The sequence below is a fragment of the Peromyscus maniculatus genome, chromosome 12 (genome assembly GCF_049852395.1).
Source record: "Peromyscus maniculatus bairdii isolate BWxNUB_F1_BW_parent chromosome 12, HU_Pman_BW_mat_3.1, whole genome shotgun sequence".
NCBI classification, from domain to species: Eukaryota; Metazoa; Chordata; class Mammalia; order Rodentia; family Cricetidae; genus Peromyscus; species Peromyscus maniculatus.
This window is the reverse complement of record NC_134863.1, coordinates 21,449,801-21,512,629: the sequence shown is the minus strand read 5'-3', so window position 1 is coordinate 21,512,629 and position 62,829 is coordinate 21,449,801. Positions and strand designations below refer to the sequence as shown.

Genomic DNA, 62,829 nt, shown 5'->3' with positions numbered 1-62,829 from the left:
CACACTCCTGAATGGATGAATGTGGCATGTGTGAGCTGGCAGCTGGGACTGGTCGTCTTTAACACCTGCTGTGTGTGCTCTTGGGGAGCAGATGCCTGTTGGCCCATGACCCTGTGGCCTTCTGAAAAGGTTTTATTTTAGAAGCCTCTGTCCCACAGGTTTACATATCTTGAGCCCTAGATATCCATGGCTTTGACTTTTGGGATAAGATTTTCTCTCATGTCTTGGACCAAGGCATCAAGGCAAGAGATGGCAGGAAGGGAGAAGGGGGTCTCAGGTCGCTAAAGGAAGCGTGATTTGTAATGGTGTCTTCCAACCGGAACACTCTGTTACACGCTGACAGCCACAGCCAGGTGGGGAGTGTGGATTTATTTAGTGTTGAATCCATTAGCAAGCAGATACCAGGTGTCTTGTTCTATGCCATTTCAAAGGAAATGGGGTCCAGGGAAGACCCAGAAGTGGTGAAGTTTTTGCTAGGTCAGAGGAAGAACTCAAACACTGTCCAAGGTTCCAGTGGCCCCAGCACGCCAGCGGGAGCTTCCTCCTCAAGCCAAGCAGCCTTAGGCTAGTGGGGAAAGAATGTTGAATGGAGACCGGAGTGGGCCTGGAAAATGGCCTCTAAGATGCCCGTACCTCAGACAGTCTCTGACTAATTACCCCCTACCCTGGGCTGAACTGGGTGGGTCTGGGTGTCACTGGTCAACCGAGACACTGACTGTGACCTTGCTGAGCCACCTGCTTGAGTGGAAGGGCAATTTGCAAGGACCGTCCTGGCTTGGGTGCTTCATGCCCCGGGGGTCAGTTCATATCCTCAGACAAGCATGCGAAACAAGCTGCTCCAGGACCAGGCAGTTTGAGCTGCTGTTTCCAGGGGAGGGGACTTCTCCTCACAGGTGTCATCTTCTGGGCTGGCATAGTCAGCCTGATCCTCCCTCGGGTCACACTGACCATCCCCAGGCTTCTGATAATGGGACTGAGATGTCCCGGATGCAGGGAGGCATCTGGGCTTTGGTATCCTTGTGTGCGAAGTGGGAGTCTGGAGCAGAGGGACTTTCCGACTCAGGGTCTGACTCCTGGATCCCCAAGTTCTCCTTCCTCACTTTCCTTCCCCACCCTCTACCTTGATTCTGTCAAGGCTGCCCTGCCCACCCCCATCAGCTGCCCTTTCCACACAGTCTGCACCCCAATGGCTGGGCCTGCCCCCGCTTGCCACACAGTCAAGCAACTCTATAAACTGTCCCTTTTCAGAATAGGTAGATAGTCGGGGCAGAGTCTGCCCGATGGCCCTCGACGCACCTAGCAGAAACACCCAGGACAGCGGTTCTCATGGCTCCCGATTGAAGGGCCATTCTGAATTCAGTCAATGGTTCTCATGGCTCCGGATTGAAGGGCAGTTCTGAATTCAGTCATCTTGGCACCCCGGTCCTTGTGCTATTAGCTGCTGACCGGGAGTCCCGAGGAGGGTGGTGGTGGTGAGTGAAGGAGAGCGTTTCCTGGGTGGCTCCTTGTCCTGCCTCTGTCATAAGGAAGACTTAAGCACAAGGTCCCCTGGCTTACGGAGGGGGACCTGCCGTTGCCTCTTCTGGTGACAGCAAGCCGTTGTTTTTGGAACAAATGTTGTGACAGTAGTGATTGAAGGAGCTTTGTGACCCGGGAGCTCCTACATGTTCCTTTCCTTTTCTTTTTTCTCTTGAGACAGGGTTTCTCCGTGTAGCCCTTGCTGTCCAAGAACTCACTCTGTAGACCAGGCTGGCCTCGAACTCATAGAGATCCACCTGCCTCTGCCTCCTGAGTGCTGGGGTTAAAGGTATGAGCCACCATGCCTGGCTCCTTTTGCACAGAGTCACCAAGATCAAGTGATGGGTTTGTAGGGCGTTTAGGAGACTTGGTTCCGAAGAGACCAATGTCAGTGGGACAGTCTGATTTCTGAGGAGGAAAGGTCCCGCACTTTGACACTGGGCTGCAAGGGCATTGTCAGCCTCGAGGCCCTGAGGTTTCAAAGCCCAAACAAGAGGATTAATGTTTAGAGAGAGTTGCTGAGAGGAGAAACATGGCTTATGCCTTCCCCTTGATGGCCACAGATACACCTCAACCAAGCCGGAAGACAAGAGAGTAAGGATCTGGCTCTTGGCAGGGTCACCTCTTCATCTGTGGTGGCACCCTGAACCCTGTGGAAAGACATACCTCTGGTGCTCACAAGAACCTGTAGTTGGGATGACTGTTGGGCATGTTTGGACTAATGTCAGTGTTCCCTGCAGAGACCCTTGTGGGCATTGTTCCATCTGGCCCTCGACTCAGGTCACTGACACTCCTCTCTGGTGCCTCATCATGTGTTTGCCGCATTAGTAGACCTGATTCCTTTCTCCGATTGCCCGCTAAGAGGCTTACGGGGATATCTGGTCTGCCACGGCAAGGTTCTCTCCCTCTCGGTTCTTGGGCTATCTCACCTTAGCTTCCCTTCCATGCTCAGCCTCTTCTCTCTGCCACTGAATGCTGAAGCCCCGTGAGCCTCTGCCCCACCCCCAGGCCTCCTAAGGCAGGTTCACAGAGTCCTTAGTGTCTTGAGTAGCCATCGGCTGCCTGTCCCGAATCCACCGGGGACATTGCCTGGTGGATCATGGCGGGCTGCCGTCACATGCCTGCTGACTAGCACAGAGGCGGCCACGTCACGATCTCCTCTCTCCAGGCCCTGTGGTGTTTGTCTCTGTGGTTGTAGCGTCTGCTGCCTCTTGCCTGTGTCACAGGTGGGGAGAAGATGCCAAGTCTACCTTTAAAATGTAAATGTGTTTGTTTTTGTCATTTACGATACTGGGACCACAGGGCATGGCACATGCTAGGTGAGATCTCTGCCACTGAGTTATTATTTAAGAGACTAGTCTCATTAAACTGCCCAGGCTGGCCTTCAATGTTTAGACTTCCTGTCTTAGCTCCCCAAGTAGCTGGGATTATAGGTCTGTGCTACCAGGCTTGGCAAAATTTCTTTTAATTGCTTAACATGTGTGCAGGAAAGCACATGCATGAATCCTATCTGTGTGCAGCTGAGTAAGGGACCACGAACTGAACTTTGAGTGTTTACTTTGGTCTTATTCCTGATTCCCTGCTATTCCTTCCCCTTTGTTTTCTTAGCTTTAACTTAGGCAATCTTGTCGCGTTTTCTGTGAGCTGCGTAACTGCGTTTCTGGAGTGAGGCATCAGAAGGCTAAATGAATACTTGGGTTGTGTGGATTCTGAGGTCTCTGACTGGATCGCCAAGAGCCTGGACCCGAGGACCACAGCTCTGCCCTCCATGTGAGGAACTGTCACGTACTTTATAGAAGGGATAGAGTAGGGTCAGAGCAGGGCAGAGCTCAGAAATCATCCTTATCCCGCCTGACTCCTGCTGTGTCTTTTACCCATCATGCCGTAACCACGTGTTCCCTATGCCCTCTGGAGTGGTAAGCAGCCTTCTGACTTGCCTGCCTTCATAGCCCTCTGCTGAGTCCTCTTCATCCCCTTCATGGCTCAGGGAGGAAACAGCCAGTGCCATTGCCAAGTCTGTAGCTCCCCGAAGTCGGGTGTGGCGCTGGAGTAGAACCCACATTCAGTACTGTCATTTTGTGTCTATTCAATGGCCGTTTGGTCGCTCTTGCCTGCAATCCCACCACCGGTAAGGCAATAGGATACCACGAGTTGAGGCTAGCCTGAGCTACATAGCGGGTTTTATGCCTGCCTGAACTACAATGAGAAGCCCTGTGTCAAAGAAATTGAAACAAAACAACGACAACAACAAACAAGCAAACAAACAAACCACTAACAAGGAGCAAAACACAGACCGGTTATCTAGATTGGGCAAGCCAGGTGTGGTCCCAGCATACAGAGGCAAGAGGGTTCTGGGTAATGGCAGCCATAATGATCTAAGTTCAGATCCCCATCACCCACGTTAAAAACCCAGGAGTGGGGACACACACACCCATCACCCCCTCATCGTAGGGGCTAGAGACAAGAGGATCAGATCACCAGGAGCTGCCGGCTCCCGGCTTAACTTTAGGTTCAGTGAGAGACTATCTCAAGGGAATAAGATGCCCAGTGACCACCTAGCGAGCAAGAACTGGTGAATACGAATATGAACCCGGGCAGATTTCCCCTCCTCTCCTCCTCTCCTCACCTCCTCCCTTTTCTCCCTTCGTTCCCAGATGAAATGGAGTTTCAAAAAATAAATAAATAAAGATACAGTTCTTCCCCCAATAGCCTAATAGGCTGTCCTGTACGATTGCTTCCAGTACTGCCCTACTGTAAGGAAGGGAAACCCGAGACCCACTACAGGAAGTGACGCACTAGGTCCCTGTTCCTGTTCACAGCCTTCCATGACTCTCATGAACATGCTCACGAACCTGCTTTTTTTTTTCTTTCTTTCTAGCTAATGGCACTTTCCTATTCTTCTCAGGGTCTCTCACTAAGAGTAGTTGGGGGTGGGCATGGGGGATGTCTCAGCAATTAAGAGCACTGGCTGTTCTTCTCCGAGACCTAAGTACAAGTCCAGGAGCCGCATGGTGCCTCACAGCTGTCTGTAACTCTAGTTCCCGGGGATCTGACACTCTCTTTAGCCTCTCCGGGCAGTGTACACATGTGGCACACAGATATACATGCAGGCAAAACACCCATACACATAAAATAAAAAATAAAAAACAACTTGAAAATAAAAGGAGTAGGTGGTACAGTGGGGCCCCCTAGGCTGGGCACATGTGGCCTTGTCTCCTGCAGCCTGTCATGTCCGGCATCCAGAACAGACCTGTTCATTCACGCAGAGATTAAGGGAAACATCACATCCCTTACAGCGCCCATCCCTGACCTTTAATTAGGTGTGGTGACGCGCTGGAAGCTGCCCTAGCCGTAAGGACTGCGACATCGTTAGTTTAATCATTTCAAAGGCTGCTCTGTTTTATTGTGGCGTAAAATTTGGAAGGCTCATATTAAAATGTACAATTAAATGTAACTTGAATAAATTGCTTTAGGCCAAGGAGAACTTTTCCCTCCCTCTCTTAACAGCAGCCCCATTCCCTCCTGAGTCCCATTTGTTAACTGTCTGCCTTCAGACTCCCCGAACTTTCAGGGCATGGAATGCCGGGACTCTTTGAAAATGGACATTTCAGAGGCATTTCGACTTGGCCTTGGGCAATGCTTGAGGCCAGTGTGGCAGAAAAGCAGCCACTAGAGCGGAAGCTCTCAACCTGTGGGCTGTGACCCCTTTGGTGGGGGGGGTCGAACGACCCTTTCACAGGGGTCTCATATCAAAGATCAGATACTGCATATCGGATGTTTACATGACGATTTGTAACCGTGGCAAAATGACAGGTATGAAGTGGCAACGAAGTAATTTTGTGGTTGGGGGTCACCACAAAAGCGAGGGGCTGCATTAAAGGTCACAGCGTTGGGATGGTTGAGAGCCACTGGTCTCGAGTGACGGACTGAGGGCTGGATCAGTCATCATCACCTGCCAGGTGAACAAGAGCCTCACATTCCTGTTAGCTGTTCCGGCTCACCCCCTCCTCCCATGGCAACCGTTCCTGAATCGGGCTTGGCTCCCGTCTATGGTACCCCCACCCCATTCTTTTTCTCCAGAGTTCACGGATGCCCAATTTCCCTTAAGGCTCCTGCAGCTCCCTGTCTCCCCCTCTCCCTGCCCCCACGCCCCGTCTCATCCCGGCTGGACCACCGCTCCCTCCCCGCCTTGAAGCCAGATTCCTGGCTTACAGGGAACTAAGGTTGTTTCCCGTTTGGGATGCCCCGTGCTCCTCGTATAGGGTGTTAGTCTCCTGGGGTAGGGACTGAAGATCGTTCCGGCTTGTCTCTGTGGGGACCCCTTGCAGAGATTTGACGGGCCTTTTATTCTGGACCATGAGTCCAGCCCATCCTTGTAAGGCTACCAGCATGACTCACCCGGAGAAAGATGGCATCACTGATCACTCCCAGTCCCACTTGAGAAACATTGCAAGGACGCTTGGAGGATAGGGTCTTAAAAATGGAGAATCCAAGGAATGTTTTCTTCTCTATAAAAATCATCAGGCGGCATCAGAAAAAAACGTGAAAAAATATGACAGACAAAATTATAGGTGCAGATATATGAGCCATATTCCTGTCACCTGAGACAATTTAGCCTTCCTCAAAAGCTTGGGCCATGCCTGATGGGTGAGGGGAACCCAGAGCTGGCCAGGGCAGAGGGATGGCTTCTATAGTTGGCCATGCCCCTGCCGAAGCAGGTACCAGAATGCTTAGAATGATGTTCTGTGGTCTTGGTTTTTAATTAATAATTTGAGAAAGGACTAGTTTTGATTTTGTGGAATATCATTTTACTATTACAGCGACGGACCTCAACTCTCTGGAACATAACTTTACCTGGGGGTTACTTAGCGTATTAAAATATATGTAAATATGTAACACACAATTTATTATTTTCCTTAAGGTAAAATATATATGAAACTTACCAGGATTATTATTATTATTATTGATGTTGTTGTTGTTAATTTTAGTTCTTGAAGTTTTACTTTAGCTAATGTTACTGGGGGTGGGGCTGGCAGCCTAGGACAATTTCGTGGCATTTCGTTCACCTTTACGTGGGTTGCAGAGATCGAACTCAGGCTCCGGTCTCAAGGCTTGCACAACAAGCCCCTTTGACCCCGCTGAGCCCTCTTGCCAGCCCGTCTTTTGTTTTGTCTGAGGCAAGATCTCATTATGTAGCCTAACCTAGGCTAGCCCTGAAGTAGCAATCCTTCTGCCTCAGCATCCTGAGTGCTGGGGTAATAGGTGTGAATCACCGCACCCAGCTTGCCTCAACCATTTTTAAACGTAGTTTGTGGCGTTGAGTATACCATAATTTTGTGCTGCTCCCCAAACTAAAACTCAACCCATTATCAACCCCTACCCCCACCCTGCTCCATGGCAATCACTTTGTTATACCCTGTCTCTGTGAATTTAGCTAATATATATATATATATATTTCATTCTTCCTAAAAGTGGAAGCACACCATATTTTTTGAGATTGGTTTCTTTCAGCAAAATTTCCATATTCATTTTCTTCTGAAAACTGGAACATCTTCATACACATTTTAATATGCACCACATTCTATGGTTTGTCCAGAGCTTGGATTGCTCCCACTTCTGGCTGTTCAGATTAATGCTGCTGTGACTGACAATGGGCAGATAAGTTCTGCTCTGGGGCATGTGCCTAGAGGAGGAACGGCCATATGATATGGTCCTTCTATACCTAACTTTTTAGAAGTGCCATCCTGCTCTCCATGGGGACTGTGTCCTTTTATACCCCTGCCATTTTAAGTGTCAGTCCACCTTCTCCACATGGGTTCCAACACATTATCTCCTCTGTGTGTGTGTGTGTGTCCGTGTCCGTGTCCGTGTGTCCGTGTGTCCGTGTGTCCGTGTGTGTGTGTGTGTGTGTGTGTGTGTGTGTGTGTCCGTCCTTATGCTCTGTAACGCAGTGGTGTTGGTGTTGGGCATTCTTTTGTACCTTCACTGGCCACCTGTGGATACTCCGGAGAGCTGCCTGTTCAGCCTTTGCTTGTTTGTTTGGGGATTGCTTTCTCACCGTGAGACACTCTCCTCTCCACCCACAGCCCTGAGCCAACAGCCTCCTGGACACCCATGACTCTGCAGTCACCGTCATGAGGAGCACATGCCGGGGACCCGAGGACTCTTAGGAAACTCATCCCTGGAGAAACACCACTAATAACTGGGTATGGACGGGGATGAGTCTGGGAGTTGTCGCCGAGGATTTTAAGAAGGTGACTGTCCGCTTGTTTTGTCCCTTTATCATTATTTTATATATTTTCAGTATTTCTGGCATCATTCTTCCAACGTGAGCATGGTGCCTGACGCAGCCACGTGCCACATATGATGTTTCTATCAACAGTGGGCCACGTATATTCCAGTGGTTCCCTCAGATTATATCTCCCATGACTCAGCCTTCTAAGTCTGTGCAAATAGCCCCTGATGTTTACACATGATGAAATCCTCTGACGATGCATTTATCACAAACATGCTTGCTGCTGAGAGATGTGCAGGTGTACTTTATGTAGTCCAAACTCAACCCCTTTGGTACAAGCAAGGGATGATAAAGGCACTTGCTCACTAGCTACCTATGCTCTTGGTTGCTGAGAGCGTCATCCTTAGGGACAGAAGAAGCTGAGGAGGTTCAGGGCGCTCCCACCTACTCAGCTGCTGGGCTGGCATCCTGCACCATGGATCTCACCTCTTACTTGTCTTCTAGCCTGGGTTAATCAGGCGAGGCAGGTTTTAGTGAAGCTCGTTGACTTCACGCATTGGGATGAGAAGACTCAGAGAGGGAGGTGAGAACTTGCAGAGCTGAAGTGGAAGCCATCAAAAGCATGAGCCCTCTCTGCGACAGGGACCCTGTCCCAGGCTGTTAGACCCACACTGGGTGCTGGGTTGACATTCACAGCCATTTGCTCCATCTTCCTCTTCTAGGTCCCTCCCTCTCCACTAGACATTCTCACCTAATCTGTGGGCATGTTGAATTCCCTGTCCTTAAAAATCCTCGTGTGCTGTGAACACCCTGTATGACACTGTGATGGCAGACACTTGTCATTGTCTTCCTCCAGGACTGAGTGAACTCTCATGCAGATGATAGACTCCACATGGTGACCTTGGATGTGACCATCAGGGCGCTCCAGTGAGGCCTAGGCTAAGAGTCTGAGTTTGGATCCCCAGTGCCTCTGTGGCTGTAGGGCACAGCATCATGTGCCTGTAATCTCTCTGGTTGCTGGGGAGACAGGGACTTGGGAACACATCCCGGGCTTGCTGACCAGCTAGTCTATCCAATCAGTGAGCTCCCATTCAAACAAAGACATTTTCTTTAAAAAAAATAAAAAAATAAAATAAGGTGAAGGGTCAGCAAGATGGCCTGGAAGGTAAAGGTGCTTGCTGCCAAGCCTGACAACCTGAGTTGGACCTGGGACCCACATGGCAGGAAGAGAGAGATGACTCTTGAGAGTTGTCCTCTGACCTCCATGTATGTGCCCAGACAAATAAACAAATAAAATTTAAAAAGAAATAACAGGGTGAAGAGTGATTGATGAAGATGCTTGACATCATCACCTGACTCATATGCATGCACACACATGTGCACATGCACACACAAACTCATAATACACATATACCACACACACACAACACACACTCTGAGTCTCCCCTCAGGACCCTGCCTCCTGCTCCTGCCTGCTGCTTCCCACACTGAGGTGCCCTGGCTGAAAGCTTCACCACACCCCAAGTTCCTGACCTTTTTCTCCATCCTTCTGCATCCCCTTCTCCCTCCTCCCCCCTCCCTTCTCCCTCCTCTTCTCCTTCCCTCCTCCTCCCTCCTCCCTTTCCCCTCCTCTTCTCCTCTCACCTCCCCCCTCCCTTCCACCTCCTTCCTCTTCCCCTCCTCCCTCCTCCCCTCCTCCCCTCCTCCCTTTCTCCTCCTCTTCTCCTTCCCTCCTCCCTTCCCCCTCCTCCCTCCTCCTCCCTTGCTTCTGCCCCTCACTGTAGCCTCTTTATAAATATTAATTGTATTTATTTAATTTGTTACAATAAATTGTGCACATGTGTGTATTATGGGAGACATGCACATGTCACGGTGTGTGTAGAGGTCAGAGGGTAACTCTGCAGAGTCAACTCCATTCCACGGGTTCCAGGATCAAGCTCAGGTTACCAGTCTAAGCAGCTCGACTGCGGCCCTCATCTTCTGTTTCAGTAGCACTCGGGGCTGCTTTTCTTTTCTCTTTAACCTTTCTTTCTCCCTCTCCTTCTCTCTTTCTGGCAGATCTCCCTATGACCTCAGATTGGCCTTGAACTTTTGATCTTGCAACCACCTCTCAAGTGCAGAATGGATTCCAAGTCCGTCTTTTTACCCCTTTCCTTACCTCCCTGGGATGGACAGTGAAGGCGCTCACCCACTATTCATGCTACTCTGCCTGTCTGTCTCTATTTTTTTCTGTCTGTTTCTGTCTCTGTCTCTCTTGCACACACACACACACACACACACACGTGCATGCACACACACTTCAGGAAGCTCAGACTTCACCTTCCACCCAGCCCTTTAATCTGGAGTGTGTTTTAAGCGGGGGTGGGGGGGTGGGAGGGGTGGGGGGGGGTGTCTGGTAGTCTCCAGAGTAGGTACCATTTCTGTGTACTCTACCCCTTGTCTACCTTATAGAGCCCCACCCCCGCGCCTTCATCTGAGCCCAGGTGTGGTTTTACACTCCCCTGGACAGTCCACAGTGGGCTCGGCTTTGCCCACAACTCTCTCTTCCCTCATCATCCAGCTCTCTTTTTTTTTTTTGTTTTTTGTTTTTTGTTTTTCGAGACAGGGTTTCTCTGTGTAGCTTTGCGCCTTTCCTGGGACTCACTTGGTAGTCCAGGCTAGCCTCGAACTCACAGAGATCCGCCTGGTTCTGCCTCCCGAGTGCTGGGATTAAAGGCGTGCGCCACCACCGCCCGGCATCATCCAGCTCTCTTAATAACACTGACCAACCACTCAGTTACCCAGGCCTCCATCTGACTGATGACCTTTACACTTTTTTTTTAATCACTGATGGCACATTGATTGATGGTCCCCTAAAGGCCATTCACTCTCCATTCCACAGCTGTGAGAGTCTTGCTTTGTACATGGTGCTTGGCGAAAGATTACATTCTCTTTGCAGATGGGAGCAACCACATGACTAAGCTCCGGCCAGTGGGATATGAGTGAGATTTGATGTGTGTGGCTTCTAAATCATTTCCTTAAAGAGAAGGACCAAGCCCTAAGCGTCTCTTCTCTTGCCTTTCCTTTGGCAGGAATATGAACAGCTGTCTAGGATCAGGACAACCATGGCTTGACGTCTCCAATGCAGAGAAGCCACCATTCCACATTTCGATGGGAACGCCACTGTGATTCAGCTCTTGCGATACTGGCTTCCCTGGTGACGGTACCCCAGCAACCCTGCTTCATTGGTCCACTTACTGCTGTAAACATCCCATCACTGGACTCCAGCAATTGGCTATGCAACCTACCTATCAATGCTCCAGGCCTCCATCATCGGCCCAAGCTACTACTGTCATTTTTATCCTGTTCCCCATTCCGTGTCCCTTAGTAACTCACACTCTACGTCGTCACCCAAACTATCCATCTTCCCACACCAGCCTTTCTTCTCCTGGGCATCAGTGATTTCCTGGACCACATAGTTCTCTGTCTGGCAGCTGTCCTATACATTGCAGGGCATTTAGTAGTGTCTCTTCTTCCACCCTCCCCACCCCCGATGCCAGTACCCTTACCAAATGACGAGAACAAAAATGTATTTAGACACTGCCAGATGTGCCGTGGAAGCCACCAGGGCACACTGATCTGATCTGTGTCTTGCAGAATGCATTACAGTTGTCGAGACTTCCTAGGCCAGCCTTGCCCTCCTCCTGGTTGGTAGTTCTGCTTCGGACATGACCCCACTCTGGGGACTGCTGTTCTGTTTCTCACACGCATGACAGGCTGACTGTTCACATCTCTGTGCCTTTGCAAATGCTCTTGCTTCTTCCCAGAACGCCCAAGTGCCTCCTCATTCTACCAGGAGCAGTTTGAGCGTCAGCTCTGTGGGAAAGCCGTCTTCCAGGGCCCTCCCAAAGCTCCGTGGTTCTGTGTCTTACTCTTGAATTTGATGGCTGAGGTGTTTGAGCTCTCTTAGAAGGAGTTCACTCCTGCGTGTTAGTTACCACCTAGTCTAAGGCCTGGTGCAGAGTTGGTTGAATGAATGCAGGCACTCAGAATGGTGAGGTGAGGTGGTGTGTCCAACAGTGCAGGAGAGATGAGGACTTTGATAGACTGCGCCTCCTTGTGGGCCCTGCTCGTGAAAGTGGCCTCCGCGTGAGAGCTGACCTGACGATATGGTCCCTAAATGTGACAGAGCCCATGGGTAGGGATTCCCAAAAGGCAGGTTTCAGCATAATAGAAGGCAAGATAGAAATATAACTTTATTTTTTACAGCATATGATAGTTGGTGTAATTACCTAGTAGATGGTAATACAAGAATCAAGTTTATTTCAATAAAGCATGGACTGGCTGGACATGGTAGTGCGCATCTCTAATCCCAGCACTTAGGAAGCAGAGGCAGGCAGATTTCTGTGAGTTCAAGGCCAGTGTAGTCTACATATTGAGTTCTAAGACAGCCAGGGCTACACAGAGAGACCCTGTCTCAAACAAACAAAACATGAAAACCTGTATCTATGAGTCTGAGATTCACTGCTTTGCGGCTCAAACTAGACTTCTGAGAATAGCCAGGACCGTGGGAGGAGCTGAGAACCATAAGCTGTCCGTGGGGAACTCAGAGGCCCCATGGCCTTTGCTACCTCAGAGAGGGACCATGGCAGGGGAGGAGATGAGGAGACCTGGAAGGAGAGAGGTGGAACAGCTTTGAAGGCCGTTCAGAGGGGAAACTGGGCCTTTGTTCTGTCCTCTGGCTTCCGGGGGACCATGATTGACAGCCAGCGGGATTGTTTTCCATAGGTCTGAGGCGTGACTGAGGAACAATGTTGATAATGTTGTATCAACATGTTGATATACAACTTGGTGGCAATGTACAGAGAAGTGACTGCCGCTTGGCTAGAGTCACGCTGTCATTTACAGAAAAGCTGAAACAGGCACCAGAAAAGGTGCTGTGCAGATCAGCAGCGAGAGTGATTATCACACTGTTTCCCCGGGAGGGGGCTTCCTCCGGCAGTTAGGGCCTCAGGTCATCCTTACCCTCCTCAGTGTGGGGTTTCCTGGACAAATTTCAATTCTTTTGGTCCCTATGCATGGGTCTGAGCCCTTCTTTTTCCGGCCCAGTCTTCTGTCTTGAGGAATTCAGATGACATCAGACGTCTGGTCTGAACACTCCTGAACGAACGCAGTGGTGCATTCATTGTCATTCTGTGGGAGCGAGGCTACCCTACCCCGGCAAATGGCTTTACACATCCTGCCTTTGGTAGAACATAGTAGGTGTTCTGTCGCCCACAGCCTCGCTACCCTCGGGCGCTCTCTGTCTTCTTCACTGTGCTGCTCTATCGGGGGATTCATGGGATGATAATGCCCTGTGGTAGGGTGCTCTGAGGGGTTTCCCAGAGTCCCAGCTGATCCAGCCTTCTTTCCCCTCATTTTTACTTATTTATTTATTTATTTATTTATTTATTTATTTATTTATTTATTTATTTATTTATTTATTTATGTGCGTGTGCGTGCTTGCGTGTGCGTGCATGCGTGCGTGCGTGTGTGTGTGCGTGTGTGTGTGTGCGTGTGCGTGTGCGTGTGTGTGTGTGTGTGTGTGTGTGTGTGTGTGTGTGTGTGTGTATGAAAGAGAGCACACTAGAGAGAGAGCGTGCATGTGTATGAGATTTCTCCGTGTGGGCGCTAGCGTACCCCGGCATGCATACGCAAGTCTGAGGACAATTTTGGGAGTCGGTTCTCTCCTTCCTTCCGCCTGGTTGAGGAAGGAAGGAGAGAAATGCCTCTTCCGTTTCTGCTCTGCGGCAGCTCTAGGCTAGCTGGCCCGCGAACTGGCCGGTGACTCTGCTGTCTCCCAGTCCCCTCTTTGAAGTAGCACCGTTGAGACTACAGACGTGCTTGCGGCTTTTTAAACGTGGGTTCCGTGGATCCGTCTCAGGCTGTGAGGCTTGTGCCGCAAATACATTTACCCACTGAGCCACCTTTCAGGCCCCCTGTACCCTTCTTAGCCACAACAGATCCACATGGGTCTGGGGAAGGGGGGGGTCAGACTTCCCTTGGGCGCTTCAACAAACCTGGCCCTTCTGGTTCTCCCCCACGGGAGAGGAAGAAAGTGTGCCCCGAGGCCACAGGGCCTCAGGGTGGTGAGTCAGGCTTTTCCTTTCTGCAGTAATACGTCCCACTTGTGGGGGCTGACTGCACACCATGTTGCTTTCTCATACTTGAGGGAGCACAGGTGTAAGAGGATGGGTAGGACACCCCAGGGTGGTCCCCGCACATGTCCTGGTCACTGTACATCAGCCATGTGCTATCGAGTGGGCCGGAAACTTGGCCCCCTCTCCCCATACCAGCATCCTACCGCTGGCCCTCCTCATGCTTCTTACCCCTTCCAATGCTTCTGACGCCCCCCCTCCCCCGCCTGCAAGGCCACACACTCCTCCCAGAGGCAGCCCAGGCTTCCTCAACTCCAGCACAAATCTGGGCTTCAAACGTGACGTTTGGCCAAGTGCCTTCCTTGCTCTGCCTTAATGGTTTCCTTCACCCATTCCACTGTGTCTTAGCACCATGTCTTCAGATGCTTCTACCCTTACCCCAGGACTGCTCTGTCCCGCATACTCTGCCCACCCCACCTCACCCCCCTATCTGTTCACGGTTCCTCCCTCCACACAGCCTGTCTAAATAGCGCGGTGTTTTTATCTGTCAAAGTCGTGCCTGTCTGAGCGAGGAGTCCCATGGAGAGATGAACAGCACAGAAGCCATAAATTTGGATCCTCACTCCAAACTGCCCCTTGGTGTGTGACCTCTGGGGAGTCAGCACTGGCGATAATGGCTTCATTTACAGTATAGAGAGCCATTGATGGGTCCATAGTTCTCCCCCACCCCTCCCCATGGGAGGCGACATTTGGCAACAGTCTAAGGGACATTTTGTTGTTGGTGGTGCTGTTGTTGTTAACACTACAGAAGTGATGCCCGGGGCTTTTAGAGGGTAAGGGCCAGAGTTGCTCTTTGGCATCCTATCCTGCAAAGCCCTGGGCAGCTCCACAGAAAAACATCACCCGGCCCTGAATGTCACCACGGTCTGGTTGAAAAACAAGGTGTGGCGGAGGCAATATAGGAACACAGCACAAGTCCCTCAGGACACCCACCTTACAGCTGTGCTGCTTAAATGGCCACCCTTAGATGTCCCCGCTGTTGATCACTCTCAGCCCAGAGCCTGGCACAGTAACTGTGTGTGGGGACTGGAGGAAGGAAACAGGACGAGGTGACTATTTTTTTGGTTTTTCGAGACAGGGTTTCTCTGTGTAGCTTTGCGCCTTTCCTGGAACTCACTTGGTAGCCCAGGCTGGCCTCGAACTCACAGAGATCCGCCTGCCTCTGCCTCCCGAGTGCTGGGATTAGAGGGTGACTATTCTTCTTATTCGAGGCCCGCGGGCAGGAAGTTGAGGCTCCGAGGTTGGGGTTGAGAAGGAAGGTGCTCTCCTGTGGAATATCAGTGGGAAAGGAGGCCGAGGTTGGGGAGCTGGGGCTGGGGGGTGTGGTGGCAGGGCTCTCCGGCTCCTCGTTTAATAGCCAGGGCACTTTTGTTTCTGGCTGTGATTCATGGTGCCACGGCTGAGGCATGATTCAGGCTGTAGGGCTTGACCACCCAAATCACGGCTTCAGTAATAACACCGCACTTTTATGTCCGCCTTTCATGGCAGCTCTCAAAGCACCCTGCAAACATTAATTAAGGCTCTTGGCGTTCCACCAGGGGCTGGGTGCAAACATCACTCTCGCCGCTTGGTGGAGAAGGGAAACTGAGCCAGGGCGCCTGCAGTCTGTCGGTGGCTCTTGCTTTGTTTGAGGGCCACTCATGGAAAAGAAGTTGAAATCTGGCCTCCCCCTCCCCATCTATCTCCCCAGGCGCTCTCTCTCTAGGTGACACCTTGAATAGAAATAGTATTTTGGCTCCCTACTGGGGCAGGAACAGGTAGGGGCAGCGGGGCACGTGCAGGGGTGAAACCTGTGGAGAAGCCCTTCTCAGTCACCACGACCATGGCTGTCACAGCCCAGGGCCATGGCCATGGCGTAGAAACCCCTCTGGGGCAGTCGCCTAGGAGCAGAAGGTGGCCTCAGAGGGACATGAAATGCTGCTTTTTAGGAGAGATGTGGCAGAAGAAATGATATTCTTCCTTGGAACGTAAAGCAAATATGCCTTTTCTAAAATGTTAGCAGTGGCTGAGTTGGGTGAAGTATCTGAGTATTCCTTATAATTGTTCTCGCATATTTTCTGTAAGATAGGAGCTATTTCTATATAAAAAGTTAGAAATAGAGGGAAGGGAGAGGGAGAGGAGGAGGCAGAGGAGAGCGGACCCAAAGGCCGCAGAAACAGGACTTTGAGCATCCCTGGGCTGGTGCCTAAGGCAAGCGCAGGGTCTCAGCCCCTCAGAGACGCACTGGGGTGGCAGAAAACCCTCTTTCCGGGACCGCAGTGGACACAGAGCTCGAATCCGAAGACGATGGGGAAGAGCGGGGAGAGGGAGGCCAGGGGCTGGAGAAGAAACTTATTTTCAAATTCAGTCAAAGAACACCCCTGGAGCTTGAACGCAGTGATGATGCGCCCAGAGTCGGGCTGCCCCGCCCCACAGGCCGACACTGCCCCCTGCGGTGACTCACGAGGGGATGTTTAAATGACAGGGAGGACCCAGAAGTCCCTCACTCATGCTGCAGCCTTGAGCCCGTCCGGTCCTCCTCCTCTCCTCACCAGCTCCCTCTTGTTGACCCGGCAGCCGCGTGGAGCTGCTGGTAAGTGGGTTCCCCTCCTTCCCTCCCGGCTGCTCCCCACCTCCCGGCTGACCACAGGATCCCGGGAGAGACTCCAGAAGGGGCAGGGCTGTCCGTGCCTGGGATGCTCTGAGGACCTGGACAGGTACAGCCTGCGCAGGCGCTGGGCGAGCCCGCCCCCAGCGGCCCTGTCCCAGGATCTAGCTGTATATCTTGACGCCCTGATTGCTTCCCTTGTCTTTACAAGTCTGTGGAGTCAGTTTGGGGTGCATCAGGGAGAGCTTTTGACCTGCAGGGAGTTAGTTGAAAGTTGACTAAAGCACCGGTTTACCTCCTCCAGGATATCAGAGTCACAAGGACGGGAGTTTCTCCTAGGTTCCAGCTGTTGGAACCTGTAAAATTTCTTTTGCACCTACTGAGGTGGTGGTTTACAGGTGCCCTTGCACATCTGTCCAGGATGGTGAACTTTGCCTCACAGGGTTTCTGCCTGGGAGAAATCAGCTCTCCCACTGTCGAAGATGGACGGTGTTACCCGTGGGACTCCGGGCAGATGTGCAGTCTCTATTTAGGAGTGCCAGTTTGGAATCCAGCTGTGGGCTCAGATGTCCAGGTTACAGTTCTGTGTGGCTTAGATGATGCCATTCTGGTCACCTAAAAGTGTCATAGGGCCTAGGTCAGGGGAGCCGATGAATTTGAGAAGGAGTAGCTGGAGGTAGGTTTGTGATGAGAATCAGGTGCCGTGTGTGTGTGTGTGTGTGTGTGTGTGTGTGTGTGTGTGTGTGTGTGTGTTGGTGCTGAGGATCAAGCCCAGGATCTCAGACATGCTGAGGAAAACACTCTACAACTTTGCTCTAGCCACGGCTGACTGTGTGGGTCTTAATCCCTACCTGTGTCTCTGCCCACGAGCACAGGAACCAACTGTGGAAAAGCAGAGCCTTCTGGACCTTTCAGCCTGAGCCATTCTACCTTTACGGCTGAATGCACTACTCCAGGGCAGACTGTGACTCCCGTGATGACACATGTACCCCAGGTGCTGAGTGCTGCCTGCCACCACGCTGGCATCTCTGCCAGGGTGTCTAGCTGGCATCACCTACAGAAGGCAGCTCCCAGATGTGTGGGCGTTCCTGCTCTGGGGCTTGGAAATTCCCTCAGCGGGTCTTCTTTCTCTCTGCATCGCCTGAACATCTGGAGTAAATTCAGGGCCAGACGGTCCAATTTTTCTGTGGCCATGAGTCAGCTGTTGGTCTCAGCAGCGACAGGGTTGGGAAGGCATGTGATTGAGGGTCGTGGCTAGGAAGCATTCTGAGGAGACCCCACAGCGAGTATAGGAAGGGTCTTCCCAAGGCTAGGGGGGGGGTACTGCCCAGGTTAGCTCTGTAAAGGGAGGGACGTGAGGCATGAGTGGGAATAGATCCAGATGTGCAGAAATGAGAGAGAAGGGAAAGACGGTGCCCAGACTTTTGTCCTGCCAGCAAGCACACGAGAGCTGTGATTACAGATGACAATTTGCTTCCCCGACCCCCGGCCACAGTAGAGCCGCTGAAGCTGCCCGTCCCAGTGCCTGCCTTGGCTGTGGGACACAAGGGCAGAAGTTGCTTCTGAGACGTTCTGATCAGAGACCACACTGTTTCCCCCTGCTTCAGCCCCAAAGGGGCTACGCTGGGAAGGAGCATCTTTGCACTCTGTGTCTTCTTATAGAAAGACCCTGCTCCCCGACTCCTGCCATTGTGCTGGGCAGTGTGTGTGCTCTTACAGCTCCGGCCTAGCCCTAGGCCTGCCCCAGGCTTGGGAGGGTCCCCACAGAGGCCTGGGGAGGAATTGCTTTTTCTTTTTCATTCTCTTTAAAAAAAAAAAAAAAAATGAAAACAATGAACAATATTTTGGCTGTGAAGGGCCCTAGAGGATGAGGTTGGGACAGCCTTGCTGTGGAATTCAAGGGTCTTTGTGTCTGGGGTAGAGTGTCCCTAAATCATGGGCTGTGTGTGCTGATTACCAGGCTCAACCCTTCCGGTGCCCCCCTTCTGAATCTTCTCTCCCCTCTTCCGTTAACCCTTAACAACACATCATCAGTGCAGCCTCAGAGTAGAAAGTCACTTGCGGAATGAGTTGGGGGAGGACTTGGGTGTGGCTAATAATGCTGGATGGTGGAGGGTGGTTGTATTTGGGCCAATCATGTCAAGAGGAGGGGCAAGGCATCTCCTCCCTCTCCCCGACACCGCCCGTGGTGGGAGCCCACACAGACTAGGCTCTGTGGTAGCCTCATGATGAGGTCCATGGGTTCACCAGGCTCTGTGTTGAGTCTTCAGTTGCCTGTGTGACCTTGGGTGAGTCCCTTCCTCTCTATGGACCCATCAATTTCTCATCTATGAGGCAGCCAAATGGTCTGACCAGATGACTTCAAAAGACTCTTGTACCAGTGGTGTCCTGGATTCCATGACCTATATTCGGAAACAGCTGCTAGGCTCAACCAGTACAAGCCGAAGATTCCAGGTGGGGGAGACAAACCAGGAGGTGTGGCTAGCTGGTGGAACAGTATTCCAGTCTCCCCCATTCCTAGTCTTCCTCTGTTCTTGGTGGTTAACAGACATGAGCTGTGAGCGTAGGTTCTCAGGCAGTCTAGACCACGTTCTAGGTGTGTGGCCTGTGTGTACAGGAATGGGAGTTCATGCGTGTGAGTCTAGGCCTCAGCCCAAGCTAGAGGTTAGGAGCTCTGTGGGTGGAGCCTCCAGAGACCTGGTTTTGCTCAAGAACAAGCTAGCAAATATCGCCCCTCACTTTTATTGGGAACCCACTTTGATCCCAAAACTATTCTCAGTGTCTGGTCCATATTAGGTCACTTCACAGGCACAGTAGTGATGCCAGGAGGTCAGATCTAGTCAACAAGATTCTTAACAAGATTCTTAGGCCAGCTGTGTGTGTGTGTGTGTGTGTGTGTGTGTGTGTGTGTGTGTGTGTGTGTCAGACAGACAGACAGACAGAGACAGAGAGACCCTGAGGACTGAAGCTCTCTCTCTCTCCCTGTGTGTGTGTGTGTGTGTGTGTGTGTGAGAGAGAGAGAGAGAGAGAGAGAGAGAGAGAGAGAGACCCTGAGAGACCCTGAGAGACCCTGAGAGACCCTGAGAGACCCTGAGAGACCCTGAGGACTGAACTCCACCCAGGTCCAGTCTCTCTGACAGACAGACCGCACCAAAGAGCAGCCAGACTGAGGACACCCTGCACACTGGGTGGGAATGAGAGCAGGCCCAAGCCTGGCCTCTCTTTTGCGTGGCCTAGGGTCTGTCTCACTCCAGAAGAGGCCTTGGTTAGGAAACCACCTTTAGGGAGTCTCACAGGGATGAAGGGAGATCCTCTTTGTGGGCCCCAGTTCCCTCAGATGCAGGGGAAGGGCGGATAAGCCCTTGAGGGTCCTCTCAGGTCTTGGGCTGTGTGAACAGACAGCGACTAACTGGCGGGGTTGTCCTGCCCGGGGAAACTTCGGAAAGAGGCTTGGGGAAAAAGGGGTTTTCAAGCCTTGGCATGTGAGCGGGGCCTAGCCAGGCGGCTCTTCGTGGGGAAGAGGGGACAGGAGCACGCTGTCTTCACTCCAGGTTCCTTTCTGCCCTCAGCAGAAACCACACTAGCGCTCCAAGAGTTTCGGAAACTTTTACGGAAGGGGACATGAGGCCTGCAGTGTTTACCTAAGCTCCGGTTGTTAACGTCAAGACTACTGTAGAAGAGGGGTCTCCCTGGCGCCCCTCAGAAGTCTCTTTCCAGGGAACACTGTGTTTAGTGAACAGGAATGATGGGACTGGTCCAAGAAAGCCCAGCTCCCAACCAGCAAAGCCCAGGGCTTCGAGGCTAATTATGTGTTCGCTCGTGAGTCACAGGGTGTTTCTGCAAAGAGACCCAAGCACCCTGTTCAATCGTTTCCACTCCTGGGGAGGGGCCGCGTCCATGTCCAGGTGAGCCACCTGTCCTTCTGCCCGTCCGTCCGTCTGTCTGTCTGTCTGCCCGCTTCTCTGACTATGTGGATCTGACTGACGCCAGGGGTGCCCCCTCCCCAGGAACTGGCTGACATGATTGAGGACATGCTCCGTGCCTGGAGGAGGAAGCTGTAATTAGGGCAGCTTTGAGGGCTTTTAACTGCCATTGTCCCGGCTGCCAAGCAGCACTGGGCAGCGTGGGCTATTAGAGGCCACCAGAGGCCGAGGGCCACGGCCTGCAGGACTGCCAAGAGTTCAAGGCCTAGTCCCAGGCCGGCTTCGAGTGGAGTGCTCCCTCCCTCTTTGAGGGGACTTGGGGGTGTTCTCTGCAGGTGGTCAGGGGCAGGCAGGTGGGGGAGGGGGCACCAGCTGTAACAACCGCTGGAAAACTGGAAACAGCTGCCTGCAGGCCTGGGTGGGCTCAGCAGACAGGGAGGGTTTATAAAAAGACATTGGGGGAATTCCTGGCAATGTCTGTTGTGCTGAGGGTGGTCCATTTTAGACAACAGTGGCCGGTTCCCACAGGGAATTACCTCTGGTTTTTCTCCCAGGCTACAAAGTGTCTCCCCAGGAGCTCAGAGTCTTCACTGGGCTGGCCTGATCTCTCTGCCCCCCCACCCCCCACCCCCCACCCCCCGACCTCCCCTCTGCCTAGCTGGAAAGATGGTCCTCAAGGAAGCTGCTGCCTACAGGAAAAGGCAGCAGGCAGAGCTTCTGGGTGACGGGCACGTAATCGCCCTCCATTGCTTGGGCCGTGACATCATCCTTGGAGCTGGGCAAAAGGGTATTTATGAGAAATAAGCAGTTCAGACAGCACCAGGAGCAGCTGAGCCTCAGCCAGGGGTGAGTCTCACCAAGGGGACGGACGGACAGACACAAACCCTGGCGGCCCAGCCTCTTGGGAGATGGCTGGTTCTCACTTCCACTCTCTGGGACTCAGCCCTCGACCCTGAAATCTTAGCTATGGGCTGGACATCTGCTGTCTTCTCTGCTGGACCGCTTTGCTCAGGGTAGGAGTCTGCTCTCCACCTCAGCCTACAAGTGCTCAGCTGGGCTTGAACACGGAGCGTGCTGCCTCTGTGAGACTGTGCACACCAAGTGTGAACTGAACTCTGCTGGGCCACGCCCCTGCCACACTAGTGTTGGTGTCTGGACTTGCATTGCCTCTTTTATCCCATGGCAGTTTTTTTTTTTTCACACTCAGGAAAGGCTCGTGGATTCTCTGTCTGCTTCTGGCTATTTATCTGCAGCTCCTTCAATGGATGCTCAGACGGTATAGTCTCTATGGCCTCTCATCAGGCTCTAGGCCATTGGTTCTCAACCTGTGGGCTGTGACCCCTTCGTGGGGGTCAAACAGCCCTCTGACAGGGATCACATCCTGAATATCAGATATTAGCCTTACGGCAGTGAAATTACAGGTGTGACGTAGCAATGAAAATAATCTTATAATGGGGGGGGGTCACCACAACAAGGGGAACTGTATTAAAGGGTCACAACATTAGGAAGGTTGAGAAACACTGCTCTAGGAGTTCCTTAAGAAACCGGTTTGTCACCGAGCGGTGGTGGCGCACGCCTTTAATCCCAGCACTCAGGAGGCAGAGCCAGGCGGATCTCTGTGAGTTCGAGGCCAGCCTGGTCTACAGAGTGAGATTCAGAACAGGCACCAAAACTACACAGAGAAACCCTGTCTCAAAAAAAAAAAAAAAAAAAAAAAAGAAAGAAAAAGAAAAGAAAAGAAAAAAGAAACCAGTTTGTCATTGGCCTTGAAGTTCAGAGTGGAACTGAGCACAGTGCAGTAAGAAGGGGCCTGCTTGGGTGTGTGTGTGGAGAGTAAGGCCGTCACCTCCTGCCTGCCACATTCCGTATTTCTCTGGAGACCGTCTAAGATCACGTTAGCTTTTCTAGCATCGTTGTTTCCTTGTTTTTGCCAGTACGGAGCCACACTTGTGCCTTTGGGGTCACACGTGGGGGCCAGAGGTCAACGGCACGTGTCTACCTCGACTGCACGCCACCTTCACTTTTGAGATAAAGTCTTTCACTGACCCTGGAGCTCCACCATTCTGCCAGGTTGGCAGTCCAGCTGGCGAGCTCCCAGGATGCACCTGTCTTCACCCAGCCAGCATGGAGCTGACAGAACTCTCTGTGCCCAGACTTCTTTTTTTCTTTTTCCTGTTTCTTTTTGACAAGGTCTCCCTCCATAGCCCAGGCTAGCCTTGGAGCTGCAGGGATCTCCTTGCCTCAGACTCCTAAGTGGTAGCATCACAGGCGTGAGCCACTATGCCTGGTTCTGCCTGTCCTCTGTTGAAGCCGTTTCCTCTCTGTCTTTCTGGACCTGACACGCTGTTTACATGTGGTCTGCAGCGACCTGAGTGGCCATGCTGTTCTTTTTCCTTCCCCCCTAGTTATACATAACTTAGGCAAGCCCTTCGTGAAAGTTCAGCAGGACAGCGCTAGAAAGGGCTGTGAATAAATGAAAAGCTGAGGTCCCGGGTGGGCGGGAGATAAGTCGGGTGTTTCCCAGCCTGCTTTTTTTTTGTTGGGGGACAAAGAAGAGGTATAGGAAGCTCAGGCTGGGGTGGGGAGCTGGGCTCAGAACCCCATCATCTCAGAGCACCCAGAGAAGCTGCAGAGTCCCCCCCCCCCTGCCCAGTGTGTGCCTCGACTGCCCGCTGACATCCCTGCCTGTGCTCACCAGCTGTGCCCCTTAGGAGAGGCACTGTGTGCCACTCAGAATCCTCACCTGGAAGCCTGGAGGCCGGAGCCTCAAGACTGGAGCCTCAGTTCCCCGGCTTCCTGCCTCCCCATAAAATCATGAAAGGTAGCAAGTCCTTAGGCCTTGGGAGTTATAGGCTCCTTTGAACTGTGGACAGAGATCCTGCCACTCATGTCTACACACAAAAACCCTTAGTCTCTTGGCCAAGAATGCCAGACTAGAGACACTCAGAGGGCTTCCTGACTTTGGGGGACCCATGAGTGTATGCTATGGGTAAGCTGGGCCCAGGGCACACATTAGCACAGGCATGCATAGGATGCCTTTGAGTCTGCTCTTCCATCCAACCCGCACAACAACCCCAGGAGAAAACAGGTCGTCTCCCCCACTTAGCAGACGACGAAGCTGAAGTCTGAGGCCTGAGAACTCTCATTCAAGGCCAAACAGTACCTTAAGTAGCCACATAGGGAACTGTGCCCACGGCTCTGTGTTTAGCACTACCATAGGTGACTTCACACCCCAAGCCTGTGCCCGAGGAGACATCTGGACCCACCCGTACCCGTCAGCTTTACGTGTGTCTGTGTTTTCAGGGACTCACTCCAGGCCACCCAGTGTTTCTCTGTGGGAACCAAGACTCACACCAGAAGCCACACCCTAGGCAGCAGCTGAGGCCCAGTTACCTCTTCCAGACAGGCAGCGTGTGGTACAGACGGCGGCTTCTTATCAGAAGGTGGCTTGGATTAAATCTAAATGAAGCACATATGGCCAGGCTGAGGAAGGGCCAGGGTGGTGATGGTGGCGGCCATGGGCTGGTAGGGAGGGGCAGGAGGGAGGGCAGGAAGAGCTCCTTGCAAGTTAGTGTTACCTCCCTCTGCGGGCCCTCGCTGCCCCTCCCTGTGGCCCAAACATCCCCCAGGCTCAGACCCTATTGCTATCCTGACTGATTTTCCTTTCCTTTCCGGTCCTTCCAACAAGGCTGTGTTCCGTCTTGTTCATGTGCTGAGGGCGGCAGAGGTTACATGGCAGAGTTCTTGGGGGGCTCACTGAAGAGGGTACAGGGAGGCTGTGAGAGCCGTCTCGGACTCACCATAGCTGTGGCTGCCTGCCTAAGACCAGCACAAAATCAAGCCAGTCAACATTCCGGCAGGGGGTGGGGGGTGGGGGGAAGGGGGAGGCTATGAGCGCCCACCCCTAGCTGAGGGGCTGTTGAAAGTTGATGGATGCTAAGGGAGAGACTGTCAGTTCTATTTAAGGGTGTGGACCCTGGTAGGTAGGCCATGCTCCTGTGGGTGGCCCCATGCCTGTGTGTATCTGGTCAGCACAAATTGCACTCAGTGGTTCGAAACAGGAAAAAAAAAAAAAAAAAGACATGAATTGGGATGAGGTGGGTGGAAAGGTGAGTGTGGATCCAGGAGGAATTTGGAGGAGGAGCAGAGGGGGCGGAGAGTGAATGTGATTGAAATGCAATGTACATATGTGTGAATTTCTCACAGACTTGATTAAAAATAGAATATATATTTAAAGATACAGTTTCTATCTTAGCAACCTGTAGGATTATAAGAGAACAGCCTTAAAAATCTAGCTGGACTGTGGTGTCGTGCACACCTTTAATCCCAGCACTGGGGAGGCAGAGGCAGGCGGATCTCTGTGAGTTCGAGGCCAGCCTGGGCTACAGAGTGAGATCCAGGAAAGTCACAAAAACTACACAGAGAAACCCTGTCTTGAAAAAAAAAACAAAAACAAAAAACAAACAAACAACAAAAGAAAAACTTGTTAACTAGGGAAAGAGACAGATGAATTCCCACCTAAGCTTAGCTGGCTCTGCCGTGGCAGCAGAAGAGGTCAGTGGGGTTATTACCCACGCAAGGGGGTGACTAATACCCACTGATAAGATTTAGAAACCTTCTTAAGGATGGCTGCGCTTGAACTTGACCCTTGGGGAAGACTTGGGTGAACATGAGGAGCTTTCGGGTGAGGCGATTGCTCGGGCAAGGGTGCAGATGTAGGACAGCCAGGGGCCTCCCTGGCCGAAGCAGAGAAAGCTTTGAGTCAGGTGCGTGACGGTGGGCTGGAAGCCGCTGTGGAAACCCAAGGGCGGTGGTCAGTGAGGTGACCGTGACTCACGCAGCTTCTCTCTCCCAACACAGGCCATGCCACTGAGACATTATCTCCTTCTGCTGGTGGGCTGCCAGGCCTGGGCTGCGGGCTGGGCCTACTATGGCTGTCCTAGCGAGTGCACCTGTTCCCGGGCCTCCCAGGTGGAGTGCACAGGGGCACGGATTGTGGCCGTGCCTACCCCTCTGCCCTGGAATGCTATGAGCCTGCAGATCCTCAACACGCACATCACTGAAATCCCGGAGTCCCCCTTCCTCAACATCTCAGCCCTCATCGCCCTGAGGATGGAGAAGAACGAACTGTCCAACATCATGCCAGGCGCCTTCCGCAACCTGGGCTCGCTGCGCTACCTCAGCCTTGCCAACAACAAAATACGGATGCTGCCTCCTGGCCTCTTCCAGGGCCTGGACAATCTGGAATCCCTCCTTCTGTCCAATAACCAACTGGTTCAGATCCAGCCAGCCCAGTTTTCCCACTTTGGTAATCTTAAGGAGCTCCAGTTGCACGGCAACAATCTGGAATATATCCCTGAAGGAGCCTTTGACCACCTGGTGGGACTCACCAAGCTCAACCTGGCCAAGAACGGCTTCAAGGATCTCTCACCTAGGGTCTTCCAGCACCTTGGGAACCTCCAGGTGCTCCGGCTACACGAGAACAGGCTTACGGACATCCCCATGGGCACTTTCGATGCCCTTGGCAACCTCCAGGAGCTGGCCCTCCAGGAGAACCAGATTGACATCCTCTCCCCTGGCCTGTTCCACAATAACCGCAACCTCCAGAGGCTGTATCTGTCTAACAACCGCATCTCGCTGCTGCCCCCTGGCATCTTCATGCAGCTGCCCCAGCTTAACAAGCTCACACTCTTCGGCAATTCCCTGAAGGAGCTCTCCCCGGGCATCTTCGGGCCTATGCCCAACCTGCAGGAGCTTTGGCTGTACAACAACCACATCACCTCTCTCCCTGACAACACCTTCATCAACCTGCCCCAGCTGCAGGTTCTGATTCTCAGTCACAACCAGCTCAACTCCATCTCCCCGGGAGCCTTCAACGGCTTGACGAATCTGAGAGAGCTGTCCCTCCACACCAATGCTCTACAGGACCTGGATGGAAATGTCTTCCGGGCGCTGGCCAACCTGCAGAACATCTCCCTCCAAAACAACCGCCTCCGACAGCTCCCCGGCAGCATCTTCGCCAACGTCAACGGCCTCACGACCATCCAGCTCCAGAACAACAATCTAGAGAACTTACCCTTGGGCGTCTTTGATCACTTGGTGAACCTGTGTGAGCTTCGTCTCTATGACAACCCCTGGAGATGCGACTCGGATATCCTCCCACTTCATAACTGGCTCCTTCTCAACAGAGCCAGGCTGGGGACAAACACTCTTCCTGTGTGTTCCAGCCCAGCCAACGTCCGAGGCCAGTCTCTTGTCATCATCAATATCAATGTCCCTGCGCCCAGTGCCCAGGGTCCTGAAGTATCTAGTTCTAGCTACCCGGAAGTGCCACGTTATGCAGACCCTGATCTGTCGGGGTCATCCAGCTATCCCGACAGCACATCCATTTCCTCTACCACAGAGATCATCACACCCGTAGAAGACTACACCGATCTGACCACCATTGAAGCCACCGATGACCGCAACACGTGGGGCATGACCGACGCCCAGACGGGGCTGGCTATCGCCGCCATTGTGATCGGCATCATTGCTCTGGCCTGTTCCCTAGCTGCGTGCATCTGCTGCTGCTGCTGCAAGAGGAGGAGCCAGGCGGTCCTGATGCAGATGAAGGCTCCCAATGAGTGCTAGGGAAGCAGGCTCCAACAGGGCTGGGGAAGAGTGAAACCAGAGGACCAGAGAATGGCATCATTCAGCTTCCAAACCTGGGCCCACACAGACAAGATCTGATGGTCCCCCCCCCCATTTTTGTCCTGAGTCTTCTGTAGAGAAACAGGCATTTCAAGAGCTCCTACTTCCAGAGAAATCTAATTGGTCATTAAACAAACAAACAAACAACCCCAGATGGTTCTAGGTCAATGCCTCGGCATCCATCAGAGGGACCCTCCACCAAATCCTCACTCCTTCCAAGAACAAGCTTCCTTGCACCCGGCCCCTCCCAGCCTCTGCAGACTTAATGATGACAAGGCCTGCTCACATTATGAGATAGTTCTCTGCCGGGACAGCCCATGCCTCAAAGTATTATATAAGGTGATTTCTTTTCTCTTGCTTCTCTTTTTGCGCTTGACTCTGTCCCCAAGGACAGACTTAAGTTCTCTCTGTGAGAAAGTTTGGATCTTTTAGCTCACTTCGCTGGCTTGGAGGGCGCTCTGCAAGACAGAAAGACACCTCTGCTGTCTGTTCCCAGACAGAGTTGCCATCAGTGCCTGTGACAACAAGTTCAGCCTTTCAGAGAAGAATGTTTAAAGCCGCAGGCTCTCCTTCGAAGATCTTAGCCCTTTGTGATGTAAAAGTGCGCAGTTTCTAAATTCTCAAAACATGAAAACCAGCTCATTGATAATGGCTGAAGAACACAAGCCTGGGGTCCTTGTCCTCACCCCTACACTTTCCCTTTCTTGGGAGGGAAGTCAGGGCTGTGCTGAAGGATCACACACATACAGAAAAGTGGGAGTGTGATAGAGTACATCCTGGTGAAGTCTCACAATCTGAATAGGTATCTGTGTGATCAGCATGATACCAAGAAAATGGTATCACAGTGTCTCCACTCCAAGCTTGTTCTGAAGGACTTCTGGAGATGCTGTGGACTTTCTGGCTTTCCACGGGCTAGGGAGGGATCCTCACAGTCTTCCCTACCCCTCCGTGGGCAGCCTTTGCAAAGGCCCAGCTGTCAGGAGTGGAAGAGATGGAGGTACGGTCAGAACAAGAGGCAACCAAGCTGGCCAGACCAGAAGCACCCGAACTACAGTAGCCTGTGCAAGTACGCGTCCTCGCTGCCAACAAACGCTGTGCTGCTCATCAGTGCCCCTCTATCCATCCTTTTATGGGTATTATATGCCCATATCTGTTTCCAATTTTTGTTCTCCATTTGGGGGAAGAAAAAATAGCTCCGAGATGAGATCTTCCAATTGAATAACCAAGTGTAATGGAAACCAGGAACCCTTCTGCACTGTGGTCAAATTCTTCATCCACATGAGTCAGCTGGTAGCTAGACTACAGGGTGTTCACAGGCAGCAGATAGCAGGGCATGCTGGGAGGTCACATGAGGGTGTGGGCTGGCTCTGTGGAACCTTCTGTCTGGGTTCTGGTTATGAGCTGAATGGTTTAGTTTAGAGTTTTCTCTTTGAGTGACAGTCACAACACATCTGCCTTGCCTGTGTTTCTTGCCACACATGTGTCTATTTCCACACTTTTAACAGTTCCGAGCAAGGTGACAAAGCTCTCTCAGCAACGAAATGACCAAACACAGTGGCGCACACCTTTAATCCCAGCACTCAGGAGACAGAGGCAAGCAGATCTCTGAGTTCGAGGCCAGCCTGGTCTACAGAGTGAGTTCCAGAACAGCCAGGGCTATGTAGAAAGACCCTCCCTCAAAAACCAAACAACCAGGGAAACAGAGAATGTCAGTTTTTCCTCTCAATGAGAGGAGGACGTCAGCTGAGCACAGGGATCTGGTAATGTATCTCCAGCCTGCAGTGGTGTTTACAGGGCAAATGAGAAATCCCTTTGAGTCTTGGCAACAGAGAGCTTACAGGATATCCAGGCCTCCCCTCCAGTTCCCCAACAGAATAGTCCAGAAGGAATGCGTGTGAGAACCTGCACACCCTGCCCCAGGGAATCTGATGTCAGTCAAAAGCTATCATTCCCCCCAAGGCCAACCCAAAGTGTTTGCAAAGTATCTATAGCATCTGGTACACATGGACCAAGGCTGTCCCCAACTCCAGAGTGAGTGTGAACACGGTTCTGCTGACTGTGACCTGCGGGTGGGCCTTGAGGTGAAGAGAGGGAGCCGAGCCTGCTTCATGACACATGGAAGCTTGGCATGGTACTGTGCTCTCCAGAACAACCGTCTGATGCTCCTTGTGAGCTATGTCCAGCCTCAGTGGGCTAGGGATGGAGAGAGGTGGAATCCGCAGCATCCAGTGTCCCCTGCCAGTTTTAACCTGGAACCATTGGCCACTTCTGACATTGGCCGTGACAGTGATATATCTTGCTGGCCCAAAGGCTGGGCTGGGGGCAGCTAGCTGTCTTCTAATGGCCTGCCTGGGAGCTCACAGGTAGTGAGCAAGGCGACATGGGAGCCTTTTCCTTTCCCCCCACTACAGTGTCCAGATGGAGTCATCAGATCTGCTCCTTACTGATGGGCCTTTCGGTTTTTCTCCATCTTCTGGTCAGAGAGGGAGATGCTGGGAACACTGGTGGGTGGAGGACCCTTTCCAATAGGATAATGCATCTTGCTCATTTTCTTGGGGCTGGAATGAGCTCTGTGGTCCCTAGACGTCCGTGGTAAAGTGCAGAGCTCAGCTCCCTTGCCCTCTGTGCTCACTGGTTTCTGGACTTCTGTCACCAGCATTTGTGTGGAGAGGGGAGGGAAGTCGGGGCTGTAAGAAAGCCAATAAGGGCCAGCTAGAGCCACCGTGTTAACGGATGTTTGGGGCCTGGGTACCCTTCAAGGCTCTCGACGTGCATTCTCCTTTGAACCCTCTTGACTCCTGGTGAAATTCGTCCCACAGGTATCCTCTTGTGTGGGGGCCTTTTCTGCATAGTGCCCAACAAACTCCATACAAAGCCTCATGGGCTGTCTAGGGCTTTCATCAGGAGACCAAAGGAAATAGGCTGTACACATACAGCTGGGTTCTTGGAGTTTCTCACTGGCAGCCACACAGTTCCCACAGGCATCCAGATAGAACTGCAGAATCCACTTCCAGCCTTGGGAAAGACATAGAAAAGTAAGCCGATAACCCGAGTCAGGAAGCAGGCCTCGCGTGTATCCTAGACTTAGCTCCAAGCTACTCTAAGGTTCAGCCCCAGGCCCCATGGTCAGAACCAGATCTGGCCACTGAATGATGATGATCTAAAGGAAGCCACCAGTGTGGTTCAGACAGAGAGGGCAGCAGGAAGCTTCTGGGTGAAGCACCACCCAGTCCCAGGGCCCTTCCCCTAAGCAGAGAGTGTCCTCGCCTCCCACAGCCTTTGCTCTGCGTTCTAGAGCAGTCATGCTTGCTTTGTTCAACGATCTTTGCAAATAGTCCCAGATGCTTGGAATTGCGTTTAGAGATTTCTAGGCCCCTGGAGTTTTAATAGAATGTGAGCCCTGGTGGGCAGGGTTGGGGGTCTGTCCTTTGCTAGATGCCGCTTGTGATAGATTTGGTGTACAGAATCCACAATAAACATATACTCGGGATGAGTGTGTTCTCCGTGGACGTCTTGGTGAGGGGATCTCAAACCTGTGGATGTTGCCCTTGCCGCCTATATTAGAACTGGCCTGGATGGGATGGTTCCTCAGAAAAACTTGATCCTGGATGGAAAACAGGCCTTCAGGGGAAAATGTGGGGACTGAACAGCAATAGCAAACAATATCCACAGGCCACCGTGGCCAGGGGCGGGGCCTTTAGGAGTCGGTTTGGTCCTTTTGACAGATGAAGAAAGTGAACTCAATACAATTTGAATTTCCCAGAGTCACCTTGTGAACTAGTGGCTGGCTGTCCCTCTAATCACCCAAAGGCCACAGGGACAGGCTTCTGAAATTCCAGATAATGGGAAGAGGGGCCAAAGCTACATGCTTATTTCCTGGGGGATCCCCGAAGCTCTTGATGCAAATATCCCTCCATACCGAATATGCACATGTACATAGGTCTGCAGTCTGGACACATGACACACGTGGACAGACACAGACAGACAGACACACACAAGCATAGACACACACACAGACACAGACAGACACACAGACAGACAGACACACAGACAGACACACACAGACAGACACACAGACAGACACAGACAGATAGACACAGACAGACACAGACAGACAAGTGTGCGCGTCCGTGTGTGCTCTCCCCCATCCCCCTGTGCCTCCTGTGAGAGAGAAAACAGATTTATAGAGATCAAATCACTTGTCTTAAGATTAGCTCATTGAAAAGCCAGAATTCAAACTCCGCTCTGACACCAGATTCCTCGTTTGCTCTGACATTCTGACGAGTGAGACTAGCTGTGTTTCTAGAGGAGCCAAGGCCCTGAGAGCACAGGATAGGATAGCTGTCTCTCAGCAGTCTCCCAAGAGATGCGGGTCCCATGCCCTGCCATTCCTTGAAGCGAACATCTTGCCCCTACCAGGTCAGGGGCCACCCAGGGATGGCCTGGGTACCCCAGGGTTCACTGGTTGTCAGCCTCTTAAAGACTCCTGTCAGCCGTGGGGGGGGGGTGGCGGCGGTGGTTGGTGCACACCTTTAATTCCAGCACTCGGGAGGCAGAGCCAGGTGGATCTCTGTGAGTTTGAGGCCAGCGTGGGCTACAGAGTGAGCTCCAGGACAGCTGGGGCTACACAGAGAAACCCTGTCTCAAAAAACAAACAAACAAACAAAGACTCCTGTCTTCTGTACTGAAAGAAAATGCTTCCTACTGGTTGGTCAGAAGTTTGCACTGTGGGATGTCACCTGTTCGTGTGCAAAAGAAGTAATATGTGAGTAGTTTTTTAAAAGCGAGCAACAGTTAAACAGCTTCGGATGACTTTGGGTAATAGATCACGGCACTGAGGCACGATATTGCTTCTCTAGGTCACCCCTTCATGCCATACATCCTGTGAACACTCATACATAATTACATACACATGCACACACAACACAGCCCTCACTTGATCATACCCACCACACACTCTCATTTTTATTGTACATAATACATCCAAGTGCATACACACACATACAGCTCCACTTATTCTCACATGCTCATTACACACACCTCCACTCACAGTCTCGCATGCTCAGTTCACACACAAGCACACACACACACACACACACACACACCTCCATTTACCCTCTCCCATGCTCACTTTACACCACCCACACACACTATATACATATATATATATATACACATATATATATATGTATACATTGTCTGTCTGTGTAATAAGAGATTGGTACACTTTTAGGTTTTCTCTTGGTGGCAGTACTAAATGCTGAGCAGGTGGCCTCTTAGCCCACACCTCTGTTCCAAAGGGAATGGCCCTCATCTCTGTGCAGTGCAGCCTAGAGGCAGTTTTTGTTTTTGAGACAGGCTTCCTCTGTGTAGCCTGGGCTGTCCTGCAATTCCTTTTGTAGACCAGGCTGGCCTCAAACTCACAATCGGCCTCCCTCTGCCTCTGGGCACTGGGATTAAAGATGTGTGCCACCACGCCACCACTGCCCGGCTTCTAGAGGCACTCTTTAAGGTGTAATCGATATTTAGGGTCACAGAGCTGCCTCGGTGGGATGTTACCCTGCCAGACATCTGTCTACGGGAAGCATTCAGGGTCATTTTGTAATCTTCAGAGGCCTTGTCCAAGTGACCTTGGTGTCATTCCGGGAATAGTCAGTCCACATGAGGGGAGGAACCCTTCCCGGGACTTTGGCCGGCGTCGAGGCTAGATCCAGCTGAGCACGGAGCATAGGAAATACTGCTCTGCTTCTGAGAAAAAAAAACAGAGCTTCTGGCCCCTGCTGCCCAGCCCCTCACGGTAGGCCTCCTGCCTCACTCCTGGGTCTGTGGGGATGCAGGGACATCTGGCTTAGGGGCCTGGCTGGGACACAGGAAAGGGACTTGCTGCGCTTCCCCCAGAAGGCCACAGTAGCTGAGTCCCCTTTCCTGGGAGGAGAAGCCCCTGAGTGGGTCAGCTAGCCTTGGCCGGGAAGGGCCAGGGAAGGTGTGCCAGGGAGATTCTAATGGGGAGGGTGGCCCGTCCTGGCTCTCAGGGAACTGAGTGGGGGCAGGCAGCGTGGCCACAGGTTCATGGTCCACCCTGGTTGGTGTCCGTTGTCCTGCATAATTAATGCTACCCCCTTTTCGTCTCCAGTGGCAGGCTTACATGATGTCGTTCACATTTTCTCTAGAACTGAATCGAACGTTTGCCATTTCCAGGCACTATGCAGTGCTTTAAATGGACTAATCAGGGGCTAATTTTAACCTTACAGGCTGGGATTCTAATCAGGATGAGGAAATTAGGGCTTTGATGGGTGGGGTGGGGAACCTTTTGAGCCCACACAGCTAGTAAGCACAGTGTCTGAATTTGAACACAGATCTGGCTAGGCTGACAGAGCCCAAGTGTTTCTCCTCTCCATTAAAGGAGCAGATGAGGGGTGGTCACAGAGAGCCACAAACGTCCCATTTCTTCAGCCTGGTACCGTTTCTGTGCCCAGCCCTGACCCAGGTGCTGGGATGCAGAGCTGGGAGTTAAAATACTTCAGGACTCTGACCCCTGGGGGTTTGGTTGGAATATTATTTACTGGAACACAGAGAGGAAAGACCCAGCACTTAGCAAAGGACACACTGGAGGTGTGGCAGAGGGGGTCAGTGACATACCCCGTCCATGCCTTCTTATGTAAAGTGCCCCCTCTCCCACAAAACCAGCGCGGCAAGGCACCAAGCTCCCATGATCCTTTGCAATGCCAGGTGAAGGAGGGGCGGTCGGGGAAGGCTTGCTGGGGACCCCTGGCCTGGAAAGGGTGCGGGGAACAGGCAGTGTGAGGGAATGGTAGGCACAGACAATTTGCAGCATCACCAAAAGACTGGAGGTGTGGCAGAGGGGGTCAGTGACATACCCCGTCCATGCCTTCTTATGTAAAGTGCCCCCTCTCCCACAAAACCAGCGCGGCAAGGCACCAAGCTCCCATGATCCTTTGCAATGCCAGATCTGAGAGGTACAGACCAGCCAGTCCTGCTGTGGGGTGCTGGAGTTGGTGTTTGTGTGCGGGGTCAAACCTCACACCTTCCAGGGGACCCTGGGACCTGTGCCTAATGTTTTACACAGTTACCTCCATTATATAAGAGAGCTTCCTTGTTCCCCACTTTACAGCTGATGCATGTTTATGATTCAGAAATATGTACATATTTTTAAAGCAGAGCCAATGTAGATTTATTTAAAAAAAGTAAGAAAGAACTCCCGGGAGTGAGAGAGGATCCAAGGAAGAGAGGCCCCAGAACACTTTAAAAAAAAATAGAAAATCTTTTATTTATCCTTTGTCAATTTCTTGCATGTAAACCATGTATCTCGATCATATCTATCCCCAAGTTCTGTCACTTCCCCCAAGTATCCCCAACACATCCACCTTCATGTCCTTGACATTTTTATTTTTTAAATAACCCACTGAGTCCAGTCAATATTGCCTGCAGGAATGTTGACTAATCCTGTTGGCTTGACCTGGTGCCAGTCTGGTGAAGGTAACCCAGAGCTGCAGCAGGTTCACGAGGTCAACATCCATGTCAGGTCCAGAAGTCAGTATCTGGTAGCACTTCTCTCCTTCCTCTGGCTCTTAAGTTCCTTCCACCCCCTCTTCCAAGGTGTTCTTGGAGGGGGTCATTGATGGGGATGTCCCGTTTATGACTGGGCACTCAATAACCATTCATCTCAGCACTTTGACCAGTTATGCGTCTGCGTCAGCTGCTGACCCCTGCAGAGAGAAGCTTTTTCTGGGCAAGGCTGAGGGCGGCACTAAATGTGTGTGTGTGTGTGTGTGTGTGTGTGTGTGTGTGTGTGTGTGTGTGAGAGAGAGAGAGAGAGAGAGAGAGAGAGAGAGAGAGAGAGAGAGAGAGAGAGAAAGCAGTGTTTTTCAGAAATGATTAAATTCTATTGATTTCACAAAGGACACAATTAAGCAGACAATTAAAGGACACAATTAAGATCATATTTCTCTAAAGTTAGTTATCACCTTAAATGCCAATAGCCCAAAGTATAATATCACATGAAAGAATGTTGATATGAAATAGTAGAACTAGAAAACTCTTTAATTTCCTGTCTTGGGCCTAAGTGCAGCCAGCATTGCAGTGTCTTAAATGGTGGCTGTGTCTAGATTCATCTGGAAAATGGTTCAGAGAGCCTGGACATCAACAGGTGGAACTGGACTTTTCTTTTTAAAGATCCAGGGGATTTTTAACTCAGGAGAGGGAGGCCATGCAGCAGCTCCCCAATGCTGCCTTTGATACTTTCTTTAAATGAACTAAAAATATACTTTATAAAGTAGTATACAAATCCTCATTTAATGCTGGGTGTGGTGGCATGCACCTTTAATCTTAGCACTTGGGAGGCAGAGGCAGGCAGATCTCTGTGAGTTTGAGGACAGCCCGGTCTACAGAGCAAGTTCAAGGACAGCCAGGGCTACACAGAGAAACCCTGTCTCGAAAAACAACAAGTTCCTCATTTATTGATATTCTATTAATCCACGCTACAGACCTTGTTTGGTCTTTACCACCTGCCACTAATCTAATGAGCTAGTAACAGATTTGGGAACTGGTCCTGAATCCGCTCCTGTGGTATTCTCTCCCAGTTACAGACTGTCACTATACCATCCTTGCTGGTGGACACATATTTTTAAGCAAAAGAAAAAAATTAAAAGTAACTCATAATTCTGTTTTCCCACTTATAACCACCGAAAATGTTTTATATAATCTATTACCGTTTATATGCATGTGTGTATATTAAAAGCTGAAGCTTAGACAGGCCTGGCCATCCAGGCTGGTAATCCATTTCCTCTGGGACTGGACTAAAGCAGAGGGTCTGGAGTTCATGGCGTGGCTGGGTTACAGAGTGAACTCAAGGGCAACCTGGGCAATTTAGTAATGCCATGTCACAAGATAATAACAGGCTTGGGAGGCAGCGGAGAGGTAGAGTGTCTCACACTCATAAGGTCCTGGGTTTAATCCTCAGTACAGGAAAAAATAGAAATGCATTCTTTGGAGCTAGACAGATTTCATTGATTCTGCAAACATCCTATCAATAAATATGCCCCATCACTTTAAAGATGCTGTCACACCAGCATCACCCACACTCCTTCATGATAGACATTTAGACTTTTTTAATTTTATAAACTCTATTACTGAAAAAAAAACTTTCAAATAAATAAAAACATCAAATACCAAAATTAACCAGACCCAAAGTCTGTACAATTCAATTATGTCTGTGTGTGTGTCTATGCATGTGAGTGAAATTGCCTGTGGAGACCAGAAGAGGGCGTTGGATTCCCTGGAGCTGGAGTTACTGACATGGGTGCTAGAAACTGAACTCGGCGGGAGGAAGTGGGGGTCCTCTGCAAGAGCTGCACATGCTCTTAACCACGGAACCATCTCTCCAGCCCTGCTGCTTCTATTTCTTTAAAAAAAAAAGATTTATGTATTCTCTCTCTCTCTCTCTCTCTCTCTCTCTCTCTCTCTGTGTGTGTGTGTGTGTGTGTGTGTGTGTGTGTGTGTGTGTGTGTGTGTATTACACCACATGCAAGAAAGTGCCTGCAGAAGCCCTGAAGAGGGCAGCGGAGTCTCCGGGAACTGAAATCACAGGCCACCCCATGTGGGTGCTGGGAAATGAACCCAGGTTCTCTACAAGAGCAGTATGTGCTCTTAGCCACTGAGCCCTCTCTCTAACTTCACGGCTTCTATTGTTTGATAGTCTGTTGCCCGTGGTCTCCTTTGGGCGCAACAGTAGCAGTAATAATGTGCTTTAGGTGTTGTGATTGTCATCATTGTGTGGGTCTCAGAGTTTGCTCCACTACCTGGGCCTCAAGAGGGTCTGGAGGTGGAGTGGGGGGTCAGGGAGGGGCTGTGCAAGTCCCACCCTACCTGCCTGAGGCCCTCCGCCCTTAGATTAGTTTGCTGGGTCGAGAGGGAAGATGGCCAGGAATGGGGAGCAGCCAGGGACACAGAGGAGCCTCGGAAGCCCCTCTTCTTGCTTCCTATGCGCCTTGGAACAAGAGGCGGCATCCAGCCAGCCTGGGAGGTGGATCCCAATGCAGTCAGCTCCCGGCAACAGCACACTGAGGTCGGACGCTGGGCTCCCAGAACCCTGAGGAGGGAGGGAGGCTTGACTCTGTGATGGATGACAGATAGATAGGTTTGGGGCACACTGGAATGTACCACAAGAGCCGTTTGAGAAGATGAAGTCTGTTTGTACCCAGTCAACCAAGACAGTCAGATGAATAATACACATTTCGGAATGGAGGAAAGGCCAGATGCTCCTCCTTGACTTGCTGGAGTATGGGGCACTGTTGGGGCCATTCACTGGTCTTTCTAGATGCAAAGCAGGCACCTTCCACAGCTGTGACCTCTGGTGCAGGCCTCCACTGTCTCTGGAGGTGGGAGCACCCGGTGACTTGTTCTCCTAAGAGAGGGTTAGGAAGGGGACCCACACCAAGGCTCTGAGGGTCTGTGCCTTTCTTGTCACTGAGAAGGAGAGTCTTGGGAATGGGGCTGTGGGGAGGGTCGCTCTGCCCCGTGGTGGAGCGATCCCATGTGCTCATCAGGTTTTCCACGGCAAACCTCTGATGACCTCTGACCCGAGCTGAGCCTTGCTGAGCTCAGGAGAACCATAACCACTCTCAGGCCAGATCACCCACACCCTACCCACTCTGGACTTGGGATTTTCTATATATTCTCTCATTTTATCCTTACGAGAGTCCCACCTAGGAAACAGTATAGTGCTCACTGCTTTAATGGTGGAGAAAGCGAAGCGCAGAGAGGTTGCACAATTTCGCCCAAGTACGCAGCTAAGCAGGATTGGAACCCATCCTGTCTGCCCACAGAGTGCTAGCTCTTGGTTACTCTGGAGTGAGAACAAGTCTAAGGCTGGGAATGGATCATTTCCTCTCTGCCTTCCCATCCCATCCCTGCAGACTAAGACAAGCGGGATCTTGTCTTAAACCTGAGAAGGCACTGTTCTGGCCCCTCTCCTAAGGATGCTCCCAAAGGTTGAGAAGATGGCAAAGCAAAGGGCCCTTGCTCATCTTTAAGCCATCTTAAGCCATGCCTTGGGTACCAGGATGTGAGCTAGCATGGAAAGCTAGCTTCTCAGAGCCCTCTTTCCTAGACTGCCTCTGCCACAGAAGCACATGCCCTTTGCCCGTGGAACAGAAAAGGCAGCTGTATGTAGTGGGTCTACTCAGCCCTGTGAGATTCAAGTGGGAAGAGACGTGGACAGACAGAGGGTGGGAGAACTCTGGGCTTGTAACTGTGAGGAGCGACCCTACCCTTTTCCTGTCAGATACGAAAGCCATGTGGGCTCAGTGAAGACCTTTAGAGCACAGACATGGTTCTAACCCTGACCTCTTCATGTCTGAGTCGCATGCTGTGGCAGTCCCGATTTTCCTGTCCTGGGCTTGTCTAGGCTTCTCCGAGGAGCAAGTTGCATGCCTGAGAATTGTGGGAGTGGGGAGACAGCCCCCCAGACCTCCTCCTGGTCCCTGAGCCCCACAGGGGCCAGACACTCCTCCAACACCTGGGTGGATCTGCTGCACCTGGATTTCTGTGCCACCAGGGGTGACAGTTTTCTTCAACGCCTGGATTCTTGACCGTTGCCTTACTCGGAAACTTCTTAAGCCCTTGTTTTCTCAGGACAGTGTATGGAGGAGGCCCCAGGCTAAAGGAATGGGAGGAGGAGGGCTGAGCCAGCCTTGGTGGCCCAATGGGTGACTCTTGTCCTCAGGAGGCCTTGGCTGTCCTTTTGTGGTACTTCCAACCATGACTCCAGGTTTCCCCTTGGCAATGCCAGGAGGGCCTGTGGTCTGTTGAGGGACTCCTGGGTTGTGTCACCCTCTTAATTACTGTTCGCAAATAATTGTTGCAAAGAGATATAATAATCAAGGCGACTTCTAGAAGGAATCATTTAGTTGGGGACTTGCTTACTTGTTTACATGATTATCATGGCAGGGAGCATGGGAGCAGGCAGGCAGGCATGGTGCTGGAGCAGTAGCTGAGAGCTCACATCTGATCCACAAGCAGCAGACAGAAAACTGGACTTGGTGTGGGCACCGGTGATACACCTCCTCCAGCAAGGCCACACCTTCTAATCCTCCCTAAACAGTCCATCAGCTGGGAAACAAACATTAAAATATAGGAGCCTATGGGAGGGGGGCGGGGCATTCTCATTCAAATCTCCGCAGTCGCTATCCCCGTGAAAAGGCCTTCAGGACCCTCATATCCCCTGAGTTGTATATGTACAGCTTTTTATTCTGAGGGACCTTTTTCTGGAAACTTCCCTTGAGTACCAGTGGCCAGAGGTTTTAGTCAGGAAGGGTGGTGGGCAACTGGACCCCCTTTGGCATGTTCACAACAAGAGCTGCGCATCTCTTAGTCTCGTGAGCTCTCGAGGCTGCGTTTCTGGACCGCAGATAGCCAGGGTCTGCATGGGCTCATTCCAGGAAAGGCAGCTGCCTCCCGCTGCCTTGTGGAGTTCCACTCATTGAATCCGATGGAGTCTGCAGGAGTCATTCCAGGCTGCCAGCAGAGGGCAACAGAGAAACAGCGGGAGGTTTTTCTTGCTTGCTTATATATTTCTATTTTTAGTAAAGTCAAATGTATTCTAGATACAAGATATTTTCTTATGACTATTTTTTTGTTGTTGTTCAAATGGTCTTTTTGTAATGACGGTGCCTTGCAACCTAACAGTTAGCATAGTTTCCTAATTACTCACTCATTCTGTGTCCCTGATCTAAACGTGCTCATTCAGTGCTCATAACGACCACGATGTTGTCAGCACTGTTATTATCCCCGTCTTGCACATAAGGAAGTTGAAGTACAGATAATAACATGCCCAAGGTCACTAGACTAGAAAGTCATGAACCTGGGATTTGAACTCCTGGGGTTTGAACTTCCACAAGTCACGTAAACAGGTGAGAAGATACCACTGTGGTTTGCAGAGTGCATGTTTTCTGATGGCCAGGGACTGCTGAGGCCCAGTTGGTCTTGCCAGGTGGGGCCGTGAACCTGCTGTTTCTAGATAATTCTGAAATGTGGATTTTCAATATGGGATTCACAGTTTTTAATGTGTGACCTACAAGTCCGCCAAGGACGAAACAAAACGCACCTGTAGGCTACGCTGCTCATCTGTGATGTTAGTAGATTCTGATGGGTGTCTTTTGTAGTTGTTTGCTTTTAGCCAGGACCTCTCAATATAGCCCAAGTTGCCCATGAACTTACTAGGTAGCCCAGGCTGGCCTAAAACTTCCAATTAAAAACTAAAACTCAAAAAAAAAAAAAAAAAAAAAAAAAAAAAAAAAAAAAAACAAAAAAGCCGGGCGGCGGTGGCGCACGCCTTTAATCCCAGCACTCGGGAGGCAGAGGCAGGCGGATCTCTGTGAGTTCGAGGCCAGCCTGGGCTACCAAGTGAGTTCCAGGAAAGGCGCAAAGCTACACAGAGAAACCCTGTCTCGAAAAACCAAAAAAAAAAAAAAAAAAAAAAAAAAAAAAAAAAAACTAAAACTCTTGCCCTATCTCTGCCCCAGCCTCCAGAATGCTATGATTGCAGGACACTGGTGGGAACCACCGTTCTAGACTTTTTTTTTTTTTTTTTAATGAATACTTAGTAAATGAAGCTTGGTCTCCCTGGGTTTCCTTTGTGTCTGGACTCTAGAAAGTTTCCTGGTACTGGGACAATGAGGGACAGCAGGGCAGGGAGGGCAGCATTTGGTACAGTTCTGAGGGGCCCGTGTCACCCTTAGCAGACCCAACTAAGAGCAGGGTACAGGGACTCCTCTAAGCCATGGCCTGAAGCATGTCGAGATCTGGAAATCAAGAAGGATTATGGGTTAGAAATTTCCCATTTAGGGCTAATCTGCCCATATTTTACATGTTATCTAGAATAATTCCACATTATCGATCCCCCTCTCTCTTGCTTTTTTTTTTTTTTTTTTTTTTTTTTTTAAGACAGAGTTTCTCTGTGTAGTTTTGGTGCCTGTCCTGGAACTCGCTCTGTAGCCCAGGCTGGCCTCAAACTCACAGAGATCCGCCTGGCTCTGCCTCCCGAGTGCTGGGATTAAAGGCGTGTGCCACCACTGCCCGGCTTCTCTTGCTTTTCTTACTCTTCCCGTATCATTTTCCAATCTGAAAAGAACATGGACGCTTCAGAAGACCCCAGGTCTTGATCCTGCCATGGCCTCTAACTTGCAAGGTATCTAGACAGGCAATGTGGCTGGAACCTTTGCTTCCAGGAAATCAGAACGCAGCCCTACCTTTTGCAAGGCTACTACTGTAAGGTGGTACGAACAAGCTGCTAAAAGCACAAGCTGGGGCTGGGGCTCATTGGTAAAGCTTTCCCAGCATGTGCCGGCCCTAGGTTCTGTCCCTACCAGCCCTAGGTTCTGGTCCCCAGCAATGATCACATAAGCAACTGTTGCCAACACCATGACCTCCCTGAAGAGGCCATTTCTTGCTCACAGCCTGATCTTGCCTTGAGGGCGATGGTCACCTTCTAGTGCTCTGGACGCTGCAGTGTGATACCCTTACTAAAGGCACTCTTTTTCTTTTGTTTCCTGTCCCCCTTGGATCTAGAAGATGTTCCCTGGAGCCTGGCTGTGCTGGGCCTCACTCCTGCTCCTGGCCAGGCCCACCCAGCCTTGCCCTATGGGCTGTGACTGCTTCGACAGAGAGGTATTCTGCTCAGATGAGCAGCTGGCCACCATCCCCCTGGACATCCCCTCACACGTCACAGACATTGTCTTTGTGGAGACTGCCTTCACCACGGTGGGGACCAGAGCTTTCAGCAGCAGCCGCAACCTGACCAAGGTGGTCTTCCTCAACACTCAGGTCTGTCACCTGGAGCCCGATGCCTTTGGGGGGCTGCCCTGGCTGGAGGACCTGGAGATCACAGGCAGCCCCTTCTACAATGTCAGTGCTGACGTCTTTTCTAACCTGGGCTCACTGGAGAAGCTCACCTTGGGCTTCGACAGGCTGGTGGCTCTGCCCGAGGACCTCTTCCAAAACATGGACAACCTGGAGTCCCTTCAGCTTCAGGGAAACCAGCTCCAGACCCTGCCTGGGAGACTGTTCCAGTCCCTGAGGTATCTAAGAATCCTCAACCTGGAGCAGAACCTTCTGAGCAATCTCCCCGAGGGGCTGTTCCAGTCACTCAGCCTGCAGACACTGAAGCTGAGTAACAACAAGCTTACCAGGCTCCCCGAGGGCTTGCTGGGCGATCTGGGCAGCCTGCAGGAGCTCTTTCTGGACGGCAATGACATCACAGAGCTGCCCCCACACGCGTTCTCACGGCTTTCCAGCCTGGAGAAGCTGTGGCTTCAGCACAACGCCATCAGCCAGCTGCCGGTCTCCGTCTTCTCCTCTCTGCACAACCTGACCTTTCTAAACATGCGGGGCAACGCGCTGCAGACCCTGCCGGCCGACCTCTTCGCCCACAACCCAGGGCTGCTCCACCTGTCCCTGTCCTACAACCAGCTGGAGACCATCGCCGAGGGTACCTTTGCCAACCTGTCCCGCCTCGCTTCCCTCACGCTTGCCCACAATGCCATCACCCACCTCCCCGAGGATGTCTTCAGGGACCTCGGGCGGTTGGTCAACCTCTTTCTGAACAGCAACAACATGACGGACTTGCCTCCAGGCCTCTTTCAGAACCTGTCCAGGCTGGAGGTGCTCAGCTTGTCTAAGAACCAGCTGACCGTGGTCCCCGAGGGCATCTTCGACACCAACTATGACCTCTTCAACCTGTCCTTGTTCGGCAACCCCTGGCAGTGTGACTGTCACCTAGCCTACCTTGCCAGCTGGCTCCGCCTCTACAGTGACCAGCTTTTCAACACCCGCACCTACTGCGCTGGCCCAGCCTACCTCAAGGGCCAGTTGGTGCCCAGCTTGAGACAGGAACAGCTAGTGTGCTCTGTCATCCCGGGCCACTTGGGCTTCCCAGCCCTGGGGGCGCTGGGTGACAGCGAGCCAGTGGGCAGCTGGGATCTGGCAGGGGAGGGGAGGGCGGCCCACAGTCAGTGTACCTACCGCAACCCCGAGGGCACCGTGGTGCTTGCCTGTCAGGAGGCTCAGTGTCGCTGGCTGAGCGTCCAGTTGTCTTCCAGGGAAGGCTCGGACTCCCCAGCAATGGCCTACAACTCCAGTCGGGAGTGGGAGTTGAGGTCAGCCTGTGGCTCCTTGAGGGTCACTGTGGCTATCGAGGCTCAGGCTGCTGGGCCCTAGGTGCAGCAGAGAGATTCAGAAGCGTGGGCAAATGGGTGACTTTTGGGGGGGGGGCAGAGGGAGCTGAGTGTCCGAAGCTAAGATAAGGGACACGGCCACGTCTCCAGAGTAGGGAGGAGTGAGGCCTGCTTCACGTAGCGTCTCCTCATCCTTCCTCACTGTGACCCCTTGGAGCCTGTGACCTAACAAGGTCATCCTCAAACCTAGAGTGGTGGATCTCAGCCTTCCTCACGCTGTAACCCTTTAGTACAGTTCCTCATGTTGCGGTGACCCCCTCTAGCTATACAATTATTTTCATTGCTACTTCCTAACGGTAATTTTGCTGCTGCAATGAATCGTAAGTGTAAATATATCTTGGAGATGGAGGGTTGGCAAAGGGGTCATGACCCACAGGTTGAGAACCACTGCTAGAGCCTAAATCATCCCCAGCCAGAGTGTTTTCCTATTATCTAACCCCACCCCACTCCCTGCCTGGAGCTCTAGCCTTGAGGCATGCTCACCACTACTGTAGTTACACAAAGTAGAGGCCACATCCCTTTGATAGATCAGAAGCCATCTGTCTGTTCTCACTTCTTGCCCCCAATTTTGTTTTCAAGGGATAGAGAGGAAAGGGATATTAGAGGCGCTGGAGTGACGAGAAAAGGGCAGGACAGGGTTGTGTGGGGAGATGGTACTGTCCTGGCCACCTCTCAAGCTGCATCCAGGAGGAATCAAGGCAAGATGGTACCTTAGGCAGGCAGAGCCGGCCTGCGTGGCTCTCAGGAAGGCAGTGTGGCTTTCCCTGTTCAGCACACAAGATGGCCGTTTGTTGTGGATATTGCTCTGTATGCTGTGAATGTGTTGCTCTGATTTGGTTGATAAGTGGAATGCTGATTGGCCAGTAGCTAGGCAGGAAGTATAGTATAGGCAGGATAAGCAGAGAGGAGAATTCTGGGAAGAGGAAGGCTGAGACAGGAGACGCTGCCAGCCACCACCATGAGAAGCAAGATGTCAAGATACCAGTAAGCTACGAGCCACGTGGCAAGGTATAGATTTATAAAAATGGGTTAACTTAAGATGTAAGATCTAGCTAGCAAGAAGCCTGAGCCAATAGGCCATACAATTTGTAATTAATACAAGCCTCTGTGTGTTTATTTGGGTCTGAGTGGCTGCGGGCCCGGGGCCGGACTGGAGAAAACTTCAGCTACAGCCATTTCCTGAGGAGCGGGCAGAGGGGAGCTGGTGGATCAGGGTAGCTGCTTTGTGACGAGGCTTCCAGGGCATCTGACTCTGAGCTGCTCATCCACTGAACGGCTCTCCTCAGGTTTCTAAGACGTCTCCCCTGTCCCATCTCGTGGTGTTCCTCAGCCACCGCTCAGAGGACGGGCTCCTCAGCACCGATGACCTCACATCTCCATCTTAGGCTCAGCACTCCTCAGCTGCACACCAGTCTCTACAAGGTTAGCCACAGCACATCTCAACTGTGTCCCCGCCAACTCCAGATTCCCGTCCAGCAGAAGGGCAAGCCCAGAACTTAAGAGCTGGGAGGAGTGTTCTCACACCTTTCCATGCCCATCCTCAGGCCATGGATGGTCCTCTTTCCATCTTCCCTTTCTTCTTATCCACCCCCCTTCCCCAGACCACTGCACAACCTCCTACTTGGGTACAGGGATTCAGAGCGGAAAGGCTGTGTGAGATGTAAGATGCACTGTGCACACACCCCCTCCCCAGCTCACAGCCCAGGGGAGAAATTAGACAGGAGTTTGGAAAGTAAACTCCACACAGAAAGAGGTCTGTGTGTGAAAGTGTGTTCAGGGGGTGTTCTGGTTACGTTTCTGTTGTGATAAAACATTGACCAAACTAACCCAACCGGGGGTGGGGGGGGGGAGGAAAGGGTTTTATTTGGTTTATGTGTTCATATCACAGTCCATCATAGTAGGAAGTCAGGGCAGGAACTCGAGGCAGGAACCATAGAGGAACACTGTTTACTGCTTGCTTTCATGTTCAGCTACCTTTCTTAGGCTTCACAGGGCCACCTGCCCAGGGGGTGGTACTGTCCACAGTGGCCTGGGCCCTTCCCATGTCAATCAATCGTTACTCAAGAAAAAGCCCCACGACTGGGCATGGTGGTGCACACCTTTAATGCAAACATCCAGGAGGAGGCAGAGGCAAGTGGATCTCTGTGAGTTCAAAGCCAGCCTTGTCTACATAGAAATTTCCAGACCAGCCAGAGCTACACAGTGAGACTCTGACTCACTGATAAAAATAAATAAATATAAATATAATGATAATAAAAAGGCCCCAAAGACTTGCCTATAGACCAATCTGATAGAGGCCTTTTCTCAACTGAGGTTTCCTTTCTAGATGACCCTAGCTTGTCCAAGTTAACAAAACTAAGCAGCATAGGAGGCCTGTGGATCCCTGGCCTTTAGGAAACCACAGGCTGCGCAGAGTGGGAGCTGAGTGCTGGAGACATGAGAGCAGGAGAGCCAGGGCCCTGGAGGCGGGAGAGTGGGTGATGAAGGCCAATGCTTGGAGCCCAGAGGAGACTCTGGGCCTCCTGGGGCTCTGGGGTCAGATGTGGTGGTAATGAGTCTGGGAACAGACCTTAGGCCCTCTGCAAAAGCAGAAGCACTCTTAACTGCTGAGCCATCTCTCCAGCCCCCTTTGAGGAATCCACCCTTCTTCCCAGCATTCTTAGTTTGGCTTTCCCACCTAACCTTATCCTGTTCAGCTATTGGCCAGTCAGCTTTCTTGTTAAGCCAATCATAGCAACATATATTCACACAGTATAAAGGAATATTCCACATTTCCCTCTTTTTTTTTTTTGTCTAATTAAAAAGGAAGGTTTTAACTTTAATGTAGTAAAATTATATACAACCAAAACAGTTATCAAGTAAGAATTATAGTTACAATCTCTAGTTCATTTGTATTTGGCAAAATTAGAGAAAATATTCTATTATCCATTTTATCTTTGTGACTCTTTGTGTTTTATACCTAATTTACCTTTTATCATAACGAAAGAAAACTTTAACTATGACTATCTAGTCTTCAACTCTGTCAAAGACCCTAGAAGGGTGAAACATTACCTAACAATAGGGACATTTGCCTGGACAGTCACCCAAAGTTATTCTGTAACATTGGGAGAGCCAACTTTGGCCTACAGATCTAGTATGTCTGACAGACAATTTTGAGAAGCAGGGAATTCTGAAGGACTTTCCCACCTTGTCTTGGCAAAGTTTGACAGTCATTGTTTTTGCATCCTGATGGTCCAGTTTGGACAGCATACTGTCAGCAACTGAAGCAAGGGCAGTTTCTTTGCCCACATGGTTAGCTTTTGCCATAAAGAAAACAAACTCCATACGGAGTTCTTTGATGCCCATCATCTTCTTTCAAGCAAATTGGTGCTGTCAGGAGCAGATGTGTCTCACTGTCATGAAAAGCCTTACGTTATTAAAACATTTTAAATGTCTTAGTTATTAAAACATTTTAAATGCCATATTCTGTAGGTCTTTGAAGTGTTTGAAGACCATATATCTATCCAAATATATCTGTTTAAACTTGAAAACATGTGTAGCATGACTACAAGTTTGATTGTAATAGATGACTGACTACTAACCTGCATTTCCTTTTATTATCCTAAATAGTTTGTGATAATAACTTTCAAGGACTAGAAATTTACATTACATTGTTAAATGAGCTGTATAGGTACATACCTTAAACAAGAGTAGAAACATATGTATAATATGTTCTAAAAAATAACCTTAAATTTGTATCAATATGCAAAAATATCTTAAACAAGAGTAGAAATATATATAGTATAACAAAATAACTTCAAATTTGTATCAATATACAAAAATCCATATTAATGTAAAGTATTTAAGGCTAGTAGTTGCTTTTGTGTTTTAAAAATACATTCATTAATTCACCTTTTTATCCTGTTACTTCTATATTCCCCCTTTTTCTTTTTAGAATGAGATCCCTGAGATCTAATCTCCTTTGTTTAGACCATTATCAATAGTAACTTGTAACCAACTCCCCTTAAATGATAATAAACATCCATAACCCATCTTTTGGGAATATAGGTGTCATTCTCTAGACTACTTCTTGTTGTTTGGGGGCACTGGCATCTTTGGGAGAACCTTGAGAAAATCAGGATAATTGTTAAGTCTTGGCTGGAGTATTCTATGAGGCTGGATCATCTCAGCAGCCTTGAAGCTATTCTCGGTGCTGGATCTCCTGGCCATCTGTTTTCATTGGTGTCTGGTCTCCTTGCTCTGAAAATACACAAACTTTTAAAGGTAACATACATATTTACATTAATACAAGTATACAGTGTGTATTGTACATAAGTCAGCCAAAGATGATTTTTTTTGAGCAGGTAAAATATACATTATCTGTCTTGTAGTTCTTCCAGGTTTATTTCTTTATGTTTGTAGCCAGGATTTTCAGGGGGTCTTTCCCCGATTAAACCAGATCATCCTTAACTTTGAGTGAATCTACAGCATTCCATTTCCTGTGGAAATAAACACATAACCTCTTTCCCAAAGTAACATATCTTTTGACTTACATCTTGAAGTTAAGACACTTTTAAAATATATAAATTGGTTTAATTTAGCAGCTTTCATAATCCAATGTGTCTTAGCAGCTATTGCTCCTTCCTCAGCAGTCAAAAAATTCAAAGACAACACAATAACATTCAGTATCCAGACTCCAGACTCTCTGTGTATCTTCCATTTTTATGTGACATATTTTTTTTATTACTCTATTCCTTTATTATGGACTTTACTTTGTTATTTTAAAACCGTGTTTTTTTAATTTAAGACTGTATATACTTTTTCTCTTCTCCAAGCCTATATATATATATAATCTCCATTCAGAGGGATTTTTTGGTCTGAATCTGTCTTTACTGCATATCTGTAATCTTTTTCTGACCTCATGAGCCTTTAAACTGGGAGATGCTTTTCTGTACTGCAGCTGGTATGAGAGACTGTGGGAACCTGCCATGCAGCTTACCTCATGGTGCCCTGGCAGCTCAAGCCTGCAGGCAGCAGCCAGGAGACAAGTCCCCGTACCACAGCCAGCACGAGAGACACGTGTAGGAAGCTGCTCTTGGCTCTGTTTCTGTGTGTCTAGAACCCTTTTTAAAGCTTCCTCAGGCTTTATATGGATGTATGCTCCCCACATTGGGCACCATTTGTAGGCAGAGTTTTTATCCCACCAGCAGCTCCCAAATAAACACACCGAGGTTTATATTAATTGCAAATGTTCTGCCAATAGCTCAGGCTTGTTACTAGCTAACTCTTACATTTTCAATTAACCCATAATTTCTTATCTATTGCTTTGTCATGTGGCTTGGTACCTTTTCTCAATACAGCATGCCCATCTTACTTCTCTCTGCATCTGCTCAAGACTCCAGACTCCTCCCTTCTTCCTCCTAGCATTCTCAGTTTGGCTCTGCCCACCTAACCTTATCCTGTTCAGCTATTGGCCAGTCAGTTCCTTATTAAACCAACCACAGCAACATGTATTCACACAGTGCAAAGGAATATCCCACATCTGTGTTTGTTAAAGATTCTGCAGGCAATTCACACAGAGGCAGGACATGCTCCTGTTTGTGCTTCAAGCAGTTGGCCAAGAACAAGAAATCAGGAAAACAGTTTGAGCTGGTGCCTCGCTAAAGATGAGAACCAACAGGGCAACGGGTGGTGTGGAAATAGAACCAGATTTCAGCAACTTGGCAGCACATGTACAGATGGATTAAAAGTCCTAATGATGACCTACAGAACTACAGACGGCAAGTGAAGCCATCGTCGATACTACTTTACATCTCTTCCGCAGAAACTGGAAGGCCTAACAGCTCAAATACAGTGGGGTAACAGGGCCCCAGACCTTAGCACAACTGACTCCATGATGGAAGTGCCATTCAGACTGTGACACTCAACACGAAGACAGCACCTCCAGCCAAAATGAAAACAAAGGCCTAATCCATCAAAGTCCACGGTTCTATTAGAGTCTCTTAAATGTACTAACCTTGCTTTTTGGCTTCTGTAGTTCCCCTTCTGGCTAACTGTTCTTGTTAGCTGAAGCATGCCAACCCAGAACATGGTTTTTGTGCTTCAAAGCTCACGCTGAGAAAGGTTCGGGGCTACACTGGGATCCCAAACACACAGTGTAGTCACGTGCTGGCTAATAAAGACTTTTTATTGGCTTAAACCCATGTCCGAGCGGTCTTCTCTGGCGAATGCCCACAACAGTGGGAATGTAGGACTGGAAACCACAGTGCTGCCGGTGAATGTGGGTGGGTGTGGCAGGAGATGCAGAGGAAAAGCCTGCTCTCAGGGGGTTCTCTTCTGAAGACAGTGAGGTTGTGAACAAGGGCAGAGGCAGGTCAGGCAAACGGAGGGGCCAGGTGGAGCAAAGCTTCCCCTCCATCTTGACGCTCAAATGGATTAATTTGAAAATGATAGGAATCTGCTGATTAGCAGATTCGCCAAAGCAACAGATTCCCAGATCCACTTGGTTCCATGTCTAAAGTCATTTGGTTGAAGAATAATCCAGACCACATCTTGCAAGGGTGGACGGCTTGGCCTAGAAAGGCTGAGGAGGATCTGCTACGTGGGGCTGCTGACTCCCATCAGGTGGGACGTCCACCACTGGGGAGACTTCAACAGTACAACCTTGGAGGAGGTTTAGGACTGCCCATGCACGGAACACTTGAGCTCTGGGCATGACCCAAGAAGTCATTCCTTCACTACAGAGAGAAAGGACAGAGGCAGCTAACATGTCTCTCAATTATGTTTTAAAAGCATGACTCTGGGGCTGCTGGGATGGTCAGTGAAGGGTTCACAACACACCCCACGGTCAGGCGTGTTTGCATATGCCCGGCGGACACTTCTGCCTAGCCAGTTCCAGGTCAGGATAGCCATTTCTGAGTCAGGGCGTCTCTTGTAACCAGGATGCCGGGTGGACCTGGACACTTCCGCCTAGCCAGTTCCAGGTCAAGATAGCCGGGTCAAGGCGTCTCGCGTGACCAGGATCTGTGATGTTGCATGGCTTCGTAGGTGCGCAACGTGGCCATGTGATCTACACACATGCGTGGAGTAGTGACATGACCTGTGCATGCCCAACCTTTAAAATCCAGCGCCATGTTCCCGGTTCCTTCTTCTTCTCCACACACGTGTCTCTCCCACAGGCCTGCGCACTCTCTGTTCCTTTATCTTTAATAAAACTCTTATTAGCGGATTCTGTCATGTTTCGTGACATTTTCTTGCAGGGTAAGAGCACAACGCAGCCAATTAACCAACAGTTGGCTCAGCACATAGAAGAATTTTCTTAGTAAAACTGATAACCTCGATTTGATCCCAGATCACATGATAGAAGGAGAGAACTGGCTCCCAGGAGTTGTCCACTGACTTTCACAAACATGCATTAGTAGGTGCACACCTGCACACATCTGTATCCATAAGCATAACTCTGGATTACATTAGAATGTAATAAGATCTTGAGCCAAATGATGCTGCTGGGGAAAGAACACTGGTCAACAACCAGCTTACATCAAGGTAGGCTGTGTGGCTTCCAGTGAGCTACTTGGAACCCAGGGGTTCCTCGTGTCATGTCCCCTTGTGGGGTGACCCAGCCTGATCCAACAGTTAAGATTTTTTTTTCTGAAAGATTTATGTTAGTTTTAATTATGTATATGTATGCATATCTGTGTAGGAGTATGGGAATGTGCATGCAGGTGCAGAAAAAGAAGGTCAGGTCTCCTGGAACTCAAGTTTCAGGCTGTTGTGAGTCCCCTGGCATGGGTCCTAGGAACAGAACCCAGGTCTTCTGGAAGAGCAGTGCCTGCTGCTTGTTCTTAACCACTGAGCCATGTCCACAGACACCAAGAGTTGAGAGGGTTTTTGTTTGTTTGTTTGATTTTTTATTCTGAGCTACAAATCAGTGTATCTGTCCTCTGCTTCCAGAACATTTGACATTTAGTAAATTATGTCCTCTTGTGGTGGTATTTGCTCCACCCATGTCCTTTGGGCCCAAAGGAGGCGGCGCTTCCTGCCCTTGTATGTGACCTCTGATAAGGAGTTGGAGAAGGGTCACATGACCTTTCTCACTGCTCCTGCCTGTGAGGTGGATTCGCTCTGGCCAGATCAGAGGATGACTTCTGATGTCTGCTCTGTTCTGTAATCGTGAGTGTATTTCCTCAATTTATATCTTAATAAATTCTGTTACCCGTTTAATAGACTCACGTGGATTGATCGTAATCCCCTCTGTCTAGGTCTGTTTCACATCTACGTGACAAGGAGGATGACTGAACCCCAGAAACATCTAGGGATCTTTAGAAACAGACGAACATCAGGGGCTGGTGCTGTGGTTTGGTGGCATTTTTCTGGATATAGTGATGTATACCAATAGCCCTAACTACTTAGGGGGCTGTGGCAGGAGGATCACCTGGGCCCAGGAATTAAAGTCTCACTTGGGTGATATAGGTAGAACGCATCTCAAAACTAACTAACTAACTAACTAACTAACAACACAAAACCAGTAAAAAAGCAAGCCAAGTTGTCTGAGCCTCATCTTCTGAGATTCTGACTAAAGTTATACTGGGAGGTGGCAGGGAATTTGATGTCAGCCTAGATAGATAGATAGATAGATAGATAGATAGATAGATAGATAGATAGATAGATAGATGATAGATAGATAGATAGATAGATAGATAGATAGATAGATAGATAGATAGATAGATAGATAGATAGATGTGGGCCCTGGCCTTCCCATATTGAGTAAGCTGTTGCCTGCTTGCTGACCTTGACCAGATGTCCTCCCTATGCTGATTCCCTGCCAGTTTCCACCCTCCTGAATGCTTAAGGGAAGTTCCTTGTTTGTGTATCCTGCATATTGGGTGTTAACAGCTTAGATGCAAGATTGTAAACATCACTAGGGAACTTCTGCCCTCTGGGGGTCTCCCATTGTGCTGTAAGCCTGTATTTAAGGCCTTAGGCATTCTGCTGAGGCAAATGACCCGCTGTCTTTTGTCCCCCCCCCCCCATCCACAGCCCCTCGCTCGGACATGGTGAACCGGTGGTGGTAGCGCGGGTGTTATCGCTACAGATAGATAGAGAATATTCACTCATAATTCTAACCGACAGCCAGGGTTGAAAACAAGGCTCAGCTTGCATAGGTACCACCCAGATGTGTGCCCAACAGTACCACTTGTATCCTAAGCCAGGTTGAGGTGTGAATGCTGGCCTCCTCGGACCTACCCAGTATAACATGTTTGAATGAGTATGTTCGAATTAATCGAGCCACAAACACTATAGAAAAACACACCTCGTATATTCTTTTCCCCTCGTCATTGTAGAGCGCCTCCTTCTGGCACACAGGACTCCTTCCTTTCCAGGGGGCTTTCAACACAGCAGGTCGGTGATTTCCTGCCACCTGCCAGCCATGGAACTCTGGGCAGATCGCTAAGTTCTGCGCCCCAGACTCCTAACCAACTGTTCAACACTTCACAGAGCACCAAGACAGTGGTGGAAGACAGGTGGTTGAAGAACGATTCTCATATTATTATTATTACTATTATTATCATCATCCAGCCTTTTGACATGATGTTTTGGTCAGTGATGGACCACGGACATAGGCTGTCTCATAAGATAATAGCAGCTGAACATTTCTTATCTTCGAGTGACATGGTTAACTGTTCCCACATCAGGGGACATTACTCATCTGTTTGTGGTGATCTACTGTAAACAAACCTACTCTGTTAGCAGTCATAAAAGTATAGCATACACAATTATAGACAGCATGCTACACCCGACAAAGGACAACGAATGACGAGTCTACTGGCTGACGTATTTACTGTACCGCACTATCATTGTTTCAGAGTGCATTCCTGCATGTATGAGAAACATTTACTGAAGCTAGAGATGCAGCCTGCCTGTCTAGCATGTGTGAGGCCCAGGATGCCATCCGAGGGACTCTTAAAACAGTTTTTTTTTAAACTGTACATCAGCTTTCTGTTAGACTTTGGCGTCCAAATACATCTCACGTTGCCCACTCTCTGGATTGCATGAGGCTCCGTGGAGTGGCGACCTACTGTGGTGTCAGAGAAACCGATACCCGCCACAGAACCTCTTAGCATGATCAGAATGTGTTCCCTGTGTGATGGGACACGGCTGTACTTCTAGAGACGCGGGCGTGGGTGGGGATGGGTTTGGACAAATGCCGGCCAAGCCCGCACAGTGCAAGTCCCACCGTGAATTACTTCACCAGTTTCAGCTTGCTTCTGAGGACACATCTGGCCGTGACCCTGCAGATGTTAGGATCCTGGTCTCGGCACGCCCCCTTGTGGCCCCTTGGAAGAACGGCTTTCCGCGGTGACCGTGACGCCGCCTCCTGCCGGCAAAGCTGCAGGATCAGGTCCTTTCCGCCCACGAGCCCAGGGACGGAGATGGCCACGTGGGCCGCGTGGGCGTCCCGCCTGGTGTCAGTGAGGCCGGTCTGGCACGGGGCTGACTTGTTGCGCCCCTCCCACGGTGTCCAAAGGCGCCGCCCGACACCGCTAGGGCGTCAATCCCGTCCAACAGTCATCACTACTTATATCTGCTACTGGAGTCTGTCTGCATGGACGTCCTCCGCCTTCAGGGTTCCAGGACTGCCAGGGTATGCTGGAGGAAGCAGGTTTGATCTCTTTAGAGTTATATTGGTTGTTCATCATTTTTGGAAAATCATTTTCCCTTGGTGATATTTAGCCTGTATTTTAAAATCTTTTTTTTTTTTTTTTTTTTTTTTTTTTTTGAGATAGGGTTTCTCTGTGTAGCTTGGAACCTGTCCTGGATGTTGCTCTGTAGACCAGGCTGGCCTGGAACTCAGAGAGATCCGCCTGGTTCTGCCTCCCGAGTGCTGGGATTAAAGGCATGCACCACCATTGCCTGGCTTGTATTTTAAAATCTTAATTTTTCGTGTAGACAGAGAGCCTTTTCTTTTCCATCTCTCCTGACGTAGAATAAACAGGCACACCAGTCTTTACCAAGCCCATGGTGAGTGGAGTCTTATTTACAAAATAGAAGGGCTATTTCATTGGAAATTACCTTTTATTTCCAATTCATGCTAGAACATTGTATCCTTAAGTTCTCTGGGAGGTCGGATGACCTTGCCGTGAACTTTTATTTCAGGAGGTGAGAAGGGCTATTAGGAATAAATAACTCACCGTAAAAAGGGGTGCTTTGTCGGTAGGGATATAATGTAGCCCCAAAGTAACAGGAGGACAAGCGCGGTGGACCACAGGGATAAAGATCTGACCAGTCTTTCCCAGATTTTCCTCTCTTGTGGTAGAGGCCATGGGGTGGGGGGCTGTGGCGTCCCTTCCCCTATCACACTGAGTATGTGCCTCACCTCCACATTGAGCATGTGCCTCACCTCCACATTAAGAGAGAGGGTTTATAAACAGGAGATGAGTCAAGCTGTATTTGGAGGGGCAGAGATGAATGGGTTCCTCGAGCGACAGAATGGCTAGGATGTCTGCTGAGCCCCTGGGGGAGTCCACACATGCAAGAACAGAGGATGGAAAAAAAGTCTCACCTGTGACTGCATCCCGAAGGAGACCAGGAAAGCTGGTGGTGTAATTCAGTTCAAGTCCCAAGGCTTGTGCACCATGGGAGCCCGTGGAGACGATGAGGAGGATGCCCCAGCTGAAGCAGGGATGTGTAGGAATGGGTGACTTCTTCCTTCATGCCGTCTGCTCTGTTCAGGTCCTCCACGATGATTGGATCACGCTGGGGAGTGCAATCAACTTTCCTGATCTTCAGTGCTGCTCTTCCCTGCTTCCAAAGCCCATGTGCTAGAGCAGAGGTTTCCACCTTCCTCACGCTGTGACCCTTTCATACCGTTCCTCGTGTTGTGGTGAGCCCACAACTATAAAATTATTTTCATTGCTCCTTCATAACTGTCATTTTTGCTACTGTTATGAACCGTAATGTAAATATCTGATATGCAGGATGGTCTTAGGAGACCCCTGTGAAAGGGGTTGTTCAACACCCAAAGGGGTTTCGACCCACAGGTTGAGAAACCCTGTGGTGTTAGAGGCTTCATCCTTAGCCTGGCAATTTTGGGAGGCGACAGAATCTTTTAAGAGGAGGAACCTCAAGCTGGTAGTGGCACACACCTTTAACCCCAGCGCTTTGGAGGCAGAGGCAGGCTGACTACTGAGTTCCAGGCCAGTTGGTCTACAGGGCGAGTTCCAGGTTAGCTAGAGAAACAATGTCCAGAAACACACACACACACACACACACACACACACACACACACACACACACACACACACACACGCAAACGACAACAAAAGAACTTAGTGGGAAGTCTTAGGCAGCATGGGTGTGTATTTTCCTTTTCTCTTTTGTTTCCAGGAATGAGGTCATCAGGATTCCCAGCCGTGTGCTCCCAACATGGTATGTTGCCCCACCATAACCCAAAAGTAACAGGGCGACTGACCATGACTGAAACCTCTGAACTATGGCTCCAGATAAGCCCCTCCTCTTTTTAAGGGTGTTTTGTTACAGTCACAGTCCATCATTTAGAATGCTAGTCTCCTAAAAACCCCTTATGGATCCACCCAGCCGTAGTCTATCCTGAGAACCCCACATGCTTAAGAGTTGACAACATAAAATTGGTCCTCAGTTTGGAAACCTCATCTGTGGCCTCTGCCCTCAGAATTGTCCTGTGACTGAGCCTCTGGTTATTCATCTGGGGACCAGCAGCTGAAGTGTAGTGGGTAGCCATTCCAGCTTTGATCTGGAAGTTCCAACCCCCACTGAGGCATCGGTAACTGTCACGCCTACAAGGCGGGGCCAAGAGAGGGCCCTGAAGACCTGAGATCTAAACGTGCCGTGCTTTCTCTGATCTTGGACCCTGGATGGTGGAGGTAGACCGAGCAGAGTTCTCCAGAGAACACAGGTAGACCGAGCAGAGTTCTCCAGAGAACACTGCCGGACTGCAATACACCTTCCCCAGACCCTTCGACCTACCTATCCCTTCATTTGTAAGTTATGCCACTAATAAACCTCCCTTTTAACTACATGGAGTGGCCTTAGTAATTTCACCAATACTGAAGGCTTTGAGTACTGATGTCCTCGTCAGGCGATTGTGTGGAGGGCTCCACATCCTGCCTCACACTTCTAAGGTATGTGCTGTCCATCCAGGAGCCAGCTCCTCCACTGACCCATGTGGAAGCCCCTCCCAGGGGGCGGGGCCTCACCTACTGCTAACTCCCGTGGTCTTTTATCTCTTTCTCAGACCTATGTGCTGGGCTACCTGTGTCCAGGCCTGTAGGGTAGCTAATCCCAACAACAGCCATTCCCGGTGCTCTTTGTCAAGATGATCTTAGCAACGTCTGAGTTATAGGGTCAGCCTTCATGGCAGGCGCTGCATGGGTGGAGCATCCCTGGGGGGAGAGCTGATGCTCCTTCAGGGCTGTGAGAGCAAGCGCAGCATTTGCTCAAGGTCTTTGAAGGGAGCGCACTGCTCACCCAGAGGCCTGCTGTGCGGAGATTTTCTACAGCTTTCACCATGTTGTGTGGTAGCTGCTGTTAGTCAGGGTTCTGACTAACTTGCCAGCTGCTGAGATTTTAAAACCGTCTGCAGAGTGACAGAATGGGCCAGGGGCTTCTGTTTAATGACTTCGTGAGTAGGAGAACTGCTCTCGACTGATACAGATGTTTCTGTCTTGCCCAAGGGACCAGGGTTCCACACGGCGTTTGTGCACTTGGCTGAGAGCAGGAAAAAGCATCCGAGTTTGATCCTCAGAACCCATGAAAAAGCCCAGATGGTGCCATGCACATGTAGTCCCAGTACTCCTCCGGTGAGACAGACGGCAGAGAGAGATCTAGCCAGAACCTGCAGAGTGGCAGAAATAAGAGAGACCCTGCTTCAACAAGGTGGAGGGTGGGACTTGACTCCCGAAACCTGTCCCCTGACCTCCACACTCATGCCATGGCAAGTGCGTCTGCACACGAAAGAATATTTAAAATGCCTCTAAAAGACAGACAGACAGACAGAGAGAAAGGGATGAATGAATGAATGAATGAATGAATGAATGAATCAATAGAAGCCTTTCAGAGCTTTTCCTAACCCCCACCAGAAGAGCTCAGCATGGTACAGCTCCCTAGGATTCTAAGCAACCCCTTGTACCTGGTTGAATTGAACACATAGGGCAACAGGACCATTGCCTGTTCCCCTCCCCCTTCCTCCCCAACCAGAAACTTCTTGAGGGGTGAATGATAAATTTGGGAAGCAGCCTCTCTGGGAATCTTCATCGTATGTCTTCTTTGGAAACATCAGGCACACCGTAGAGACATTCCCAGGCCAGTTCTGCCAGACGCTCTGAGAGCAGGTGTCGGATGGGATCAGCTCACTTTGTTTCTCAGAACCAGATCTCAGCTCTGCCTTAGAATCTTGATTCTCAGAGGGTTTGGGATATTCCTGGATTCCTGCCTAGAGGCCAGTGAAAGCCTCTGTGTACAGGGTGGGGTCCTTCCTGCTTCTGCCTTACTCGGGATGTACTGAGGGGCCTGTGACATCCCCATCGAGGCTCTCAGCTCTGGTTTCCTGTCTGGGAACCTTCAAGGGCTCCTATGTGGATGTAGATGCCAATATCCATCGCCACCTTTTGTGCCATAACTCACGGTGATTGTGGCCCTAGCCTCGATTACCAATGACTTCCCTGAGTTGTAACCCTCAAGAATACCAAGAGGGTCACTAGATCCATTCAGTGTCCAGGTCATGCTTAATGACTCCCCAGCCTCCAGCGTCTCTCCAGGCAATAAATAGCCAAGCTCTCTCTCCTCGTGGTCCTCTTTGCTTGCTGCAGCCTCCCGACCGCACACCAGTGACCAAACCTTGCATTGCAACCACCACCTCAAACCCCAGCTCTCCTATCATCTGTTGCCCAGAAGACCTTGGGACCTCATGACCATGACATTGGAGTCCTGGAGCTACAGCGGAATGTGCCATCCTTTGCCTAGACTTCTGGTTCCTCTCCAGTAGGTGCTCATAGCTACTATGTATAGTTCTGTCCATACATCAGGGAGTCCCCTTCACATCCTGGGGAGGTCTTCACAGCCAGCCTCTCCCTCTGACCCACATAAAATTTCCCACAATGAATCTCTCTTAGGCTACTGCACAGTGAACCCTTGGGAGACGGCACTCCTGGGGCTCTGGTATAGGTGACAAGGAATATGCCTACTGCCATATATTCTTGAACCTGAATAGGGGACACTTCATCTTTTCTTTATCTTCTCTGGCTGTCTCCATCAGCTATGGCATGCAGAGGCCTGCTCCTTATACTTCGAGGTTCAGATGGTTTTGGGGGAAGGAATCAGGCCCCAGAAGGGACTTCCCCTTATACAGGGAACAATACACTGCTTCTTTGCTATGGTTTGGACCTCAAGTGTCCCCGACAGTCCCACGTCTTGATGCCTGGTCCCCGGCTCGTGGCGCTGTTCTGAAGGTTCAGGAGCCTTTAAGAGGCAGGGCCTGGCTGGGCCTTGGTGGCGCATGCCTTTCATCCCAGCACCCTGGAGGCAGTGACAGCTGGATCTCTGAGTTCGAGGCCAGCCTGGTCTACAGAGTGAGTTCCAGGATAGCCAGGGCTACATAGAGAAACCCTGTCTCAAAAACAAACAAACAGAAACAAAACAAATAAAGAAGTGGAGCCTGGCCTTTAAATGGTGGGGTGGAGGCAGGTCTTCAGGACTGAACCTTTGAAAGTTATACCTGTTTTGGGTTGTGATCTGTGTTCTCTGTCCCCCAGCCTGCCACTGTGTGAGCAAGAAGCTGCCGTAGACCAAGGTCCTCCACACAGCTTTCCCTGCCAGGACGGGCTTGACTCTGACTGTCGCGAACCCCGGCCATCACCCATCCTTCTTCCCTGAGTTATTTTATCACAGTGAGGAGAAAAGAAACAGATGCACACCTGATGCCAGGGTGTCACGTGCCTCCCCCCACCTCCGAGAGGAAACGGGGCCTCTTCCAGAGATAGGTTAGTCTAACACTTATAGCTTAGGCTCAGAAGGGAGGGGTTCGTATCGGCCGTTGGAATGATTTTAGTTTTTGCTCTGAAATCACATTTCCTGACCTGCGACATTGCCTTGACATCTGTGAAACCAGGAAACTGGTGAAGTCTCTTGGTGTAGATGAAATTCTAAACAGTTTTATTAAATAAGGAACACAGAGCCACACAGAGTTAAAAGCCTAAGAGATCAGAGCACTAGCGAGGAGAAAAGACCGCCTTATCTTACCACTCGCTGACGTCCTTCCCCTCCGAGACAGACCTTCTCCTGTGTGTCCTGTCTTTATTGCCTTTCTGTTCTGCCTTCTCATTGGCTCTAAACCCAGCCACATGACTTCCTCGTCACTGCCTGTCTATACAGACCTCCAGGTCTCTATGGTTGGTACTGGCATTAAGGGCGCATGTCACCACGCTTGGTGTCCTTGACCACACAGAGACTCTGCCTGCCATGTGATCAGATTAAGGGCATGTGCTACCACCACCTGACTTCTATTCCTGGCTTGCTAATGACCTTTGACCTCCAGGCAAACTTTATTTATTAACATACAAATAAAATCACATTTCAGCACAATTAAAATATCACCTCATCCTGGCATCTTAAAAATTGGACCTATGAAATTGGCGTGCCCTAATAAATGGCAAGCCAAAGACCCAAGGGCATGTACATGTCATTAGACACCCCAAACTTGCCCACAGATAGAGCTGGTATTCAACTTGAAACGTAAGGACTTCGGCAAACAAAATCTCACTATCCAACCCTTACGCTCACCGAAGTGGAGCTCTCTAAACCAAGGCAGGAAGGATGGTCCTCGGCAGCCAAAAGAAGGGTCCCAGCACCTAAGTTAAAGGTTCTGCATTTGCTCAAGGGACGTTTCTCCCCTAGAATTCAATAGCCTTTGCGTTAGACCCGGGGTCAGCAGGTTTGCGCACATGATTTCCAGACTGTATAGGTTAAAAGCTAGAAGGACAAGCTGGAGGGCACGTGGGGATCTTGCTGAGGAAGATTTGCTGACAAGTGACAAGATCAGCCTTGGAGTGCAAAAACAGGTCAGCCTGCACCATCACCAGGAGATGGTTCACACCGTGAGCACAGTGCATTCATTCTCTCTGGGAAACCCGCTTCTCCTAGCATGCTGCTCGGGGTGGGTGGCAATCCACCCGAAGCAGAACTCCAGACAACTACTTAAATACCATTTAATCGGGAGATGAAGTAGGACCATGAGACCCGGGGAAGAAATCCAGGAGAAGATGTATCCTGAAGGCTGCCACGCATCCTGAAAAGCATCAAAAAGGCTTCCAGAGCAGCCTTCTCACAGGGAAAAGGTGAGCATCCACCCACCAGCACCGACCTGCAGCTCCTAATGCCCACATTTCCACAGAGGAATCGGGCCACGGGTGCAGGACCGGCTCTCCAGTGGCTGTCAGGGAGGGGTGGCCTGACAGCGTGCATCGCAAACGGTACCCACGTTAAAAAGTGAGTGCTAAGTGTTGTGTGGCCTGTGGGGGGAGGGAGGGAGACCTGGTATTCCAAGCACCTGCTCTTAAACAGAGATCCCTGGCAGTGTTGAAGCAAGTCGTACTGTGGAGATGTTGCTTTGGAACGACTGACTGAAACCTGAAGGAGAGCAGGCAGTCTGAGACGAGGGACTTCTGGCTTTAGCTTCTGGGAGCCGAAGCGCAGTATTTCCCGCACATCCTGCTTGGTCCAGGGCTGTTTATCCAAGACATTTTCATTTTCCTCTTTCTGCTATGTTGGGGTTGCTGAAAGCCAGTCACTATTTCTCAGACTATTGGTGTCTTACGTCAAACGTTGAGGGGCTGTTGTAGGTGCAGGTGATGCATTAAACGGAATGGCTAGCTATGCCCAGTGGCCTAGGCTTGTAATCCCAGCTACTGAGGAGACTGAGGTTAGATCAGAGGTTCAGGGCCAGCTTGGGCTACAGAGTGAGTCCAAAACCAGCTTTGCCGAGCTTGTGAGATGTTGTCTCAAAATAAAAAGGAAAAGGGGACCGGGGTTCAGTTCAGTCGAGTACTTGTCTGGCATGCAGAAGGCCCTGGGCTCACACCCACAAAATAAACAAATAAATCTAAAGAAGAGGTGATCTCGGAAGAATTTGGAATCAAGTATGGAACGCAGGACGGGGTGTAGTGGGGAACCTCTGTGGTGATCAGGGTACCTCTGAAATGCAAATGTTATCATTGTTTACTTCAGCTCTGGCAAAGGAGCAGACTTCACAATCAGCCAGAGGATGCCCTTTCTGGTTACAGGAGGCCAGTGAGTCATAAAAACTAGGAAGGGGTCCCCGATGTCTGATGGAACATGGACCGTGTCTAGCACAGCGGTCCCCCCCAGCCCCCCATGCTGGGTTTTAGGGATTAGAAGATTATGTTACTGTGTGTGAACCCCAGGTGACTTCTACCCACTTGAAGAAGGACTGCTTTTAGATACCAAGTGTTCTGATTTGGGCAACCTGTGTTTTTCCATCTGACCCATGGCTTTAAGGAAGTCACTGGCTCTTTGTGTGTCTGTTTGGCTCTATGGGCCCCCTCTTTCTCTCTCCTTGTGACTCTGGTTAGCACAATCTGGATGCTGGTGCTGAGTGAGCACCCCAGCTGGGCATCCCTCATTCCTGGAAATACATGGTTGAAAATCCTTCCCAGGGCTGTAGAGGCCTGTGTGTAAAAGGAGGCAAGGTTCTGGTTCCCCGTTTCTGAGATTTCCGTCCATGGCCAGGCGGTGGTGGCGCATGCCTTTAATCCCAGCACTTGGGAGGCAGAGCCAGGCGGATCTCTGTGAGTTCGAGGCCAGCCTGGGCTACCAAGTGAGTCCCAGGAAAGGCGCAAAGCTACACCACAGAGAAACCCTGTCTCGAAAAACCAAAAAAAAAAAAAAAAAAAAAAAAAGAAAGAGATTTTCGTCCATCATCACTTGGCTCCATGTTTCTAGGCCCGAGGCGAGGGAAAGCATCATGACCGAAGGTATGGCAAAGGAAAGACGTGGCTGCTCACATCCCAGCCTTTGAGGTAACAGAGCAAGGATTGGGTGAGGCCTGATGTAAGCCAGAGCCTTCAAAGCCATGCCTCTGACCACCTACTTCTTCCAGACAGCCCCCACCTCCTGGTTCTACCACTTCTCAATAACTCCATGACATGATGACTCTATCAATGGGTAAATCCATTGGTTGTCAGAGCCTTCAAGATCCAATCCCCTGGGCTGGAGAGATGGCTCAGCAGTTAAGAGCACTGGCTGCTCTTCCAGAGGTCCTGAGTTCAATTCCCAGCACCCACATGGTAGCTCACAGCCATTTATCGTGGGGTCTGATGCCCTCTTCTGGCGTGCAGGTGTACATGCAGATAGAGCACTCATACACATGAAATAAATAGATCTTAAAAAAACCCAATCACCTATCAATAATAGCGTCACC

The 62,829-nt window shown here is 50.4% G+C and overlaps 2 protein-coding genes across 3 annotated transcripts; both read left to right on the top strand.

The window, feature by feature from the left end:
- Nucleotides 1–16,399: 16,399 nt before the first annotated feature.
- On the top strand, nt 16,400–30,612 carry Lrrc15 (leucine rich repeat containing 15). The gene is made up of 2 exons (XM_042259135.2): nt 16,400–16,501; nt 25,300–30,612. The coding sequence occupies exon 2, from the start codon at nt 25,303–25,305 to the stop codon at nt 27,067–27,069; it is 1,767 nt and encodes a 588-aa protein (XP_042115069.1). The 5' UTR covers nt 16,400–16,501; nt 25,300–25,302; the 3' UTR covers nt 27,070–30,612.
- Nucleotides 30,613–32,782: 2,170 nt separating this feature from the next.
- Cpn2 (carboxypeptidase N subunit 2) lies at nt 32,783–49,557 on the top strand. Of its 2 annotated transcripts, none has more exons than XM_006974476.4 (2): nt 32,783–32,926; nt 41,719–49,557. In XM_006974476.4, the coding sequence occupies exon 2, from the start codon at nt 41,719–41,721 to the stop codon at nt 43,360–43,362; it is 1,644 nt and encodes a 547-aa protein (XP_006974538.1). In that variant the 5' UTR covers nt 32,783–32,926; the 3' UTR covers nt 43,363–49,557. The 2 variants fall into 2 exon arrangements, with proteins under 2 accessions (XP_006974538.1, XP_015848791.1); XM_015993305.3 differs by having other exon boundaries at nt 32,787–32,926; nt 41,716–49,557.
- The last annotated feature ends 13,272 nt before the right edge of the window (nt 49,558–62,829 follow it).

Coding starts and splice junctions, on each gene's coding strand:
- Lrrc15 (XM_042259135.2), top strand. CDS start 25,303: ATGCCACTGAGACATTATCTCCTTCTGCTGGTGGGCTGCCAGGCCTGG.
- Cpn2 (XM_006974476.4), top strand. CDS start 41,719: ATGTTCCCTGGAGCCTGGCTGTGCTGGGCCTCACTCCTGCTCCTGGCC.